We start from the raw sequence: 72,089 nt of genomic DNA on the forward strand, positions 1-72,089 counted from the left end.
AGTCCCAGTGTCATAATGAAAAATTGCTGTTAATTTTCAGCTTATGGATGTGAAGAGCTGGGAGCTCTGGCTGCACTGGGAATTAGCTTGTGCAAGCTACAGAAATCCATTATTTAGGGTGTGGTGATTCGAAGTAGCCTTCACATTCAAGAGAGAGAACTGACTGTCAAAAGAGTGTATTTCTTTGGTATGGTGACTGTCTATAGGAAATAATTTTGTACAAGAGGCATCTAAAGGAATTTGACATAGTTTCCATAATAGCTTCAAACTGGTTTGAACAAGATATCATTATATAACATTTTCATATAAAATGCTTTAGTTTGGATGTCTACCTTTATGGTGCTTATTAAAACATCACTAGAGGAGCAATAGCAAGTTTTATTAGGGACTGTACATCCTGAAGATAATTCATTGCTAGGTATTTGGTAATTCTTTGGTTCCAACAGTCCATGTTAAAATACACTGGATGTGTTCTATGTTGGATATTAATATGTCAGAATCAAGTCATATATTTTTGGTAAAATTGATTATAAAATGGTAGAGGATTCCCTTTTCATAATATAGAGGTGAGTTTCTTGTATACTGACATGACTGTCTTTCAGTGTGCCAAAGTGACACAATTAGATTGCAAAATAGTTGATCAGACGCATTCTGAACAGGGTTTTTAAGCAAGGCTTTATAATGTTCCTGACTTTATGCTTTTAAGATTGAAAAAAGATTCAAAAATTCATGTTGTTCTTTTCTTATGCTCCTGATATAGTCTCTAAATGAAAGACAACCTAGTCAGTTTAGTTAAAAAAAAAAGACATATTTCCCACATTTCCCAAAGAAATGCAGAACAAATGTCAAATTCTAAACCTTGGCAAATACTATAAAAACCTCAAATTTTATCATGAGTTAAAATAATTCCCTATGATCAATACAGTGAAATCACTTATAGGAAGAATCCACCTGTAAACAAGCTAAGTGCCAGAGAAACTCTTATCCTTAACCCGTACATGGGAGCTTCTCTCTTTCTACACTTACCTATTTCCACATTGAAGCTGTGAACACCTACTGATTTGGCTAGGAAATCTAAGCATTAATACAGGTGCTCAATTCATACAGGGGCATTTGGAGAGGCCAATAAAGACGATATTTTCATTGAGATGACAATTGTCTTAATCCAGAAGCATCAAGACTGCTTTAGGTTAAAAAAAAAAAAAAAGCAGGGGTAGAGGGAGTGGGGGGATATGACCTTAAAAACAAACCTCATTCCTTTAGGACTAGCACTAATCATAAATGGATTTTGAAATTTTTACCACTTAATCAATTATGCCAAAGCAGGATTCTTACATTTTGCTCCAAACTTCTGAAGAGCTTTCCTCACATCAGTGATTAATGATAAATTAAGTAGTCATAACCAATTGCCAAATTCGTGTCTTATTTTTAAGGCTGGGCATTATTGGGGTAAATCATTTGGGCTTTACGTAATCATCTTGGATTTGGGGAGGGGGCAAATGATTTCTTTTATCTGACCCAGTTTTTGTGTGTGTGTGTGTGCTAAATCTTAGAACTATTGTTTTCTTAGTTCACCAAATATGAATGAGAAGTAAGAAGCACTCTCTATCAAAGCCTTTTCATCTTGATGAATTCGGAACTTATTGAATATGTCAGAAGGTGCCAAGGGTCATAATTTTGCATGTGTTTGGATTTCTTTTGAGTTCCTTTGCTGCCTCCATTCATGCAGTACACTTTAGTGATTTAAAGTGGGATTAGCCTGGAGTGATTTTGCACTAAAAGAGTTACTGTCTTGTCGAAAGCCTGCTCATCCTTCCTCTATTTATTATTTTCCCAATAGAAAAACACCCAGTAAATGAGTAGCTTTTCTGTTTTACTTTTCACTGTGCTTTTAAGAACTGAACTTGCCATAAGGAAATCATTCAAAGTCCTTTGTTCATTAGTTTTTCATCTTTTTTCTGATAGTCTTACAACAGGTCATCTAGGGTCATCCACATTCAGAATCGTTGAGGACACTTCAATGCCATATTCCATCAGGGAACATTTGAGAGAGATTTAGAACCACTTTGTTTCTCAAACAGTATACAGTGAATTTTGGTACCCCAGAGCAGAATATGTGGCCTTTACTGAGCCATAAACAATCATTTACAAACTCCGAATCCATATGTAACTTCACTTTGGAACTCAGTCATTTTTTAAAGTTGCACATAACTTGACACCAACCTTACTTTGCTTAGTGTTATATTAAGGCAGTGATTCTTAAACTTACTGTGCATAGGAATCACCAAGAGGACTTATTAAACCCAGATTGCAGAACTTGCCCCCAGAGTTTCTGCTTCAGTAGGTCTGAAGTGGTGAGTTGGTAGTTCTAACAAGTTCCCAGGTGTTGCTGCTGAAGCTACCGGTCCAGGGATGCAGTCTGAGAGCAATTGTTCAGCATCACCCTAGTAAAAAGCACTAAAGTAGTTTGAATGGTTAATGTAATAATCAAAAGTATTTCCTCTGGAAAGAATCTTTGATGATTCCAAGAGAGGATCTGTTGGCCTTTCCCATTAATTTGAGAGCCAGCACTTAAACATGGCTTTGCAAGTTTCTCTTTGCTTATCTATTTCCTTTATTTCCTTGAGGACAAAAACTATGTTATTTTTTTCCACTGTAGTTTTCTCAAGATGTGTTGAATTTCAACAGAGCATGATCTATGATGGGCCCATATGAATATAAAATTAGCACAAATTTCTCTATTCCATTTGATAGGTAACATTTTGTCATTCGGTATTATCATTTGGATGTTGAAAGGATCTTAGAAAGCATAATGCAGAGCCAGAAAACTAACAGGAAAATGCTAAACCCACTCTGATGGCACTTTATATCTTCAAAGAGCCAAGAAAATTTAAGAAAAAAAATCCACTTGCAATGTGAAGGAAGTTAGCTAAAATTCCAAAGTGGGTTTCTAACTTCTTTAAGTGAAATGGAAAATTTGGTAAAGTATAGCTTTTCAGTGTGCTCAAAACCATGGAGGACTTCATTTTCAGCTCTCTTTGTTCTTCCTGATCTTATGGACAAGATTCCCAGATATCAGCAGCTCCATCTCTCATACTGATCTCAATATCTGATTGATAAATAAGCCCAGCTAAATGAGGAGACAATCACTCACGTTATACAACCCTTGCTAATAGTGATTATTTAAATATTATGTAAGCGGAATTTAAGAGATTAAGAAAAACTAGGTTTATGAGCTTGTACCTTAAAAATGAAATGCAAACTTGAAAGCAGAAGTAATTAGTAAATAATGACCTCAAGAGTAAAAGCCACTTGTTAATAACACCACACCTCCAGTTTCTGAAAGAACGGCCATTTTTGGTGGCACAGGTGTTCCTACAGAGAGTGGTCTTATTAGAGGAACTGGCTGAGTCCACTAAAGAAAGATCTTGGGTACAGCTAATGTGATTTGCCATTGTAGAACAGAGCGAATGAGAAGGCAGGGTCTAATTGAGTCTAACTGAAATAAACATAATATGACTTCTGAACACATGACATTAAAGTTACTCCGGTCCCTCTTGGACAGTAACTGATAATACTTTTGTTGAAAAAAACTTGGGTAATTTTTCTACATTCTTTCCATTTCTGTAACCCTTTGTTTAAAGATCTTTTAAAAACTGATGTGCTCCTGAAGGGTAGGTATTGGTGAGAAAAGGTGCTCATTCCTGAAAACACAGGTATGGTTACATCATGACACAACCAAACCTAGACAATGTGCCTTATCTTTACCATCCTTCCTAATCCATGGAAATGCAGATTTGTCCTCTTAATTCCCTCTCTCCTCTGTGGAATATCACCAAGAGACTCACGTGAAGTTTCTCATTTTTCCAAAGACACACTTACTTATTCCCTAATCTGCTTTTGTTTCTGTTGCTCTCCTAATGTATAATTCTTGGCCTTGGATTTGCCAACTGCAATTTCATGGAACTCCTGTGTCCTGTAGAAAATGTCCTAATCCCCCGGTTATCACTGAATTCCTCCTTCTCTGTGACATTCTGGAATATTTATTTCTATGTCACACATCTTAGCACTGGTGTACATTGTGTAAATATTGTACTGCCGCCACACAGGCTGCCATGATATAATATTTACCAAGGATGTTTATTAATCCCTGCCACGCTTTTGTTTACCCCATGTGCACTCACACACACACACACACACTCTCTTTTTCTCTCTCCCTCTCCCAAACTAAACCTTGGACTTCAGCACTATATGAGATGCAGCCAAATGCAAAGGAAAAGGACTGAAGTGAATTCTTGCCTTTTAAGGACACAAAGCCAAATTTATTGGATAAGCCATGGATTTGGGGGAAAATATTCTTTTATAACTACTTCTATTTTTTTCTGTGGCACAGAGAGAAGACAAAAATAAAGGTAAAAACCATTTTTTCCTTGGACATGTAGAGGAGGGAGAATCAGAGAGCAGAAAAAAATAATTACACTTAAGGGAGGATTTTGGTAGATGTTTACATACTGGCTCATTTAGCATAAATTTTTATCTTTGAATATATAATTTATATATAGGTATTTTATATGTACTGAAAATTATAGAGCATTTCTTCTTTAATTGAATTGGATATATTTGGATAAATCATTTTATGAATGGGGGTTGCAATAATTTCAGTCACATGACAAGACTGGCTATTGTCTTTGCTCTAACTACATATTACCCAGTTTTAATTATTGGCAGGTATTGATTACACAGTTAAAGCAGTGTCCTCCCTACACCTGCAGGAATGATTGTCATTTTTTTTTTTAGTTAGAAATTGGAACTTGTATTCGGCCAAACTAAAGTGTGTTTGCTACTATTATTATTTTTTTTCATAGACCTCCTCTAAACCAAAAATACTCATTCATCTAAAATTTCACAATGGTTACCAAATGATTTGAAAATTATTTATTTTGGAGTCCCAATTTGTCATAAGAAATGAACCATCAGATATCTAGAATATTGAATTAGGAAGCATTTACACAGGTGATTATTGGCAAAAATATATTATTCAAAATTGTTTTTAAAAAATAACTTACATTCCCACTTATGAAATATTTTGAAATTCATAAAATGAACATCTATTTTTTCATCTAACCTTACGATAAATACACTAAATAGACATTATTATCTTTAACTTAAATCAAGAAGGATAAAAATATAACTCATTACATGATCTGCCACAATCCTATTAATTCCTTAACAAAACTTAATACTCTTCATATTTTGAGGATTGAAAACAGGCATATAGCAAGTGGATAAATAATAAATATTTGCCAAAATGAATTAGCAGATGTCACACAGGATTGGAAGTCTAACCAAAACCTGTTAACTCTAGTACATCTATTACATCAAGCAGACTTCATTATTTTTGTGTCTTTTAACTTCAAGAGAGGCACATATCCAAATAATGTGACTTAAGATTATTCATCACTCTCCTCACTCACCACCATCTGAGCACAGAGCTGAACTGTCAACTTTGGGTAAATTTAATTCAGTTTAAATCAATAGCGTTGAATATCTACAATTGAAGGACAAGGTACTAAGGGCTGAAAGTATGAAGATGAGTAAAATATTTTTGTCCTTAAGAACACTCTATTCTAAAAAAGGGGAGAGAGAATGTAAACACAATTTAGGTGATCAAATACTATGATGGAAGTGTGCATAGGAAGCTAAATCAACAAGCAAAGTAGGTAGATCAAAGCTGAGAATGTGAAAGGTATAGTGATGTTGCAGCAATCAAGGTGGGTTAGATACGCTGCGATAAGAAAAAGCACTAAAATCTCAGTGGCTTCAAACAACAAACTATTTATTGCTTGCTTGACCAACATGGGTCAATTCTAGCTTCTTTATACAGTTGTACTCCAATATCTAAACTAATGGATTGGCCATCATTTTGAACCTGTTTGCTTATGCAGAAAGAGAAGAACAGATCTGGAAGTTCTCACACTTGTCATTAAGTGTTATTTTCACTCACTAATCATTGACTAGAAATAGTAATATGGGTGTACCTCAGCACATCAGGTCCAGAAAGTGCAATCCTATCATGTGCATGGAAGGCAGAATGTTTAGCCAAGGATAAGACAGACAGCAAGAACAAACTCAGAACCAACACATATTCTAAATGGTGTTTAACACAGGGAGCACTTGTTCCCTAATCTTGCACATGGCTCAAATATTTAAATTAGAGATACTTCTAAAATATACCTCTTGCTTTAGCCCTCTAAATTATATGTTCTGTTTATGGTGTATCAAAATGAGAACCAGGCAGTTTCCTTGCCATAACCACTGAGTTTACAAGACCCTCTTCTCTTTGTTGAAAGTCCTTTTTACCCACTGCACTGAAGGATTCTGGTTGGTTTTCTGTTCCACAGCAGTAATAAATAAACAGTGCAGCCCAGTTATTATTTAGAGCTGCGAGGTCTTCCAGCCTGGAAGTTGTAGTCAGTAATCAGGCAATCTCCACAGAAAGAAGCAAAAAAAGTTTGGAGAGCAACACCATAGTCTCTACAGCAGTAACAGGAATTATGCAGGAAGAAGGGTTGTAACAATGGCACAGAGTGGGTAGCACGTGTCCTCCTGTGATGGATGCTGTTGGAGGAAAACACTGGATGCATTTTTGCTGATAACAATCTAAGAGAAAGGAGCCTGTGGAGTTTGTATGTGACTTAGGCTTTCTGAACTGTGGAATCTGTATTCCAAGCAATAATAAATGTCAGATATTTTTATAGAATGGCACTGCTGTCCGACCCACTACAGATCTAAGTGTAGTTGATTTCTCTTTGTTTTCTTTTTCAAAAACAGATAAACTGCTTGACTGTTAAAAACATTATGGACTGCTAAGGAAATAAAAATTGAATACAAAACCAGCAACAGAAATTCTCAATGAATTTATTTATTATAAATATGATTTGTTGTATGGAAATCAGAAATGATTCTGTTGATTTTTTTTCCTTTCGCCTAAAAATCTATTATTCTAGACTGTCAAGGAAATAGCATCAGTCTGTTTCTGGCCTTGATGATTTTTCTAGACTTTTAAATCTCACCATTTGTTTCTAACAGAAAAATAAAGACAGGACCACCGGACACTGCAGGTTTCATGGGCTCTGGTTACTTATTTCGATTCACTATAATGCATATACATGCTCTAAGCTCTGACAGCTTTAAAACTGCATTCTCCAGCATGTTGATTTTGCTACTCTATATATTTAATTTTCTTTTAAAAACGTATCGTATTTCTCTGAACATTCATTTGCTTTTCAAATTATGGCTGCCTAGCTAAGGCTTGTGTACCAGGTGCCATGTAAAAGCATGTTAAAAGTAGATAAAAGCAATTTACCCTGCCCTCTAATTAGAGATGTCTCATCTTTACCACTGACAATAGCAGTATGCAGCTGTGGCAGTGGAGAGATAATAGGAGCTGGAGCTGGGAGAAATTAAAGATATGCTGGCTGATGCAGAGTGTCACCTCTCCATTGCTTAGCTTGGGTGGGCTTCAGAATGAATAGGGGTTTTTAGTATTTCCTCTCCCCTCACTCTGTTCATTTACTTTACGAGAATAATAGAACATTTTTATTTTGTTTTTTAAAGGGAGTATGTAGGGTAGGTGGGCAGGTTAAAGGTGGAAAGATTGTGTGACTTTCTTAATGACTCACCATATAGAATATATTGTTGCCTAGTTCTATAGTTCACCTACATGTAACACCTGTTAGATGCACATCATTGCACTGAATGTAATGAGGTTGAGAAAATATGGAGAAAATACACAACTTGAAGTTGGCCACTTAGAAGTGTTATTATAAAGATCCATCTGATATGTTGTAATCATTTGACATGTGCAGAGGAAAGATAACTGATCATACTGAAGTATACATGTTTGGAATGAGTAAATGTTAAGGAAAGCTTCAGTGAAATGGTCAGCCTGAGTGAGGGACACAGAGGGGAGGTAGAAAGCAGCACACATGCTTGAGAACTGTTGAGACAAGATTCCCCACTGAAGGGAAAGGACCATTGACAAAGGAACTTAATGTGTTTAAAGTAGACCCAAATTGCAATGGGTCACATGAAGTAATGCAATTCAAATTGCATTTGAGGAAAAATATCTGGATCCATACGCATACTGACTGTATTGCAATGAGAAGGTACTAGATGAACATGTATGAAAAGGCAAATTTAAACAGTGATTTTGAATGCCGATCAGTATGAGAAGCTATACTATAAATGAAGAAGATACAAAGACTGAAGTGTACAGTAATTAGGTCTTAGTAGAAATGGTTGAAGAAATGGAGAGGAGAAAAGATTCAATGTAAGAGAATGTGTTGAGTCGTCAAAGGTTCAGTGCCTAAGACTTGATCAGTTTGATAGAATAAAGTCATCAGCATAAGTTGATAAGACAAGAATAGTGACAATAAAGAAAGAACTACAAAATATCAATTTATGTGAGCAAATAATGAGTACAGCATTTCCTGCTTTAAGTAGCTCCTATAGGGAGCAGCTATGCAACATTAAAAAGATGCCAAACAATCATTGACATTATAGATTTGAGAATTGGTTGGTGCTAGTAGTTGAAGCAAAGCAAATGCACGAGTCCTTCAAGAGTAAGAAGAGAAGTGGAATGTTAGCGAATGAAATCCACAGGACATGATGGTGGGATGGTAAAAAATAAGAACTTGAAATCGAGTAGAGGGCAACCACCAGTACTAATTGCTAGGTAAATCTCAACAGATGACAGCTTCAAGAAGAAATGTGCTTCCATAAAGAGGAAAAGGAAGAAAGGTTTTTCCTAGAAGCGCAGTATTGATGAATCCTTTTGGCAGAGTGGCCATAATGCAGGGCAAGCAAAGAGGATTAAGGAAGAATGGAGGGTGAGGAGAAGGGGCAGCAGAATCCTCAGTTGTTAAATGCAGAAAGAAACCAGACTGATAGCAGTAACAGCCATCAGCATCACGGAATTAGAAAGTTCAATAAAGCTTAGTAAGTTTGGAACGTTTGCTTTTTTAGCAGGAGTTAACTATATGGGGATGAAATGCTAGAGGATGGAACAAAAATGGGATCAAAATAAAATACACAAGTATATATATTTCCTGCACATGCTTATATAACCTTGAGAAATGCACACTAGCTGGGGGGGAAAAAACTGTGAGTTCCAAGATGGCATTTGAATTACCTTAGGAAAGAGAAATTTTGTTTTTCAAGATAACATTTGAATCTATGTTGGTTTTGCTTGATATCCCTGATAACACTGCTAGGATGTGATAAAGAGTTATACATACGCACTTTCGTGCGCGCGCACACGCGCACACACACACACACACACACACACACAAAGTTATGCTGCTCTGTATAATAATTTTGCATTTCTGGATGTAGCCAAGGGTAAGAGGGGAGAAGGCCCAGAGATGAAAAGATGCTGAACTCCAGGAATGAGTTTGAGCCTATCCCATGAGGTACAGCTGTAAGGTGGGCAGAAGAATCAGTGAGTGGGACATTTCCATTGATGATAATGACAATAGAAATGTCTATAATTCATCAGGAAAATATTTGAAATGCAGGCAACACTTAATAAACCCTTTAAGTTTTCTTAAAACACAAGTTCACAACTCTGTCTCATATGTTAAAGTAATCACAAAAAGTGATTTTGTTTTATAACTGGGTTCACAGAGTAGAGAAACCAGAATAAGGGTAGGCTATGAGACAAGAAGATAAAATCCAAGATTTTGGAGAAATGCATAACATGGTTGGTTGTCTAGGCAAAATGTCAGTCTGACTAATCACCATACCCTGAATTCCCAGAGATATTGTGATGGGGCTTTTGAAACAGTTTTACTTAAATCCTGAAGAACAGGACAATAACCAGGGCTTTACATTTGGGATATATACTTGGCATGAAGACACAAAATACAATTTGTCAATGATAGTAATAATAATATATCTATTATTTGTTGAATATTAACTGCTGTGTAATATTGTAGCCCTAAGATATTGACATCCAGAGTTAACTCTGATCTTACGCATTTAAAATCACTTGCTAGATTACATCTTTCCTAGAAAAATACATACGTGAAACAAAATGTTGATTTTTTCCTGGATCTTGTGACCATATGTAAAGATAGCCAGAAGTAATTTATTGAAAATGTACTGCTAAACTCATTAGAGAGAAATTTTAATTAAATAAATTTTGCATTAACAGTCAATGAGAAGTTACAACTGTTACTTGTAATGAGACATAAAAAATGCATCATTCTTGAACAGGAAATAAGTCAAAATCCAAATGATTAAAGGTATATATACATAAAGTATATGCTGACATATGCAGATTTAAGTAATAGATATATCCACATTAGACATCATCCAAGACTGAGGAATTTTTACTTCATAGGATAAATGAGCAACTTCCACAGAGCAACTCTGTGGAAGTTCTTTCAATCAAAAGTCATTTGGGGTTCCTTCTCTTTAAGCATAGGATACCTCTGTTTGGGCTCTGATTTAGAATTCTACTCACTTTTTTTGAAAGTGGGGTTGCTTAAAAATGGCCAAATATAGCTCACTAAATTTTCTAGGGCCTGATTGCTCTTGCTTTAGCTAACAAGTAAGATATAATCACATATTTTATTATAAGTTCTCAAAATGAGAAAAAAAAATATTTAGTTTTCTTTCTCTCTTCTTCAAATTTTCCTTTGGACTAATCTGTGTGAAAAAAAAAAAAGCAGCCATTTCTTTTCCATCCTCTAACCTGGATCACATAAATGCTTTTAAGCCTCAATCATATCCTTCAGAAATCAAGCATTCATTGAATGATTTATGGCATCATAGGTAATATACAAGAGACCTGATGGCTCCGGTAGCTGAGATAGGAGGATCACAAGTTCAATGCCAGCCTCAGCAACTTAGTTAGGCTCTAAGTAACTTGGCAAGACCCTTTCTCAAAAAATAATAATAATAATAATAAGGCTGGGGACATGGCTCAGTGGTTAAGCATCCCTGAATCCAATCCTCGGTACCGAGAGAGAGAGAGAGAGAGAGAGAGAGAGAGAGAGAGAGAGAGAGAGAGAGACCTCTCAAGACAGATATTTTTTCCTGGAGCTTACTTAACAAGACAGACAGTTTTAATATATATTTTCTCAGCAAACCATATACAGAAGTCAAATTATTGACCAATTGAACAAAACCTGGCCAACTCACAACATGTTGATGTTCATATATTGAGATATATAATTTTTTTGTAAAATATATATACCCGATGTACTATTATCTAAACATTGAAAGTAAATTTTAGTCTTAACCACTGATGGGTGTATATAAGGGTGATTTAAACCTTTCACATTTATTTATTTGTGTCAGATATCCCTCCTTGTCTCTCACTGAAGTACAATCCAGAGATTATAACCTGTGGCTTGCCAGGATATTTCAGAGTTAGTAACAGGACTTAACTGAAACATTAAAAAAAGAACAAATGAGGACTGCTAATTTTACAGTTAGAGGAAAAAAATGCATTCATTGCTGCAGGTGACAGGAGAGCATCAGAGACAATATCAGAACCAAGAGCCTTGAAACCCAGGCTTCTGAGGGCAGCGTGACATCATGATTAAAGAGGGGGAAAAAAACCCCATGAAAATGTGGGGGGTGGGGGAAGTAAATACTAAGAGGGGAAGCCAGAAAGAGAATTCAAAACAAAGGGGCAAGTAGAGGTGAATCGAGGGATCTCCAAACACCAGATGTAATCAAGGCTCTAAGGCAATAATTTCAGAAGGTAAGAAGTGCTGGCCACTTCCAGAATATCTCACATACATGCAAGAATCATATAACAAAGTCAAGTAGAAACCAGAATAAAGTCAAATCTGGGGACACCAGGAGACAAATAATTGGGTGCTGCACTTAGAGGAAATGGTATGTACAACGTCAAGCTTTATACCCTGATTGGAGATTTATATTAGAATATATAGAAGAAATCTGTTTCCATCATTGAAACGATGATATAAATGAAACAAAGTGGTCTACATAGTAATACCCTGGTCAAACTGGAGTTAGCACTCCCTGATGAGATTTATACATGGAATAGTTTGCATCTCAACCAATTTTGCATGGCACCCAGAATTCCTACCAGAGTCGCTCTGCCTTAAGCACTGTTCAGCATGGAGGCCTTAGGAAAATAATATATGAATATATAATACCAATTTGCATGTCAACAGGAGTTGCTGAAATTCAAGTCAGGCAACTGTCACACTATGGTAGTAAATTAACCCAGATTTTGGAGCTGAACAGACTGACTTAAATCTTCCTTCTCTGCTACTAACTGTGTAATCTTGGTTCGGACATTCAACCTGGCTGTGAATGTGAAATACACATACATGGAAAATACCTGGCAAACATATGATTCATGTAGATGCCCAAGATATGGTCATTTTTGTTTGCTTACTTAGAAATTCCAAAGAAAGTTTCAATAGAAGTGAATCAGACAGGCAGATGGTACCAAGACTGTCTCAGTCATAGCCCAGTTGTGCCAGGGCATCAGGGTAACTTGCAGATAGTACAAAGAAGGTATCCAGAGTCAGGATGGGAGACACGCAGTTTATAGGGGAGAGCTTACAAGAAATTAGAGGCTGCTCCAAGAAGTGTTCAGTGGTGATAGGCTCATAGAGAGCACCTTCATCACTCATGATGCTTTGCCAACAGTGCCACTTCTCCCTTAGGGTGTTTTGTCCAGTGCCAGCACCTGGACAAGTGACATGTGTCCCTTCCACAGCACCTTCCATTTCAAACCAGTCCTCACTCAGAGAGGAGTTTTATATCTTGGGCTGCAGAAGCAGTGATATCATCAGCATTAGCTTAGTTAGCTTTTATAACCAGCATCCTAAGGAGCAACTACATGTGAGAAAGGAGCTTCTTGCAGATAACACTTACTTGTCCTGGTCCCCAGTATGCACAGAAAAAGACAGTGTCCTTCAGGAGAATAGATATATGAGCTTTCTAAACCAGGATTGCTCTTATTGTTCTCTTAATTTGGCTAGGTCTTTGGGAACAGAAAGGGGAAATTCAGAGACATGGTATTTTATTGTCCCCTTTGATTTAGGGATGATACAAAGGCCAAAACACTTCCTTCATTTTAATAAAATACCTGTATTAGGAAAAAGAAAAGGTTTCTGTCTTAAGGTTGGTTAGATAAATTATAGAACTTTTTTTTTTTTTTAGAGAGAGAGAGAGAGAGAGAGAGAGAGAGAGAGAGAGAGAGAATTTTTTAATATTTATTTTTCAGTTTTCGGTGGACCCAACATCTTTATTTTATTTTATGTGGTGCTGAGGATCGAACCCAGCGCCCTGCGCATGCCAGGCAAACGCGCTACTGCTTGAGCCACATCCCCAGTCCCTAAATTATAGAACTTTTGTTGCTATTTTTTCCTCCCTTGTTTTCTAACTACTTGCTTATAACTAGGTTATCTGGCACTTCAAGTTCAACATATAATATATTGTTTGTCAGCAAACCAGTTTTTCCTTATTCATTCTCCACAATCATTAATGGCTCCGAAAGTCTTTCAGTTCTCCACCCTATCAAAACGTTAGTTACTATAGACTCACAACAGTTATTACATGTGTGGTGATGCACGGCCCAATGGTCATAATTAAACTTTTAGGAAAAATTTAGAAATATACAAGACTTTTGGATTTTCAGGAAGGCAGGACTACCACTATTCAAATTGAGCGGATAAGGACCAGAGAGGATAAAATATCTGCAATTCTTGGAACAGTCCTTCATAATGAGGAATTTTGGGACCCTCAAATGTCATGGGAGGCTCCATGGAGAAATGTGAATAGTGCACCTCTTTAAAGGCTTTGTGCTCATCGTTTACTTTCATGCTTGTTTCATTGTGACAGGCCAGGCTCTGTATGACCTTGAGTCATGGAATGCTACAGTTAGAAAGAAAAAGAAGATAATCTAGATCAGGGAACAAAGGCCAAGAAGGTCCATTGATCCAAGTTACATGACTATTTGGTACAAAGTTTGACCTCAGATCTGTGGCCTCTTACCCTTCCCTGAAGTAATAATCTCATATAATTGTTCTCCACTTTCAAATTCAACCTCCCTCTACAGGGCAGAGTTGACCACTTAAAGAACCACTACAGAGCATGATCTGCCAACCAACGGCAGCCCTCTGGATTTCTCCATTGTCTGTTACATTCACAATCCTCAGCCTGGCACCCTGGACCACCTCTGATCTGGACCACAGGTCTTTTATTGGTGTTTCCCCCTTATTCTCCTTCTGCCTTTTTTTGAGTGACAAACTGTCCTCCTGGCTAACTCCCAAGCACATATTGGGCATTTATATCTTCCCTCAAGCTGCTTGCTCCATTTGCCAAAAATATTCTCCACATTCCCTCTCTGTCAAATCCCTACTGATATTCAAATGTCTCCTCTTCCAGAAAACTTTTTAAAACAATTTCTTCAACCTGTGTTCTTTCTGTGTCACCTTTAATACTTTATAACTGTAACTGGAAAAATTACTACGGTCTGCTAGGCACTATAGCTATTCAAGTCTTTGTTCTTTTTTTGAGGGCAGAGACTAGCTAAAATGCATAACCTTACCCATACCATGCTTTGCACATATAAGGTGCACAGTAAATTTGTTTGGAGATGGATACACAAAAGACAGAGTGGCTAATCTGGGAGAAAACAATCAGAAGAAAAGAAAGCTTTCCACCTTTAGCTCTTCACCTCAGAAAAGCTTCAAAGCACTTTTCACTCTCCCTTCAAGACTCCTTTTAACATTATAATTGAAATTCACTGGAAATGTGTTTCAATTTTAAAGAAAACAGAAGGGAATGACATCATTCTTGTTTGTTTTTTTTTCTGTTGCCCTCGATGAAAGTTTCATTTATCTTTGTCATCTAACCTATGCTGTCAGCAGTAAAGATGGAAGCCTCATTAATAAAAATCAGAGCAGGTTTTCTATCTGGTAAATGAAAACTCCTAAAGTATCCTCAAGACAATTGCAAAGCATCTAATACTCTGGATAACTGGCACTGCCAAATAGATGTCACTGGTTGATTTAGAATTTGGTTTAGAACCATAATTTTTGAGGACTCTTTGTAAAGTAAATCCTCATAAAGATATTTCTAACTAGTCACTACTGCACAATCTGAAGTTCAGCTAAAAGTAACCAGTAAGGTAGTAGAGCTGAGAAGAATCTAGTAAAACTCTTGATATATTTGAGCATGTAAGATTTTTTTGTGTATGTATGTATATTAAAAATAAATCTGTTCATATCTTCCAAGTTACACATGCATTTTTAATGCCTTCCTCCCTCTCTGTCTCTTTCTTTCTTTCATTGAATCCAGGGTTACTCTTACAGTGACCCACATCCTCAGCCCTTTTTTTGTTATTTTGAGACAAGGTTTTGCTAAGTTGCAAAGGAACTCACTAAGTTGTTGAGACTGGCCTTGAATTTGTGATCCTCCTACTTCAGAGTTCCTGGGATTATAGACATAAGTCACTATACCCAGTTTCTTAGCATTTCTACGTGAAAAATAAAATCACAATTAGGTCCAAAATAAGTGAGTTTAAATATATGGCTGGAGTTTTTGAGTATAAGAAGATCAAAAACCAAGATATTTAAAGACCCTATAATCAATTTAGAAGAATAAAATATCAATCATTAAATCATGGAGCTAAGTGGCCCATTGTTTTATGTCAATCTTTAAATTCTGGGTAATGGGCTAGAAATCTAGTTGCTGAGTCATGATTATAAGGTTTTCAAGTTACTAGAGTTTTTATACAATGCTGAAACTTGATAATGGTAGAATTGAAATTATCCTTTTATTCAGCTGATTAGATTTCCATTTTAAGACTAGAGAGTGATTTTTGTGGGACTGTTTTCTCTGAATTTAGTATAAAATAAAAAGTTGGTTTTGGGGGAACTAAAAGGGTATGATAAAAGGTAATCATTATACTATGCTGCCACTTTTTTTCCTTTTCCTGAAAAATTTATACATTAACTTTGAAGAAGGTATTGAACAATATCCAAGAGCTACATCCTTTTATTATGCAATTTACAGTAAGTTGCCTACAAGGTTTGTTATCTAAACTTTGCAAATTTAAGTGATTGTATCATACTCATATTATTTTATATATTATGTCATGTTAGATTGCATTATACTAAACTGTGTTTGGCTTAAGTAGAGTTCAACAGTAAATAGACAATTTGAAAAATTATTCTGCAGTTCATTAATAGCTTATATTAGTTTCTGAAAATTCTCTTTTGCAGAAAAAGGGCATGCCACTTCTCTGCTGGATGCTCCATCAAGTCATGTTTACTGTAACCAGGAGATGAAATTTCCAAACAAACCCTGGTGTTTACAGCACTTGGAGAGGCATGTGGCCTGCCATTCCAGTCTCTAACAAGCATGAGCCCCACCTGCTTTTTGGCTTTGGCTTAATAAGTTGGTTGGGCCACAGCACAAGTGTGAGAACATGAGAATGTGAGATGCCACAGGCCAGGTGACATGCCAGTGCTGAAAAGCTGGTACATGGCAGGGTATCATTGTGTACACAGAAAGGCCACATGCCACACCAAAATGTAGCAGCCACTTCTCCCAAATTAGATGAATAATTTTCTTTCCATTATGTTCTCAAAAACATGTTGTGAAACAATGAACACTGAGCTAGACTAAGTACAAAAGTTCAGGGTTTCAAATGAGTGACAAGTGAATATTCATACTTATTTTCCAGTGATTGACAGGTAGAACTTTTTTTTTTTAAACCATGCTTATGCATGATTTGAGAAATACTTTTTTGAGGCAACAGAAATATGTCTTCTGAGGTGGTCAAATGCTGCAAAAAAGTAAATGACATTTCTTTTTTGTCTAATATAGCAGGACAGAAGTTACTAGAAGAAATGTCCTAGGACTTCATAAAGTTCTTCTTAGCTTTCTCTGAATTTCATACTTCCATGTGCTATCACCAGGTCCATGCTGCTAACACCACTGCAGTTGAATTCATTTCAAGTGTTGGCAGGCAAGGATAAGGAAAAAAATAATTACACTTTTAAAATTCTGTTGGGTCTAGTGTGGGTTACAGAATTCATAAATGTGCAATGTCAGGTAACCCAAGGTATTTTCAGAGTTCTGACTCTACACTGAATAAGTATAGGAACATAGAGGTTTAATATAAGATCTATGCTTTATTTTCTTCATCTTAATGGAAGACTTAATCTAAGGTCAAAATACTTCTGAAATTTTTGAAGTTATTAATGAGTATTTCTTTCTTGAGAAGGAGGCTTCAGCAGAAACCCTGAGAGTATTTGAAGGGCTTTTGTCTAGGCTCTACGAAATTTAAGCAGGGAAAAATTGTGGAATTTATGATTATTAGCATTTTTTCTAGCATGAAATATTTCAAACTTACAGTTCTATTTATTTTTTTCATAAGTTTAGTCACACACTGAGCTCCCAAGAAGCAGAATCCTTATCTATTTATCTATATACACTTTTTATAGATTTCACATAATGATAGGAATCAAAGAAAGGATTTTTTAAAAATTATTTGAATATGTAGAAAATATATGATTATAGTTTGTAATTTAGATTTTTATACCATAGTTCTCGGCTTTTACACTGCTCCATGACTTTCCTAAAATAATTGTGCAGGCTTTGGTATGGGACTGAGCATGATCTACGGGGCCTTGATCTGTTTTTTGGTTTTTGTTTGTTTTTTTTGGTACTAGGGATTGAACTCAGGGGCACTTGACCACTGAGCCACATCCCCAACCCTATTTTGTATTTTATTTAGAGACAGGGTTTCACTGAGTTGCTTAGTACCTCACAGTTGCTGAGGCTGGCTTTGAACCCGTGATTCTCTTGCCTCAGCCTCCTGAGTCACTGGGATTATAGGTATGCACCACTGTGCGTGGCTTGGGTTTTGATTAATGGATTTGTGGTGCCAGGTATGTTTCACCTTCACCAGGAACATAGCATTTTCTTCATCTGTATAAAGGAGAGACCACCGACATCCTGCCATGCTTATAATACAGTGTTCCTAATAAAGGTGTTTGGGGAAGTTTATTTATTCCCTTTCTGTTTGCTGAGTAAATTATTGCTTGTAAAAGGTTATGCTTCTCCAGAGAGCATTAGAAATAAAGTCCCAGTTCTTTTGACCCAAAGTCTGGGTGATTTCTAGCATCTTTTAAGCCTGGAGTTTTAATAAGAATGTCATCCCTTTGAAGTAGTCTGTGAAATAGAGATTTAAAGCTCAGGAACTGCCTCTTGATGAACATGTGGACTGAGATAGCAAGGGGAATCCTGAGACCACGTGGAGACAGCTTCCCATTAGAGCTCAGGTATTAGTATTCAACAGAGTGTGGGTGAAACATTGCAGATAAAATGTGATTTTGGAAATTAGATCTCCAAACAGAACATTCGGATAGAACTTCTGTGCTCCATGTTTAAAAAGAATAGTTCAACCACGGCAAGGTTGTTACTCATTGTAGCATGTGTATTTTAGTAGAGAATCTACAGGAAAAAGGTACATAATTCTTGCTTCAAAAAAATATTGAGCCTTTGCATTGACACTGTATGTGAATTCTAAAATTTCTAAAATATTTTATTACAGGTAGTGTGAAAGTCAAAGTTGTAAACCAAATAAACAACATACAGCTAAAGAAAACATATTTGTGGGAGCCTACTTTTTCTTCTCTTCTTTTGGTCTTCATTTTTTTTTCATTCTCATCCATCTTTTTTCATACTCTTACATGTAATAATAATTCTCTCTTCTCACACACCATAAATATTCATTCTCATTTATGAGGTCAGTTATCAGGATGTTTTTGTCCATTTTCAACTTACTTCATTATTTTTTTTTTCTTCTTCTTTTTTTTTTTTTTTTGCTTTAAGTCCATTCTCTCTGATACCTAACAAATGAGATGGGGGAAACTCAAGGAAGGTATTCATGATTAAAGAAAAAGAAAAATTAAATAATTACATCCTATTGCACCTCTGCAGTGTTGATCCCATCAGGTTGAGTCTAAATTGGTAGTTAGAGCCAATTGTGCCATTTCAACCTTGGTACAGAGATTAAGTGAGACAGGCAGAGAAGCTTACCATCACTGTCTATGACACATTTATAAATATTTGATAGGTTGACCAGAGAAATATCTTCATGGAATGTGTCATATTAACTAGAAATTCTTGCATAATGACAATAAATAAAAAAGAGTCAATTCTGCTTCAAGGCTAGAAATTATGATTTAAATAATTTTATGAAAATTAACAGGCAAAAAGGGGCTAATATTTAAATTAGTGAGAGCATACTGTTCAACTCAAATGATAAAGTTACCCTAGTGGCAGCTAAAGGAAATCATGGGTGAAACCATTGGAAAAGCTAAGAAAAGATATGTTCATGTTATAATCTTGTACATAATCATTTGTTAGACCCTAATTCAACTTTTTAATATTAAAAAAGAAAAGTAATTTGTCATGTTAAATATCACCTCATTGTGATATTTTTGGACACATGTTTCATGATGAATTTAAAATTAAAAAATGGGACTTAAAAGAAAATAAAAAATATGTTTAGATTTTATTAAGCCTGTCAAAATCAGGGAAGTGTAGTCACCATCCAATGCCTTCCCTCACCCCGTTTTATGGGAAAATATTTTATACTTAAAATATTGAAAATATGTTAAACCTGATGGAAGTGTAGGTAAGAAGAACCAGAGGCAACAGTATCTGAGAAGTAAAATGTGACAACATTTTCTAAGGAAAAAAAAGGAAGTGATTTGTAGCAGCTGGGGTTGTGCCTCAGCGGTAGAGCGCTGGTCTAGCATGTGCGGGAGCACTTGGTTCGATTTTCAGCACCACATAAAAATAAATGAATGGAATAAAGATATTGTGCCCAACTACAACTGAAAAAAAATACATATATATATAAAGTGATCTGTAATGAAAAGAAGACAGATAGCAACATGATACTCAAAAGTTATCAGATTCTCTTTTTTCCATCAAAAATGCCATAATCTTGGGCTGGGATGTGGCTCAAGTGCTAATACACTCACCTGGCACTCCTGGGGCACTGAGTTCAATCCTCAGCACCACATTTAAAAAAAATTAAAAATTAAAGATGTTGTGTCCACCGAAAACTGAAAAATAAATATTAAAAAATTCTCTCTCTCTCTCTCTTAAAAATAATGCCATAATCCTGAGTTTATTGTTCCACTATTTTAATTTCTGATTTTCAAATTTTAAAATATTTTGGTGCATTATGTTCAAAACACATAACACTTGTGAGACATTTGTAAAACATCAAATACACTAGTAAATCTATATTTCATTTGAAGTGAGTTTTAACCCACTTAAGAAAACACCAAGATTGATAAAGAAAGATTTTCTCACATAAGTGTGTTCTTACTTCAACTGTGTGATTTGCCAAGCCACATATGGAAATTTTAAAAGAGAGAGATTTTCCTTTGACCTGAAATGAGGACCACACATATACTTTAGTGAATTGAAAACAGCTGTATACAGTCTTTGGCACAGGCAAACTTTTTTGAAAGATTACATCTGTATGGTCAATTTGGGTTTTGATAAAAAACACCTTTAATGTATTTACACATAAATACAGAGATATGTTGGACTGTTTGAAAACATTTTTAATAGTTGAGATATCTACCTCTTGAATTGTGTCCTCTTTTTTTCCCCTTGCATTTTACTGATTATACAATTATACAAAATCTCAAGTGTAAGTATTGACGATCAAATTGAAAGGATGATACTACATTTAGAAGAGTTGTAAACATAAAAACCTTAATTCTGTCCTTCACTGTACATGATACTTTGCAAACAGCTTAATCAGATAATGCTCAGTTTTCTTGGGGAGTGAGGTAAACAATACTGTTTACTTCTTTTTGTGGTACCAGGGACTGAACCCAGGACCTCACACATGATAGACAGGCACTGAGCTCAATCTCCAACCCTTAAGAATACTCTTTATTTACTGAGGATTTTTGAGAGATTATCAAAAAATATATGGCGTCTTGAAAAGGTTTTTATACTGTTTTATAATTAGAGTCAATGTTTTCTCTTGCCAATTTTCAGAATGTGTTGCCTTCTCTGTTTTTGAGAAATTAATGTAATCTATTTTATTTTGGCAGCATAAACTGGAATGATTAAGCACTAAATTTTTGTGAACAGGGGTAATGAAATAAACTTAATATATTGAAAATTTTTATTTATTATTATTTTTATAATCTACTAACAGTAGCAATTCAAGACAACACATGGTGAATCTGACTGCTCTGTAATAGTCCTAAGAAATGTATTCATAAGACCCCATAACAAACGTTTTTGGTGACTCTGCCCCTATAGTGTAAAGCAGTCACCTAGGCAAAGTTATGAATAGCTAAAGTTGTAGGAGTGACTTTCGGAAGGTTTTTCGCTTCCCCTTCCTGTTTCCCCTGGAAATAGCTAAAATGGACTAAGGATATCGATTCAACACAGGCATTTTTCCCCCCAGGCATCAATTTCCTTGGAAATAAATCTAGAAGTATAAGAAATAATTTAGTCAAGGCATGATATTTGCTGTAAGAACTTTCACCATGATGCAAAGTGAATAGAAAGGTTAAGTAGAAGATGTGCATCATGGCTGTAATTTGTAAACTGATGTGATAACCTCGTGTTTAATATTTTATGTAGTGGAAGGTGAATGCTACAGGGGAAATGTCACTTGGAGATAAGGGGAATCATATGCTAAAAATGAGTATGAATGTGACTGAGAATTAACTTGAGTGTTTCTTTATTAATTGATAGACCAGTGTAACATGACGATGAAATAATGAAGGTATCCTAGCAACCATATTTTCATAACAACTGTGGCCTGTAAGACTGTGATGACTGTCAGGCATTTTTCATTAATGCAGAAGGGTGAGCAAAGATAATTTCAATTAACAAAACCTCTCTGCAAATGGAATATAATGTGAATTTGATATCCTCATCTAAACAGAATTTTTATTTATAAAAAATAGTAGATCTAGATTAATAAATCGTGTTGAGTTGATGATATTCCAGTTCTGTATAGTACTAAAACATTCTTTTATTCATTGGCTGATATGCAACCTGGAAAAATTCTAGGGAAAGACATCCACAAATACCTGTCAATATTGTACTATCCTCTTTTAAAGTAAAATATCAACATAGCAAGATATATTTTATTTATAAATTGTATTTCTGTTTTCTATTTTTTAATTTTTTTTCAGTACTGGGGATTGAACCTAGGCACAGTCTACCACGAAGATTCATCCCCAACCCTTTTTAATTTTTTACTTTGATACTTGTAATCCTTCTGCCTCAGCCTCCTGAGAAGCTGGAATTATAGGTTTGTACCATCAAATTTGCAATATTTCTCTTTTTTAAGCTTTACTTATTCTAATAATAACAAAACAAAATGATATGCCTTGTTTTTGATAGTCTGAAAAGTGGGGTATTTCTCTGTTTTTTAAAATATTATTTTAACATGATTAACAAAGAAAACAATTTATATTCAATGTGTACCACATAATTTTCTCCCATTATGGTAGTCAAACAAATGCATCCATCACTACACAAAATTTACATTTGTGCATGTTGTGGAGGTCATTAAGGATACTCTTAACATCTCCTTTTTCTGTTAATTTGTAAGCTTCTTCAGGCAGAAGTCAGGTATTACCTATTTTGGTTATTGTTTGTCCCTCTAGTGTGAAACAAATTTTGAATGGATCGATGAGTGAGTAAATGGAGAATGAATCAATTAAGTTTAATTGGTCTTCTTGGGACAAATTCTAATACAAATTTTGTTTGTGTACTCTCTCAATATTATAGTCAAGTTGTAGCTCTGACAAATAGACAGCCAAGTGTTCCCCACCCCACTCAAGATCAGATCATTCCAATCATCCCAACCAGTTCCTTCATGTTCTTATCTAATTTTCCTCATCCTAATAATACTTATCAGATCTGTTTCCCCATCATTCAGTTTTTCCTGTTTAGAAATTCATGCAGGCATAATTATAGTTTATATCTTTTGTCACAGTCATTTTTTTTTAGTTTTATTGATTTTATTTTTTTAAAATATTCAACAGCAGAATGCATTACAGTTCTTATTACATATATAGAGTACAGTTTTTCATATCTTTGTATGTAGAGTATGTTCACACCAATTCATGCTTTTATACATGTACTTTGGGTTTTTTTTTACACTACAATTCTTATTACACATATATACCATAATTTTTCATATCTATTTATATAAAGTATGTTTACACCCAATTCAAGTCTTCATACATGTACTTTGGTTATGTCATACTTTCCCCGTAACATTATATCTCAGATATTCATCCATGTTGTTTGATCTACAGCAATTTGATGTATTTTGTTTTCTGTGTGTCATACCTTTGTGTGAATATCTGCTTATTTCTGTGCTCAAAACTGATGGGCATTTGGCTTGTCCCCAGCTTGGGCTGTCACAAGTGAAGCTGATATGAGCACATCAGTATTTTTGTGCACATGCACCTTAATTTGTCTTGGATAAATACTTAGTAGTGGGATTGCTGTAATATGGAGTCCGTATTTAGTTTTGTGAGATGCTGCCAAATTGCCTTCCAGAAAATTATGAGAGTATCTTCTCCAAAACGTTATGCTGTCAATCTTTTTGATTTTAGCCATTTTAAAGAGGTGGATAGTGATATCTCACTTTGATTTTTAATTTTCATTTTCCTAATGATTAAAACATAGCTTTTCCTGTTCTTATTAGTTTTTGTAAAGTATCTTCTTAGATCCTCAAAATCAATGAAATCATCTATGGATTTGTGACCTATGGATGAGGAAGAAGAGGTCCCAGGAGAGAGCTCTGGAAATGCCCAGTATTAACATCTGGATGAATCTACATTTTCATTTACAATTTTAGATGTTTTCACAGTCTGAAAAATATATAAAGTCTGGGTGCTGTGGCCCTTGCCTGTAATTCCACTGGTTCCAGTGGCTGAGTCAAGAAGATTGTGAGTTCAAAGTCGACCTCAGCAAAAGTGAGGCTCTAAGGGCTGGAGATGTGGCTCAGTGGTCGAGAGCCCCTGGGTTCAATCCATGGTACCCCTTACCCCCCCAAAAAAGGGTATGAAGGATTTTTATTATATTTCTTTTCTGTTTTGCATCAATTCTATATAAACCTAATACAAGTGACCTCCAATGCATATAATGTTTGCTTTGTAATCCTTGATGCTTAGTAGAACATTTATGGATTTCTATGATAATCTAGCTATCTTGACTCATCCATGATAAACTGTGGTTCTACCCTCAGAAATACTACACCTATATTGAATATGTAAATTAAGAATATAAGAATTTCTACAACTGTCAACCTATAATAATATTTAACTAAAGGTAAGAATTATAATTGATAAAAAATGTTTTCCTTTTTTCTCCCTTTAGCTCAAATTAGTAATATTAAAAAATCAGAAGCATTAATTTATAAAATACTATAATTATAGTGTTCAAAATAGTTTGGAAAATATTAGTGAAAATGATGACAGTTCAGCGATTAGCTTTCGAGAATTCCCAGGTTCCTGGAGTGATTTCCTATCTGTAAGTACTGAAACAAAACAAAACCCCCTTACTAATAAAGAAACATCCACGTTGTTCAATGAACAAACTTCACCAAAGAGGGAAAAACTGTCCTTTATCAGTTGAAGTGGTGGTGTCAAAAGAAGGTTACTATAATGTTTTGCAGAATATAGTGTTTCCTGATCTTTTTCACAGCAGAATTCAAGTAGGGAATAACATATAAGATATATTTGAAGATGCATTGAGGTACTTAGCACTTTACTAAGTACCAAGCACTATCTTAAAGGCTATATGGAAATTAGCTCTATCCTCTTGACAGCCAAGAGGTCTTTTTAGAGTTTCTCTATGGGGATAAGAAATGTTATGTCACTTTTTTAAGATCACTAAAGCAGTTGATGATGTAGCTGGGCTTTAACCCCACCTCTCTTTCACTCCAAAGATTTGCTTTCAACCACCAGGTTGTAACTATTTGTTGAGGAAATAGACTATTTTAAAAATTTATTAGCTATGTCATAGAAGAGAAAATCCCTCTGCTGGGTCAAAATATAAATCTACCTGAACTTCACAGTGGTAGTCTCATCACAGTGATGGAGGGTGAGTGAAGCAGGACGTAATAATAAAATACCACCAGCATTACGCTCATTCTGCCTAGGAGCCCTGAAGAGGTACTGTGTGTTAGAAACCACAGTGGCTCTGCTGGATAAAGTTAAATACTAAGTGGTCCCCAATTACAATGAACTTAGGATTTAGCCCTCAAAGATTTAAAATAACTATAATCTAACAACTTGGGAGATTCGTCTTTCCAGTGAAATTAGAAAATAAGACAAGCTAGGTACAGAGATCTATGCAATACCAAACATACCCATAGCAGTGGAGGGTGTACCAGAGTACATTACTAACCAGCTATTTTATACCTGCTATATGTCAATCATCCTGGTAGGTCACAGACATGGTTCTCTCAAATAACAAAGGAGAGAAACCTGGAAAATTGTCATAATCTTTATAGGAATAAATTGACACTGAAGCCTAGGAAGAATTCTGTAGTGCCCTAATGGATCAAAGTGACAGTGACTAACTTGCCCTGTGGAATATCAGTCATTGAGTATTTTTGTTCAATTTTTTTTTTCAGATGCTGAATTACAATAAAGCTGTGTATGACACCTTACAGTCTGGCTATCCAAATGAGACCACTTAATTCTTTTCTGTTCTAAGTAACTCTTCATCAAATGATCCAAAGTTGCCCTATTTCTAAACAGTGTTTGCCCAAAATATCAAGAACCTTCAGGAGTAGTGGTTGTAGTCAAAGAAATAGTAGAGGTATTTATTCTGTACCTGGAACTTTACTGAGTAGTTTGAATATCATGTGCACTTACAGGAGAAACTTTTGAAAACCTGACCAATCTGTAAACATGGTTTATGCCTAAAAATTTTTAGAAGGACAAATTCCAAATCTGTTTTGGAGATGTTCACTACATCGTGGCTGGAATTTTATGGGTTAACCAATCCCAAGCTGAACATTCAGCTGTTCAGAATAACTCATTTCCAGGGAGTTCTGTATAGTTGAGGACTTACTGTATGTGTTTTTTTTTTTACATAATGTGAATAGAAATGTGACTATTTGTAACATTTAAACTCACAATTTCCATAAATGAAAGAAAGTTCAGTCTGAGATTTATCATGACTCAGGTTTTTCTTCCTCCTCCAAATAGTGCGCACATCTTTTGGGGAGCTTGTGAATAGGCACCACTGCGAAATGCAGTAGGTGACAGTTAAACACACTCTTCAGCATTTGCAGAGGATGAATCACGCTCTTTCCCAGCCGTTTGGCTTTTCAAGATCTCTGCTAAAGAAGAGATGCAAAAACTCTCTCTTGTGACTCTTTCATCAGTCATCAAACTTGTGGCTTTTAGAACACATTGGATTTGAGAAGCTTTTCATGAAGCACCTTGAAACAGCTTGCCATGGAAATGGAGAAAAAGAAGGCAGATGCCTGAAAAAGAAAATTTTTCTTTTAGTTAACATATCACAGGATGGGCTCTGTGCCCAAACTTGAGAACTCAGAATTCTCATTGACATGAAAAGGAGTTTTCTTTTTTTTTTTTCTTCATAAAGCTGTTGGATTAGTTCTTAGATTTGAATAAAATTTTCACTCTTGTTCTTGCTCTTTCACATTTTTTTTTTGCACCTTTGTTCAGAGGTACTTTATAAAATGTAGATTTCTCTTTCCATATTAAATAACTATATCTCTGTGGATGTTTCTAGAAAGATTATGCCTAATGGGTTTCTAAGAAAACACATGCAAAGGCAACTTTCTTATCAGACACAAAGTGGTAGAAGACAGAGTTAGGACTGTCTTTCATCAAGGTAATATTTATAGCTACACAAATCAACATTTCAGCTCTGCAAATCCTAAATTTGTTGCCAGACAGTATCTGGAGATTGTTTTGTGTGTTTTGATTAAGTGCAGATTCCTTTAACTTTTTTCTAACAAAACCAGAATTCTGGGTTTGTATTTGTTCTTTGTTTTCTCTAGTTGGGTCTTTCTTGTGATAAAAGTCATGTCTAATAAATGACCTCCATCACTGAGTGGAAGGGGTCTCTTCATGATCTGAATCATCTGAATTAACTTTTCTGTAGCTTGTAGTTAAAAATACTGCAATGGTATTTGAAAAAAATGGAAGAAATATTTGAATTTATTCAAAGTGTGACTTTTCCTGAAAGAAACTCAAGTAGGAAAAATTAACAGCATTTTTTATCATTTGTAAGTTGTTTCCAAAAATCATGCTTCTCTATGTGTACATCAGAAAGGACATTCTTTGTATGTTTAACAAATGTTAATTGGGTGCTTCCTATGTTCCAGGCACTGTGGTAGATGCTGGGCATACAAAGAGAGTCCCTAATTGCAGGACTTCCTGGTGAAATCAAAGAAAGCAAGTGTAGAATAATGAAGACTGCGAAGTAAGACGCATACTAAGTTACAGGCTTTCATTAAACTGCACAAAGAGGTCTCCAAACAAGAGTGCAAGTTGTCTTTCTAGAGATTTTATAGAAGGGAAGAAAGAAAACCAGATAATTGTCTAATAAAACTAGTAGGCCAGGATTCCAACATAAGACTTTGTGGGAGGTCCCCAGATATGAAGACCAACCCCAGGTCAACACAGTTTTAGGCCTCCACTTGGTCTGTGTGCCAGACTGGGAAGAATTAGAAAATAGAATTCTTAACATGGACAAGAAATCTTTCCAATAGGAAAAGTAAGAACACTACAAGTGCTTTTGCATGATACACAGAGCCAAGAAGTTTATGAGCTTTTATGGAACAGTTCCAAGGATACACAAAAGAGTACCAAGTGAGGTTTTTAGGCAAGATAGAAGTCAGCAGGTGCAGACATAGGTTGATAAAACACAATTGATTACTAAGTGTGACTCCATCCTTTCTTACTCACTGTTATAGTCCGAAAGAAGACCTTAACAATCTAAGATCCACACCAAAAGTGAGAGCAAGAAGTAGTGAAGGTGGACAGTGTGTTGGGGACCAAATTATAGTCCACTGTTTATGCCATGCTAATAATTCTTAATGCTGTCTATCAGATTTAAGAATTATGTCTGAACAGTTTTTGAACTTTCTAAAGATCATCATGGTGGCAATGCAGAGAGTGAATGAGACAGAGAGGGAAGGTAAGTTTACGGATTCAACTCTGAAAAGACAAAGGAATAGAAGAAATATCCTGTAGGAGAGAGGACTAGGCTAAAATTAGAACAGTAGCTAAGGCAATAAAAAGAAAGGACGAAATAAGAACTGTTTGGGAGCATGAACTGAAAGGACTTGGCTGTGACTATGTGGGAGGGTTTGGGGAGGAGGAAATATGAAAAGATGTGTAGATGGTTTCTAGCTTTCTACCTTGGGTACCACGTGGGTGGCAATGCCAGTCACCAAAACAAAGATTACAGAAAAAAGAAAACATTTGGATAAAGAAGATGAGATCCATTAAGTCTTGTGTTTCAGATGTAGATGATTTAATAAATGATGGTTTGGGCTCCAGGCTGTAAGTTGGGGTTGAAAATATGAACTCACTATCTTTGTCCTCTTGTGTTTTGCATGGAGATATTTTGCATAAATGGCGATGCTATTAATTATACCATTTTTAGATTATTGGACAAGTAGCTGAGTTTGTAAGAGATGATGCTCATGGGAAAAATGAATCATGGAAGACTAACTATACTAGGATTCATTGTTTTTCTTGAACACCAAAAGTTTCATATGTAACAAATTTGAAAACATAGTATTTAAAAGGAAATTACTTCTAATATGATATAAATTATTTGAACCAAAAGTATTTATGTTCCATCTCACTTGACATAACATTACTATAGGTCTATAGACCAATATACACTTATTCTTAAGAATTCTAGTATTTACCTGCCTGGTTCAGTCTGTACAGATGCCTTTGCAGTTAAGTTTTAATAAGTTAACCATATGTATCTTTAAGATGGAACATAAATCAGAAATGTGTGGTGTTTAAGAGAAACTTTGCATCTGATTATTAGTTTCTACATAACTTTTGTTGATTTACTTGTATTCCTGCAACCCCATCATCTGCAAAATGAAGGTGATAATAGTATCTAACTTCCTGATGGTCAGTTAAAATGGAAACATATGAAAGGCAATTGAAATATTTTCAATATTAGAAGGTAAACCTCTTAGAGTCAGGGATTGTGACTTAAGTTTTTGTTTCTGCATTATCTGAGCAAATAAAAGTTCCTAAGAAAAGATAAAAATGTCAGTTATTATTTAAGAAAAATTTAAATAATATGAAAGTATAAAATATTATGTTTGCCATTAATTCTACTTAATAAAATGTCCCAAGATTTAAAAATAAAATATGATGAGTATAAAAATGTAAATGTAGCTAAGAAATCTTTTTTCTCTCTCTTTGTTTCTTTCTTTTTGTACCAGGGATTGAACCTAGAGGCATTTGACCACTGAGCAACATCCCTAGCACTTTTTATTTTTAATTTTTGGTCTTCTGAGTTGCTTAGGGCCTCCCTAAATTGCTGACACTGACCTTGAACTTGTGATCCTCCTGCCTCAGGAGCCTACCAAGTTATCTCTGGAATTACAAACATGTGCTACCATGCCTGGCCAAAAAGTAGCTAAGAAATCTGAAGAGTGAAAATTAATGGAATGAAATTTAAGTAAAAGCTTTTAAAAAATTGTGATATTAAATCTAACAGATTAAGAAAATAAAATTAAAGTTTGAATTTAAAATATATGAAAATAATGTTAATGTACAAGTTTAAGGAATAAAATTTTAATGAATATAAATGATAAAACACTAGTTCTCCAGGTTTTACCACCTTCCAGTTTGTAGTTTTCAAAAAAAAAAAAAAAAAAAGAAAGAAAGAAAGAAAAAACTTCTAGCAGAGAGCTGGGGAATAGAATGTGACATAGAGTCTCTCCTTGGTGTTAGACCTCTGGGGACCTCTGAGGAAGTTCCAGGGATGTTGATTTTTCTACTGACTGTGACAGAAGCCAGAACTTTATGGTAAAGATCTTGGCAGCAAAGCCTCAAATAGACCTGGGCTCAAATACAAAGATCTGACTTCTGGAAAGTTACCTTATCTATTTAACAATATTTTTCCTTAGAAAAAAGAATAATAATCTTGATTGAGAAGAAATAAAAAAATTCTTAGAAATTACCAAAAAATGACTCAAAATAAGCAAATAATCCTAATATATCCACAACAAAACAAGAAGAATTAAATTAAAAGCTGTCCAAAAGGAAAGTCCACACACGATGTCTTCACTGGTAAATTCTACCAAACATTTAAAGGGGAATTAATATGAACTCTTCAAAAGACTTTTGGTAAAAAAAATACATGAAGGAACTCTTCCCAGCTCATTTTATGAGACCAATCTGGTATCAAAACCAAAGACATCATAAGAAAAGAAAGCTTCAGGCTAATTAATACCTCCTATACACTTAGATGCAAAAATTCTCAACACAATACTAGCACACTGAATCCAGTGACATATATAAGGGATTACACACCATCACTGAATGAGATTTATTTCAGAAATTCAAGGTTTGGGAAATTAAGCAAACGAAAGAAATTAAAGGTAACCATATTATAAAGAAAGAAGATTTATTTGCCGATCTTGTGTTAGAGAATCCCAAGTAATTTACACACACACACACACACACACACACTCACACAAACACATCAAAAACTATTAGAACTAATAAAGCGGTTTTATTAGAAAAAGTACAAGATGAGATACAAATATCAGTTCAATTTGTATACCAGCAAAAAACAAACTGAAAATGATATTTAGAATCAAAAAGAATAAAGTACTTGGGTATAAGTTTAACAAAATAGTTCAAGACTTGTACATTTTCAATAAACTGAAAAAGAAACCCAGATGTGGAAAATAATATTTCCAGATAGTGTATCTGATAAGAAACTAGAATCCAGAATATATAAAGAATTCTTACAAATCAATAATAAAAGGACAGTTAGCCCAATTAAAAAGTGCCCAAAATATTTGAAGATATATTGCTCCAAAGAAGATACACAATTACAGTTAAATGTATCAATTTAACTTCCTCTTAGCCACATCTCCAAAATTCACACAGCTACTTCAATGCCATCCACCACAAGGATCTGAAAGGGAATTTTCAGTATCAAAGGACAATAGTCTTACCTGTGTAACTCCACAAGATGTTCAACATCATTAATCATTAGAGAAATGCAAATTAAAACCATAGTGAAATGCCACATCTTATCCTTAGGAACTGAATTATAATCAAAATGACACAAAATAAAAAGGGTGATGAGAAGTTGGAACTTTCATGCACTGCTGGTAGGAATGTGAAATGGCACAGCTGCTTAGGAAAACAGGTTGGCAGTTCCTTCGAGAACTAAAGATAGAGCTGCTACATGACCCAGAAATTCCTTTTCTATGTATATACTCAAAAGAACTGAAAATGTATGTCCATGTGAAAACCTGGACAAATGTTCACAACAGCATTATATGAATAATAGCCAGAACACATTCAGCCTCAAAAAGGAATAAAATACTGATACATGTAGACACAAGAATAAATCTAGAAAACAGTCTAAGTGAAAAATACCAGACACAAAAAAGGACACATGTGATTCAATCCACATGAAATGTTCAGAATAAGCAAATCCATACGAATAGCAAGTAGATAAATAATGATAGTGACCCTGATGGGGGACGTGGAGGAGATAAGGTGGGGGACAGGGTAAGGAATAATTGGTACAGGGATTATTTTAGGGATGACTTAAGTGTTGGGAATTCGATTATGGTAATGATAGTACAATCTTATAAATACACTAAAATCTACTGAATCTTGTATTTAAAAGGATGAATTTTATAACATTTGAGTTTTATCTCAATAAATAGAAAAATATTGCGTGCAAATATCTTAATGTGTATTTGGTGACCTATATGGATTTAAAGTAAATAAAAATAAATCTTAAACTTCAGGATGCTTCTTTTACATGGGCCTGTTTAAGCCCTTAAGAGGAAATTCTGTTCCCGTTGCTAAGTGTCTTACAACATTTGCAAAATTAAGATATTTTAAGTGCAATACTTAAGATTTCTGTCCCTTTCCACTCCAATTTCCCCCTCAGTTCCTTTTCCTTGTGTTGGGTAGCATTGGCCATTGGCGCAGCTACATGAATTTTGAAGAGATAACTAAGAGGAGTTCACATTAATACATATAATTGCTTTATCTAGAGGCCACAATTGGCTGGAGATCTGGTGAAGAATCTAAATTCATGCTAAATTCTAGGTAAGATGCTTCCAGTTGTCCCAGTGTATGAAAGGTTTCCAGGAACACACGTTATGAACAGACTGTTCACCCTGTTCACCCTGTGCCATGACCTAATGGTGCAGTGCCAGAGATTGATTGCAAACTGGACCTGCCCCATGTGTTTTGTCATCAAGGAGGAAGTGGGTAATAGAAAAGGAATAAGAGGAGTAGAGCTAGAAGATCATCTGTGGAAAATTCTTACAAATCTTAAGTAACTCATGTGAAAAAGCATTGGTAAAAATTTTCCCCATAGAAATTTATATTATGTTACTATCATGGTTTTGGACCTAAAAGGAAAATATTTAAACCATCAGTAACATAAAAACAATAATAACTTTTAATCAATCATACTAGAAGAAAATAGAAAACAGAATCAACTTTTTATTAGTCTACAGAATATATCACATTGCTCTGTAAAGGGGCCTTCAAAGAATGCAGTCAAGTTTACAGTGAATTATTAAAAGTATGCCAGGTAGTTATTTCATAAAAATGTTATACCATGTTTCTTAATCTTGTGGTGTTCATGATATTTGTTAGCTTTTTAAAATTTTTAAATTTGTTAAAATTTGTTTCTCATGGAAAATAAGAATTAGCATTAGTTATTAATCTTGTAATTTTTTTCTTAAAAACAGATTACCCGGGTTGATGATGTGGCTCAAGCGGTAACATGCTCACTTGGCATGTGCGGGGCACTGGGTTCAATCCTCAGCATCACATAAAGTAAAATAAAAGATTTTGTGTCCTCCACCGAAAACTGAAAAATAAATATTAAAAAAATTCTCTCTCTCTTCTCTCTCTTTAAAAAAAGAGAAAACAAACAAACAAACCAACAACAACAACAACAACAACAAAAAAAAAAACCAGATTACCCCAAATGGCAGAGCTTTAGACCTCACAAAACCTAAATCTGCTCTGTGTGGCAATTAGCAGAAAAGGAGAAAAACACACTCTTTCTGGAAATGATTGGGAAGGTTTTAGCCTTTCCTCTCTGCTCTCTCAGGTGAGAATAATCTTTACCAGGATGGTGTCACAAGATAAGCTCATGCTGAATGGGTCAGGTCACTGCTGCCGAATGATGGCTAAGGTATGTAAGTATATAGGGGGAATATTTATGTCTCAGAACCTAATTTAAATAACAGAAGAGTACCATAAAATCAGCAAATGACAAGATGTCTGTTCTCTGAGATTTAAAGATCTGATATTTCTGCCATTCTCACTCAAAAATGGAGAAAAAAAAACCCATATTGAATTATTCTTATTTTGCACATACCCTGGACATTTCAAGAAGAATTTTGAATTTAGAACCTCTTCTCTAGTATATGCTTGGTGTCTAAAATAATATTGTCATCACAAATATTTTCAGCACAATCTAAAATAACTCTCCCAATACATCCGTGTCTTTGTAGTTGTCAAAATCTTTATAGTTGTCATGTATTTAATAACCTGAATTAAGAAAGTACAGATGAACGTAGGAGGCAAACACCTCCCAGGTTTACTTTGGATATGGATGCCAAAGATATCAAAGGAAAGGAAAGGGGGATCAACATATGATCCCATATGAACATTTCCATATTATTCCAGATGGTTCCTCAAAAAAAGTTTTGCTAGGGAAGTTATAATTACATGCAAGAGACCTATTAAAGTGATATTTGTAAAGGTAGGAAAAGCAACATTTTTTAATACTGTTCATTACTTTGGGCCTCTGTGTTGGTGAGACATCCTTTAAAATATATGGTTTTCGGAGCATGAATTCAATGCTGATAACCATGTGTGAGAATCAAGTCCAATGTTGAGAATATAAAGCAATGAGGCTTTCAAAGGTATACCCAGTGGTGTTTCATCCAGGAGGTGAGAATTGAACGACAGATCTTCTAAGGCTGACAGCAGTCAGGGATTCCTAATATCAGCTCAAGCTGAGAAGCTACAAAGTCAAAGAGGAATCCTCTGAACTTGTTCTCCCTGAGTATTCAAGCCTCACTTAAAAGCCTCAACTTTCCTAACTAAAAAGTTAGGACCTGGTGGAGTGGGGGAGGCAGAAAATCAAGCTCAGTGTTGTAATACTGCTCCTAAAGAGAAGATTCTGTTTCTCTTATTTGCTTGCATTTGTACTACAGAAGTTCAAAAGGATGAATGCCAGGAGTTTAGAGATGTAGATGCCTGAGCGGCATGGTACACTATTCACTGTCTTATGGTGCAACATTAAGACTCTGTGCATCCACTTCTGAGCTCCTGACTTTGGACCCTGAATCTCCAATGTCTCTCCTGGATGGCTATGTATACAATCTTCACTGAAAACCAAAGGAAATAATTATACAGAAAGAAACATGCACAGAAACAACCATTGCTATTAAAGAATATAGGGGAATATACTTTGCTTATGTGCAACATAAAAAAAAGTGATGCACGGAAAGAAAACATTTAATATTTACACTTTAAGTCTCATCACTTTCTTGGATTATGAATATAGCACAGTTTTGGGCACATAGATGTCACTCGGCACTTCATGTGAAATTTTGCAGCAAAATTTAAGAATTTGAAATACTAAAGCAGACAGGAAAGAAATCAGATAGTTTTTATCCTGCAAAACAAAGACTCTAAAAGTCAGTTATGGCCTTTGACTTCACCTTGCATACAACATAAATGCACGATCCTTCGTATTCCAAATGTATGCAAAGTTTCCGCCCCTTTTGCTGCAGTAGATATGATGACCTCATCTCAATTCTGAAACTGCTTCATATGCCATGAGACTATTAGGCAAGGCAGAGGTTGAGATGGAAAAAAAGTAAGTTTAGTACTTTTATCTTCCACTAGCTCTCTTCTTTGAGTAATCACTGTGATCTCATTTGCCCAATTTAGGGAAGGATTGAGCTGTACTTTGACTTGCTACTATTTTTAAATCTACACATTGCATCATTTAAAACACATGTTTTAATCAAATCAGGCAAAAATGTCTGGAGTGATTGGCTTGAGATTTTCATTCCTTGAATTCTCTTAGCCATAGATATTCAACTCCTCCTTTTTTTACATTCCCCAGATACTGTTGATTTTTCCAGTTATAAGCTGTATATCATTCATGTTTATTTTAGCTTGTTTATGTGAAAGTTGACACCGTATAGTGACAAGAATCACATTCCGAGCTTAAATGTTTAACATGTAACAGGGATTTTAACTACGAGACCCAATGATGCCAACTGTAAAATAATCTGTCACTTTTAGATCAACTGCTTTGTTTTACCAGAGTAAAGGTCAGATTGGCCAAAATCATGTGTAAAGATAAGTCATTTCATGAAGCAATTGGTAGAGATTATAAAACAAAAAATTGGAAAAATTTGCTATTATAAGAAAAATATACATCTCATATTTATGGCCATCTCTTAAATTTCTGTCTTTTTCTTATCTAGAAGGCAGTTTATACAAAGTCATAGAAGAATTTTTTTATGTAAAAATGTTAACAATAAAATTTTAAGTCAAGAAAGGTAAGTGGCTTTAGATTTTTGGTCATTTTCTCAAATAAAATTTTCTTCTACCTTGAGTGATTGATTTAAATCTGTATGCAGGGGTTAAACTTAAAACACAAAGTGATATGTACTGAAATGTCACATGGTTCTACATAAATATGGACAATGACTATGTGTCAATTAAAAATAAAATATATTAAAAACAAAAGTCATGAAGTCAAGAAGCAGTGAGTCAACTCCATAGGGGCACATGGAGGGCGAATGTGTGGTATTTATGTAAGAAATGATTGCCTCTATATAATGATATTGAGGCAGCACAGTTCTTGAGCCAGATTGTGCTGGTGGGACTACTGGAGTCAAGAAATTTTTTTATTAGATTTCTCACTAAAATCTGCGGAAGGCAATAATCTCTTCTCCATGCATATTTGGCCTGAGTGTCTCATATTCCATGTATACATTTCACTATAACCTCATAATACAACCAAGCCTCCTGATGGTCTTCATGTACACGTTAATTCACATAGAAACAAACACTACAGCCTACTACTGCTTGGTTTCTTTGCAATGAACAGCATATTTTGCTCACTGGGGGGAAAAGGCAGGAGGCAGCCTATTGTATTCTAACAGTTATCTCTGAGTGAATAGAAGGAATTGCTTCCAAATGCAATAACAGAATTACTGTAGATTAGCATAGCGTTTGAGCATTAGTGCTGAGGTAAAATTGTTTCCTCTATTGCATGACCATGATCTTGAAACTTTTCATTTTATTCCAATAATGGAGATGCTTGATCACATACTGAGTCAGGTAAATCACAAAGCTGGCTCTTCAGCAGTCCTGAGCAGGCCATAACTAATGCCATAGCTGAGGACTGCATTAACCACAATTCTGATGAATAAAATCTGACACAAGCTCATTTGATTTGGCTATAGTGGGAATAGGGACTTTTATTCAGAAATAAAATAATACACTAACAACAAATGCTCTTGTTCTACATTGTAAAAAAAAAAAAAAGAAAGAAAAGAAAAAAAAAAAGAAACCCAGGTACTATGCATTGCAGTGGGTAGTTTTCATTACTAAAGACGGCACTCCTAGTTCCTGAGCACTGGGTGTCAATGAAAGAAATAGAAACTGTGAGCTAAGGGAATATTTATGCTGTAGATATTTGAGGATGAAAGAGCTGAGGGATAACAGCATTGTAGTATCAATTACAATGACAAACATGTGGCTGCTTAAAAATTTTGACTTGAAACATGAAAAGAGACTGTGATTTGCACAACACAGCACATTAATAGCTATAGCTTCAGCTTTGAAGTAAATGACCCACTTTTCCTTCATGTGTACCCACTAAAATTAGGGAACACCTTGCTCAAAATGTTGATGACCTTGAAGGTCAATTTAAGCATAGCATGCAAAGTTGAACAGAGATTGTAGCCTTACCCTTTTTTATAATGCATATGGAAAAGAATATTAGTCCTTGTTAGAGCTGACTTAAGAACCAGCCTCTCTCCCTCATGAACTTAATGAGAGTTTACAGATGATAGATTCGAAATCCTGCTCCAAAATCACCTCTAGAATCCAAATTTTTCAAAATTAAGCATGCAATTCCTGTGAAATTACCAAATTTCCAGGAAAACAAATAAGAAAATTTATTAAAGAACATGTTATTATTATGGACCCCATCCCAATTGGTATCAGAGCCAATAATTCCTTTCTGAACAATTGCACTTGTCAAGTTAAAGGAGAGAAGACAGAAATTTTTTAATGTGCTGTTCTCAATACACAAAATATGATTGCCTTATTCTGCTGTTAGGAATCAGGGTTAATTTGGATAATATTAGAAGACATTAGAATCAGAGGTCCTAGAATACCCTACTTCTTCTTCTGGTCCCCAACTCTTTTTCCACGCAAGGGTATGAATACTTACCTAAAGGGTGAGGCAAAAGCTAAATTTAAAAATGCCTAAATTCCTGTTGGCTGGCCCTCAGTGTTCTGACAGAGTTTTCTGGACAGCTGAGTTGCGTACATGGCTCAGGCTCCTGGCTCAAGAGGAGTCCCTGGAGTCACATGTCTCCCCCTTATCTGCAGCTGCCCATCAGAAGGAGCAGGCACTCAGAGTAAAGAAGGGTTGGGTCGAGGACAGGACTGCTGCAGCACCTCCCTCAACTTGGGAGCTGGTTAGTTTGATTCCAGCAGTGATTCTTTCTGGTCAATCAAATTAGCTGCACCTTGTCCCTGAACAGAGGATATGAGTTGAGGGAGGTGAGAAAAAGAGTGGGGAAGAAAAGAAGGTCCAGGGGGCTGGGGTTGTGGCTCAGAGCTGGAGCCTTTCCTTAGCATGTGTGAGGCACTGGGTTCGATCCTCAGCACCACATAAAAATAAAAAATAAAGATATGTGTCCACCTATAACTAAAAAAGTAAATATTAAAATAAAGAGGCTCCAGTGGAAAGGGATGGTGCTTTGAGCTCTCCTCGTGTCCTGAAGCTGACAACTCTGTGTGGAAAATGTGCCTAAATAAATTCCGTGGGCAGTTGTAATCTGAGAACTGTAAAGGGGATGGTAGGGAGCAAGACGAGGTTCTTGTCCTCAAAAGGATACAGGTGTAGAAAAAAAAAATAGACAGTACCCTTAATACAACATAATATGTGCTTTATGTGTACAGAAGCCAACTTTCATCAAAAATACTAAAAGCAAATTACTTCTGCTATGAACGTGAGAGTGGTTAGAAATGGTTAAAATAGAGACATTGGAGTAAGGGCTTGAAAGAAAGAAAATAATTTTAGAAAATTACTGAAATAACAAAACAATATCAGTAAAAGTAAAAGGGGAGGGCAGAAAAGGCAGCCCAAGTGAAGGTCAGGAGGAAGGTATACCCTGGCATCCACAGAGGGCTGTGGCTAGAGATCCAGGAGAACAGGCTACCCTACCGGGAGGAGGGAAGGACCCAGAAATGATCCAAGAAGTCTGTGTTATTACCAATTTAGGAAGTACCTCCTGCTAATCAATTAAGAGTTTTATGAAGAGACCTGATATGAACAAGTCTGTGTTGGCCAGACACTATTCTGTCCACACTGTGAAGGATGGATTTAGGTGAGAAAGATAAAGATAGAGAAACCAGTAAGGAGGGAGGGTCAGGCAGCTACTGTGAAAGGTGGCTGAAGAGAATATGAATGAAGAGAGAGAGGAGAGTTGGCTCAGCAATGAGGATTACTCCCTAGACTTTTGAAATAATTTCACATTTTAGAGTTCAAAGAAGATGCCGAAGTTGTCTTTATAGGAAAAATGAGAATTTCATTGAAGTTTTTAAGAAATATTTTATAGTATGTATTTTTTGTGGGAGTCCCAGGGGATGCACCCGTATCTTCCTGTGCTTAAAGATTCTCAAATGAGTGATGAAATTGCCTAAATAGCAACTCGAATGTATTGGTGCCAATAACTGAGATAAGGAACACAAGCATATGACAAATTTCAGGGGGAAACAAGTTTAGTTTTGGGATTTTAGAGGTCAAGGTGAGAGAGGACCTTTTAAGTGACTGTGGCCAAAGAATTCCTGGAGCTTATTTACAAAGCTCACATGCATTATGAACAGAGGTGAGGGTGAAATGTAATGGAGGACACAGAAGAAAAGAGAGACCTTTTGTTTGATTATTTAATAGCATTAAAGTTTTTTTTCTTTTTTTAAAATACTCTGTTTTAAATTTTAGTTTGGGAGAATCTTAGGAATCTGTAAACTATTTTACATCAGCTAGTTCCAAATAGCCATGCACGTTACGAGAAGCCAACATTTGTGAATTAATTTTCTGGTTATGATTCATTTTACAGTTTCTGATTTCAAAAGAGAGCCTGGCCAAATAACCTACCATAGACTCAAATCTTACTAGACCAGGCACATAGTAGTTATTGGATGAAAACTTGACGAATCAGAATTTGTGGGACAATGAGATGATGCCTATCTCACATGCCCAATTGAATTCAAGCTGGGAGGTAACCATGGGTTCTTCACATATGTAAACTTCAGCTTTCTCTTCTAAATGAGAATCTAATGGGGACGTTATAAAAATAAGTGGTGAAGCAAGTGCATTTTGCCTTCACAACACACACTGTAATATACATAATGTAACTTCTTATTTCTCTTGTAGAACATCAAGACTCATTAGAATGGTCAAAGATACCTTCTGTTTGTTTTATTTTTAGACTGTATTCAAATACCATCAAAGTTTGTTCAATTCCAAGCAACCAAATCAAAAGTTCTGTCTATGCTTTAAAAAATAAGACACACTAATGTCATGCAAAATAATAATAATTATCATTAGAATGCCTAACAAAACTTAGCTGCATTTAATTGATGCATTATAGTTGTACATATAGTTGGGGTCTGTTGTTACATGTTCATAGAGGCACACATATAACAATAGAATTTTGCCAACAGCATTCCCCACTATTTCCCCTTTCTCTTCCCTCCTCCTTCTGAGACATAGAGGTTAGTAGCTTGCCGAGATCAGACAGCCAATAATAGATGAAGCGGAGATTTGACTTAGCCAAGGGCACACTCAAATTTTCCTCTACTTTTGAGATGTCGGAAATTAGAGTCATGCTTAAATATAAAGAGTAGTCAGATTCTGGGATTCAAATCATAGCTCTATCACTTCCTAGCTGCATAATTTATTATAAAATGGATTAAGTTACTTAACCTCACTGGACTTTAGCTCTCTTCTCTGAAAATGTAGGTAAAGTAGGACCTATTCCACAGGGTTCTAACATCTATTGAGTGCTTCTTTATGCTTGGTACCACTTAATGTATTTTAATTATTAATACAGGTTAGAACTGTGCCTGGCATATAATAACAGCTCAATAATTGTTAGCTGTGATTTAAGAAATAGAGAATAGCATGGTAGTTAAGCAGGTAGGCTATAAATTTAGATTGCTATGTTGATGTCTTGGAGCTGTCAAGTCTAACTCTGCAACCTTGGGAAAATTACATACCTCTCTGGGTTCTAAATTCACATATCCATAAAAGGGAGATAGTAATAGCATCTACTTCCTAAAGTTGTTGTGGTGATTATTAGATTCATTAATGTATGTAACACCCTCATTATAAGGCTATTCAATTTCTTATTATTTAACACACACTCATGTCCATACATATTCATGTATCTGCACACAGATACATACACATACACACATTATTCTCAGAGTCTCTTCTTGGCAACTTAACAGAATGTAGAATTTTATTTTACTCTGGACTATATATTCTATCAATATATAATCTTTCTGAGTAGCTTAGTTTTTCATCAGGTTATTATTTTTGCTTTCTACTCTGCAGTCTTCTGGATATATTATTAGTATATTAGCCCTTGTCCAGAACTGGGCCCATCTCACATCCAGCATAGAACTATCCATCAAGGACTGGCAGATCACTTTGTGACCACAGAGTTCCATCAGGTGATAAGATTTTCTGGACCCGAGAGCTGCTTGCCTATCCTATTCTCATGAAGCTGAGTAACTGGATAGGTGTCTGTTTAGTTACAGGCTCTATCATTCACAATCTCTGCCATACTGCTTAGGTCTAATCTTTTCTCTGCATGGATGCCAACCTTAAGCAAATCTTTGACTCTGTGCCTCAGGGTTTTTACTGCTAATGGTGAAAACTGCATCCCACTGTTATGAAGATTAATAGGTTGATCTATATTACGTTCTAGAACCTAGTATGAAGGTTGACCCCTACTTCTACTGCTCTTCATCTGTTCATGTAATAAATGCACCTAGTATGTTCTTGACACTAGACTAGATGACAAGAATACATTAGTAAGATGCATCCATAACCTCACAGGGCCCAATTATAATAGTATACAACAGAGTGGCAGAGACACAACTTTGGAATAAATGGATTTCTTCTGGAACTCACAGCCAGAGGGAGTGGTTACCTCACTAGTTATTTCTGGGGAGGGAAGAAATGTATTAGAGATCAAATATTTATGACCCATAAAATTCATATGTTGAAACCTATCCCCCAAGGTAATGATATTTGGAGACAGGGACCTTGGGAGGTGATTAAGTCATCAGGGTTCTGACATCATGTATGGGATTTGTGTTCTTATGTAAGAAGCCCCAGAGAGCTCCTCTCCCCTGCTGCCTCGTGAGAACATAGCAAGAAGACAGCATTTGTGAATCTGGAATTGGACTTTCCCCAGACACTGAATCTGCTATTCCCTTGATCTTGAACTTCTAAACCACCAGAATTTTGAAAACTACATTTCTGTTGTTGATAAGACATCCAGTCTATGGTGTTCTGTCATTGTGGCCTAAACAGACTGAGGCAAAGATGAAGGCCACCAAAGACTTCACAGAGAGGATGACATTTGAACTAGACTTTAAAAGAGAGACCTTGCAGAAGAGAATTGCTAAGCATAGACTAGTGAAAAGAGAATGAAGCAGGGCCATGGAACTGGAAGGAAAAGAAAAAGCATTTGTGAAGATAAGAAAGTGTGCGATGACAGTATTTGGTTTGTTCAGAGAAATTCCTTGAGGCCAATATGGTTCAAGAATAAGCAAAATGACAGCAATGTGATAATTTGTAAAATACAACAAAAAGAATACACTGGTTGGTAAATAATTGCCTTCCTTCATTTCCAATGGGCTGCCTGAGTTCTGTACCATGGACTACCCTAGAATCTTCCAGATACCTCAGACTTTTCCGTGATTAAGCAACTAAATGGTTGAATCTCCATGACCAATAGTGATATCTCTTCTGACTGGTCAATATTCTATTGGTTGATGAATATTTTTAATACTTCCCTTGTCCATAGAGAATGTGAGCATGTGGTTTTACTTTCCTACTTCTAATTAATTGACGTTTTAATTGACAGTAAGTGATGTGAAGCTAGTTTTATTTCTAAACAAACTCTATTTGAGAGCTACTTTTAAACCTAGGGGAAAGGTGATTCTTTCAGGTTTTCTTGAATATTAACTTCTAGGAGAAAAAAAATGAAAGAAGACACAATCAAATTTGGAAAACACAGATGTAACATATCAGTTTGTTTTCTATCAATCAATATACAATCATTATAAAAATATTTTAAATTCTTAAAATAATCCCAGAATTAAATAGCATTAACATATTTTTAGGAATTCTTCCAGGTAATTTAATAGCACTAGTGATAAATTGTGTGTATGTGTGTGTGTCTGTTTATATACAATCACATGATGTTTTGTTGTTCACATGATTATTTCCTACTAAATATTCTGTTCGGTAATTCTGCAATTTTTCTACTTAAAATGTATCTTACACATTTTTCTGCCTCAGTACATATAGATTTACTTCCTTTTAAAAAATCATTGTTTAGAATTCTGCTTAGAATGTGTACCATAATTTATGATAGATACTTAAGTAATTTCTAGACTTTTACTATTTTTAACAATGTTGCAGTTAATATCCCTGAACATTTATCTTAGCACATTATAAAGGTTTTCTGTGAAATTGACTCTTTGAACATACAAGTAACTCATGCTAATTGTTTTCAAATATAAATTGTCGTTAATGTGCAAAAAAATACAAGTTTAATTATCTGAATCCTTAATAACCTTCTCTGAAAGCTTTATATATCTCTCAAGCAGAAAAAAAAAAATAAGTGGATGGTATAATTGTGCCCTGTCTAGACTGAGACAACTATAGTGACATTTGTTCTCAATTATTAATTAAACATACATGAAACCCTTTAGATGAGCAGGTGATATAGTTATTATTAGATGTGTTGCTTGTTTACAACAAGGGCATTTTTAGAGGCTGAGATCAAAGTTCTAAAGTTGATTTCAGAACAGTAGCATTAATTGTGCTGAGGCCTGAGACTCTGGGGAAGCAGCTGGGAGAGAATGAAAGTGACCCCAACTACATCAAAGTCACATCATTCCATCATTATTCTAATCTATTACGCAGACCACTACATTGGTGCTAGCAGAGGTGAAACAAAATGAACCCGAACCAAAAAAAAAAAAAAAAAAAAAAAACCAACAAAGAATATCCCATACCACTCTCACAAGGAGGATAGGCACTACATTAAAGGGTTCTATCGACATTCATCTATTAATTCTTTCACTTGAAAGGCATTCATTCACCAACTCCAATGCCAAATTCTGGGTTAAGCAGTGATCATGCAGCTTTGAGTGAAATGGGTATTATCTTTGAGCTCACAGTGTTCTCCTTAGAACATTTAACTAGTATCACAGAATTTTGTGATTTTTCCCTCTCTTTCTTCTTTTTTTCTTTCTTTTGTTTTTTCTTTTGAATATGATGCTACATACTTCTTCTACACTATTTCCACTGCCATTGTTCTAGCTCAGATCATTACCATTTCATTCCTGAATTAGTATTTTTATCATTTTTCAAACTGTTCCCAGCCCTACTCTATCAACCCATTATTTCTAAAAAAAAAATGTTTTCTTACAATTATTTCCCCACAATATGATACTCAATGTTTCTGTGTTGTCTACAATATCCAAGATATATACATTCTAGTACTGAGGATCTTCCATATTTACCTCCAATCTATCTGTCCAACCTGCTGATCATGTACTTGTATGGAGATTCATGCACACAAACTTCCCACTCCTATTGTATGATGGACACTTAAGTGCTGAGGTTAAAATGTATGCAAAGAGTAGTCTTTCTACCCAACGAAAGACATAAATGGATGATGATAATATAAAATGACAAATCTGGAGTCATACAAAGGCTACTGTGGAAGTAAAGAGAAGGTTGCTGTGTGTAATCTGAGGTATTCCCAGGGACCAAAGAAATCTCCCTTGAAGAGTTTACTTTTAAGAAGTCTTCAAGGATTAGGACAAATTGGCATGCCAAAGAGGATAGGAAAATTCTAAGCAGAGGGGTCAGACTGAGCAAAGATGTAGGTGGGATGAATAGCATAACATACAAGGAGAATTACAGAAGAATTCCATGTAGCAAAGGAACAAAGCATGAAGTAGGCAATCAAGATGATAATGGCAAATACATAGAACTAATAATATGGAACTCGTGACAAATTTTGTTAGGAAAGAAATGAATTTGAATGCATTCTTGTTTCCACTGTGAGAGGATGAGTTTGGGCACACAGTCCTAGAGTCTAGAAGAGTATTTTAACAGGGCTTATAATAAACTAGTATATATAATAAATAATAAATATAATACAATAATTATAATAAATTATTGTATGTCGTTTGGGGATGAAAAAACTGACTGAAGATTATTTAGAAGGTAAAGTTCACAATTATTCATAATCATGTATTTGGTTTTAAAGCCAAGGGGGAGAAGAATTATTCAAGAATGGCCTTCAAGTCCCAATTTCTCTCTTGACTGGATAAATGGTATACTCTCAAATGAATCAGTGATCATAGAGACAAGGAGCAAGTAGGTAAGAAAGTAATAAATTCCATGTTGAACCTGTCTCTTTTAGTATTTTGTTAATACCCTGGCATGTTCTAAATGATTTGGGACAGACTATGGGAGTAAAAGTCCTTATTTAAAACAACTGGGTGGAGATGACCACAGGTTCTGGGGAAATTTCAGAGCTGGAGAAAGAGATTGGAACATTATTGACATGGTACCACAAGGACTACAGAATTGTACTGCCTCTGGTGGCAGTCAAGATTCCGAAAGTGGATTAGCACAACGAAGCTCAGGAAATGGCAGAAATGACGCAGACCATCGAGGAATACCAACATTAAAGCAAAATTCATTGGGAAGGCCAAGAAGAAATGCCTAGGGATGTGTAAGCTGATTAAAGACAGTGGCAGAATGATGGCATACAAACCCAGAAGTGAAAGTTTCAAGATGAAGGTTGCAAGGAGCATTGTCAAATGCAACAGAAATATCTGTTGAATAATATCCACTGGAAGCCAGGCACAGTGGTGCATGCCTGCAATCCCAGCTACTTGGGAGACTAAGGCAGGAGGATACAGAGTTTAAAGCCAGCCACAGCAACTAAGTGAGCCCCTAAGCAACACAGTGAGATGCTATCTCTAAATAAAATATTAAAAAGGTCTAGGGATGTGGCTCAGTGATTAAGCATCCCTGATACACAACCCCCCCCAAAAAAAATGTCCACTGGATGTTATAGCTAGGATTTTTCTTCAAGAGCCATTTCCATGGAGTGTTGATGATAAAAGCCAGACTTTAGTCTATGGAAATGTGAGTAGAGCCAAATAGAGAAAACTTGATCCTACATCCAAAATATAGGATGACTAGAAATGAGAGAGATGCTGGTGGATGAAAGGTATGGCACCATTGTCACTCAGTATGTGGGATAGTTATTTATTTATATTTCTTAACTAGTATGTTTCTCCAATAGGAAGTTCTAGAGAACATAAAATTAATGGGGAAAAACAAAAATGTAGGTAAAAGGAATTGTATCGAATGCACCAATGGAGAAACACTTTATTCTCTAAAAAGAAAGATGAAAGATAAATTCTCCATGCAAGTAAGCTTGTAGATAAAGAAGGCAGAGTTGAAAAAGGAATATATATAATGAGCTCACTTCTATCTTCAAAGTAGGATAATTTCCCTATCAGTAGTTCCAAGGAATTCTCTTTATCATTTTATATTGCTGTTTTCTCAATGATTTTTTAGAAATGATATTTTTGCATACTTACCTACAGAGCTTTAACCAACTTATTTACCATCTTACAGAGGTTATTGGTGAATATTGGCCATTGTATATGCACAAAATGGGTTTGCTGTCTGGCTAAAGATTGTAGGTAGATTCAGGAACAAATTCCAGCACTCCAGAATATCACAGAACAATATACAAAATTTTAAAATTAAAAGTAAAAGTAGGGGTTGTGGTTGTAGCTCAGTGGCAGAGCACCTGCCTAGCATGTGTGAGGCCCTGGGTTCAATCCTTAGCACCACGTATAAATGAAACAAATAAAGGCATGCCACCCATCTACAACTACAAAATAAATTAATTAATTAATTTTAAAAAGTTAAAGTAAATTTTTAAAAATTAATAATAGAAATAAAATCTTAAGAATCACTATTTGTTTCAGGCTTGGCTCAAAAGAGAACTGAGTGATTCTAGAGGCTTTCAATTTTTTTTTTTTTTTTAAGATTTTTCCCCTATAAACAAAAGAGAAGGAAGTGAGAAAGGAAACTTTCAAACTTAGGAAAACAAGTATGATTTTTGTGCCCTCTGAATTCTCCACAATACCCAACATGATGTTTGGCTCATGGGAAGGATCAATTAATGTACATTCCTGAGTTGATGTCAATGCTGATAAAAGAGCTTTATATATGATACACATAGACACATGTAGCTCTTTAGTAGCATTATCACTACCAGTGAAGAACTGAGAATTAGAAATAATTATAACAAGAACCGAGGCAGTACTCTAGGGACATGATGTACCCACATGAAAAGCCACAAAGCATCTCCTTCCTGACCCCAGGGCTTCTGGGTGTTTGGGCAGCTCTATGACAGCACCACTGAGTGCTTGGCTTTCAGCTTATGCCTGTTCCCAGATCCCAGTCAGTGATGCAGGGGCCCACGGGAAACAGGACCAGATTTGTTTGGCTTCAGCTCAATTTCCACTTCTATAGATAGCCATAAAACTCAAATAGAATCTGAGGAAGTGAGATAGTTCATAAACAGGAAAAGAGGATTATCACTTGTCCTGGTTTTACCCCAAAGGTTGAGAGCAAATATGGTAAACCTTTTTTATCCCAAAGAAAATTTCCCCCTAAAACTACACCCCACAACTTCAGGCATCAACCTGGAAACCAGCAGAAAATGTGTACTGGCCAGAGAATTCTTTGCTTTCACCTCTCTCCTTTGCCATCCTGATTAAGGGCCTAACAGACATTAATTTATACTTAAGCACATCTTGTTCGTGAGGCGATCATTGCTCACTAAGGCTGAAATAAGGCTGGATTTCCACCCCCTAAGGGCTGGAATGAGATTTTTCTAGTGTTGTGGTTAGGTTAAGTCAATTCCATAAGCTTCAGATGCCTCTCTTCCCACGAAACTCTGGTAGTTTTTCCCCTTGAGGTCCTTTTCTATGGAGGCCAAGTCTGCAGGGATGCCTTTGGCCCAGGTGACTGATTCACCCTCTGTTTCTCTGCTGAGACTGGCCCTTATGCTCTGACACTAGCTCAGTATTAGTTTCCTTGGCCCTGGAAAACCCCTCCTCTTTCTCCCTGCAAGGACTTACACAAATATTGTTGTTTCAGGGGGAAGAACTATAATGTTAAAGGTATATCCAGTTAGACTCCATCTCAGGTTGTGGGAAATGCTTACAAATTGACTTCACCAATTTAACCCTTTATTAACACATATAACAGGCATGAGTCAAATTTTCAAGAAAACGATTTCTGAAGGAACAAATTCTCCCCCAACAAATTCTGTTTATAAAAGAATGTTTCTCCCTTAACTTATGAAACACAATTATTTTAATGTGTAGAGGATACAAGATGGCGAGGAATTTTCTCACAGTGATCTTCATTAGAAAAACTCAAAATACTTTATTTTTTTTTTATTGTTGGTCGTTCAAAACATTACACAGTTCTTAATACTTTATAATTCTGTAATCACCTCATGTAGAAATTGATTCTGTTGAAATAAAACACCACAGTATAAGGATATCTATCACAGAAGAATTTGTAGCTGGAGAAGAATGGAAATGATTTTAATTTGCTTATAGTTTGTTCCTAAAAGGTTAATGTAATAGAAACTTGGTCCCCAATGTTTTGAGAGGCTGTGGAGCTTTAGGAGTGGAAATCTAATGGGAGGTAGTTAGGTCATGGAGGATCCACTCTCATTAATCAACTAATGCTACCTACCAAGAGTGTGTCAGGTCTTATAGAAGTGGGTTAGTTCCAGAGAGAAGAATGGATCATTATAAAGCAATGCATTCTCTATCTCTGTCTCTTCCCTTAACTCTTGGAACCAGGACATGTTACTGCGTCCACTAACAAAGAAATTCACTTTACTGCTCTACCTCTCTTACCACATTATGGAATGCTAGCAGTGTTGCTCCATCCTGAAAATCCACACAAATTTTAAATTAAAAAGTAGCATGTCTATTTATTTTCATTCTGACCACTGTCATTTATTAGCACGTAAAACAAATGTTCTTTTTAGAAGGAAAGGCAGTTCCATGATTTTTTTTTTTGGCGGGGGTGGGGTGGAGTGGTAGGTTGTGAATACAGCTGCTTGATAGAAATAGCCCTGTCTATTGCTGGCAGCTTGATATGTGTTAGAGTCAATCAAGCTTCCCTTGAGATGTAGAAAAATAAGGCCATCCTCTTATCCATGTTTGACTTACGAAACCCAAGTATTTTCCATGTATCAAATATTTCATTTCAAAATTATTAATTGGGACCAAAAAAGAAGACAAAAATACTTGAGAGATATAGAGAACGATGAACTGCTTTGGGGCATTGAAACAATTCCTCATGATTCTTCTCTGTCATTTTCACGGTCTACTTGTCATTTTTATGAAATGCCAGGACAGCTCACAGATTGACTGACATGGCTGGCATCTCACTAGAAGGTATGATTTAAAATAATTTGATGTAAACTGAGAGAATATTCCTAAGAGACTAGAATCTGGAGCTGGAGAGCTTGAAAATTTAAACAAAATCCTAATTTAAATTTTTCTATATATAAAATTGCCTCCAGAGCAGGTTTCTCTTACAAAAGACATGAAGTTTATTACAATTAAGAACTGTGAACTGGAAACTTAATATCATCTTAATTTGCATATTCAAAAATTTTATTCTGTTAAAACACTTAAGCTCTAGAATAAGCCCTATGCTCCAGTGTAATCATTTTTCTTCATCACAGTGTTGTGTACCTAGAAGATGCTCAATGAACATTTGTTGAATGGATAACAGAAATTAGTCACACCATTCAACAAAACTTTCTATGACTTGGAGTGATATTTTATATTGAACTCATTTAACAGAGCTACAATGTTAATAATAGAAAGAAAAAAATTTCAAAAGGAAATTATTTGAATGCCAAGAATTTCATAAACTTTATAAATTAAGCCAGACACGGTGGCATACACCTATAATCCCAGCAGCTCAGGAGGCTGAGACATGAGCATCTTGAGTTCAAAGTCAACCTCAGCAAAAGCAAGGAGCGAAGCAATTCAGTGAGACCCCATCTCTAAATAAAATACAAAATAGGTCTGGGGATGTGGCTCATGGTTGAGTTCCCCTAAATTCAATCTCCAGCACCTCCCCCCTCCAAAAAAAAAAAAAAAACTTGACAAATTAAGACCTATGAAAACATCAAGCATTGAAATGGTTTTTTTAAAAAACTATTATTTCTTGCTTCTGAAGTAGAATAAGTAATGTAAAAGATTTGGAGAGAAGAAAAAGTCATTTTTGAAGAAGTGTTATAATGAGAGCTTTAAAAATGTTTCTGTAAAACCATATATTGATAAATGGATGGAAATACAATAAAATTGATTGCATCATTTAAAAAAATTACTTAGATTATTACAAATGCTTATAGTGTTGGTTGTCAATTCCAAATTTATCCAGGTCAGAGGGCTCCCTCAGGGATTAGCTATTTTGAGTTATGTGTCCTCCAGGAGCAAAAAGGAGACCATACACTCCTTAACTTTTCCAAAAATATTCATCCTTTTCTTCTCCTTCTGTTTTTCTCTTCTACTCTTTCATTTTTTTTTAAATTTTCTTCCTGTGTATATAATAAAAAATAATCCTTTCCTAAGCTGCTAGAAACTTCTCCATTCTGGCTCCTGTTCTACCCCTGACATACAGAGGTGCCTTTTTTTTCCTCTAGGCTTGTTGAAGACCAGTGCACAGAATGTGAGCTGTTCTCTGAGCACCTATTCATGCCTACAATTCCAAATCCAAACCTCTTTCATGTTTAACCCTAAAATTGGGAGAAAAGAAAGAAAAAAATTCTCTTTTATAACTGAGCTACATTATTGATATGAATCCAGAGCTCTTTCATTCTCCTTGATTTAGCATTTAGTTCCTTTGGCAAAACAAAGCCCCCCTGTCTGTCTATCTTTCTCCCTCTCCCTCTTGTCTCTCTCCCTCTCTCTCTATGTATCTGTATCTCTATCTCCTCTTGTCTCTTTTTTCCTTCCTTTTTTAATCTTTCCAAAAAATTGGTCAAGTTCCAGAAAATTTCCCTAAAACATCTCCCCAACCAGAAAAAGAACAACAAAAAAACAACCTGATCAGTTAATGGTAAAGAAATCAGAAACAGACGGATTAAATTCCCCTTGAAGCACACGACGGTTTAAAAATTAAGCAGAAAATTACTTGAGTAAAATATTTTTTTGCCAAATCCCAAATGCTTGAAAAATAGTTCAAGATGTTTGTTGAACCTGAAATGGGCCTGAGTTATCCATCCATATTTAATTCAAGCAAAAATAATTCTTACCAGCTGAATGCTGGTAAGTCAGTAAACTTGGTAAGGAAAAAAAATCAATAACTTAATATAGAAGAAGCTCTTTTAGCATATAATTTTTCAAATGAAAAACAAGTTAACTCTGTGGAAGACTTTAGAGGAGAATGTGATGAATCCATTCCTAAGTTTCCAGCCACCCAGGTTCCACCCAAATTATGTTTTGATAACCTAGAAGTCAGCCTTTTGCCCCTGGCCTTCATCTTCGTGTGATTTTCAACCAAGGTCTTTTCTTTTAATAATATAACCAACAAGGTGGGTGGGAATAGCCATGTCAAGCACTTGTTTCCTAAAGAAAACTGCCTTCCCAGGATAATGTTGGCTTTTCAGATTTTTATTTAATCTCTGATTACCTGGTCTTATAAGTAATGGTCTCATTAATCTTGATTGAGGGTTTATCCCCTATCAGATGGACCCATGACTAGGTAGCCAAGAAAGAAGTGTATTTGCTGAAGAGTTAAAGTTGATAATAAAAATATTAATGTGAAATGTGTGCATGTGTGTGTGTGTGTGTGTGTGTGTGTGTGTGTGAGAGAGAGAGAGAGAGAGAGAGAGAGAGAGAGAGTTCTCTTTTTTTCTTCAAACAATACCTTTTCCAGGTATGTAAGTTTGAGGAAGTTGAATGCATGGAGAAAGTGAGACAGGAAAATTGTCTGAAAGGAAAATAAAGAGAAGAAGCTCTTAAGCACCTTCTGTCGGAGCCTTGATGTAGGCACCCAGCTCATTGTAACTTCATGCATTTTAATAGGTGCAAACTGCAATTTCAAAATGGAAAGTGGCTTCAGAAATTATCTGGTCTAGACAGCTTTCTCAATTTCCAATTTTTAGTTATTTCACTCAGTATCTTTAGTTTAGAAACTTACATGGAAATAATCACTATATGCTACTCTGTATTGCTGCCACGCCAAATTACCACAAATTTAGCATCTTAAAAATCACACAAATATATTCTCTGATACTTACGTAGGCAAGCAGTCCAACATAGGTATCTCCACATCAAGCTCAAGATGTCAGCAAATCTGCATTCCTTTTGGAGGCTCTGGAAGATAATTCATTCCCTCTCCTCTCCCATTATGAAGATTGCTCACATTCCTTGGCTCATGGCCCTCTTTCTCCATCTTCGAATTTGTCAACACTGCATCTCTCAGACCATGCTTCTGCCACCATCTCTCTCTCTCTGACTGTCTCCTGTTTCCCTCTTCCACTTATAAGGATTCTTGTGATTAATTGGTCCCACTCAGAGAATCCAGGATAATCTCCCTATTATAAGGTCAGCTGATTAGCAACCTGAATTCCATCTGCAACTTTAATACCTTAATCCCCTTTGCCATGTAATATAATGTATTCACAGCTTCTAGGGATTAGGACAGGCCATCACAGTGTTGGGAGGGAGCTGTGGGCATTATTTTCACATTATAATCTCATTTCTAGATGGAGGTGGTACATTCCATAGGTGGAGGGATTGGATTGTTGACTTTATAGCAAACTTTTTATTTTCCCTTCATGTTTCTATGGGAGTAAAACGATGACACACTGATAAACCTGCCATCTCTAATAGTTTTCCTCAATGCTTTCTTTTTTTTAAAAAAAATGTATTTGTTCTTTTTATTTATCCAGGACAAGCAGAATATATTTTGACATATAATACATACATGAAGTTTAAATTTCTATTTTGGGAGTTGTACATGATATGACATTAACACTGGATCATATATGAACATAGGAATGCTCTGCCTCAATGCTTTCTGAAACTCAAAATGTGTTTTATCTCCTGCTCAGAGTGCTAACATCAATTTACTTTTAGGTCTGGTCAGTCCTGTGTGGCTACTGTCTGCCTGAGTGAGACCATTCATTCGTGCAGCATTTGAGGCATTTGAAAACCAAACCCATGAAATGTATATGAAGATAAGACTACATTATAATGAAGTGAGGGTTGATATCTCATAGTGGTCCTCTGTATTTCCTGTACATAAATGTGAATCTTTTTTGTCCATGATAATGAAATAATGAAATTAAGCATAACACAGACTTCCAGATAAAAGATGGGGGGAAAAATTGGTCTTTATGAGAATTTCACAAAAACAGCCCTCTTTCCCACGGAGTTTCTCGTTTGTTCTTGAGGAATTGCACAATACAGACAGGGCTTCCTGCTCCTTCCATGTCACTCACACTCCCTGAGTGGGTGATTAACTATCTAAGTTCATGTCTGGTGACCTCCGTGTGTAGCTATGCTGCCTGCTGAGAGCTTCATAATGACTCTCCTCAGCCCAGAACTTCCCCTGGCTTTCTGACTCATGTTCAGTCATGTGCTACCATCTACCCGGACATGCAAAGGTCCCTGGGACTCGCCATCAGCATGCTTGTCACCTTCTCCACCACACCAATTCTGCTTCCCTCATTTCCCTGGCACCAACCTCAGTCCATCTTAATTTTCATACCCTTGATCCCTCTTTTGCATATTTTCACAGATATTACTCCCAAATATTTCTTGGATTTTCTCCATCTTCTTTGTCTCGACCCATTGCCACAAGATTCCTAAGAGCAATTCATCCTTCCTAGAGTTACCCAAGTGAATTATTTTGTATCTAAATATAACCCAGAGGGTTCTTTGTTGTCTTTAGGATAAAATCCATTCTAAGCCCCAGCACTTTCTTCTGTATTCAAGTTAGGCAACCTTGATCTGTGTTGTCTTGTATCTTCTCTTGCCACATTTTGCATTCTGATGATACAAACTGCTTGAGTGTCTTAAAAGGGGCACTGCTTCCTAATGTCTTCCCCCCCCCTTGAATTACTTCTTCAAACCTTAATTCATATGCTAACTTTTTCTGACAGCTTTCCCTCAACCCCTTCTTATATCCATATCCTCCTGAGGTGAGTTCCTCTCTTCTAAGTGTCATAAACTTATAGGTTTTCATTGCAGATGAGCAATAGCTCACACTCCTGATGATATTTCAAGTATGTGTCTGTCCTCACCTCCTTTCTCTGTGGAGCTTGAGAATTTTCGAAAAGAATACCTGGAAAAATCTGGAGTTTCTATTTCAGTGTCTTGCCTTCATTAGGCCCTATGTACATGTTTGTGTAAAACATGTACATAGGGCCCAAGTGAAATGACTGTGTAAAAGAGACCAGAACATAGGTATTTAATTTTTTTTGGGGGGGGGGGAGGTTATACCATGCTGTCTCTAATGCTGATCCTATCTACTTCAAAACCCAAATAAGTACTGCAATTTTGGTAGGACAGAAATCACTAGTTTGAAATGTTACATTTTCATAGTTTGATACCATACACAATAAGTAGAATTTTAAATGAAAATTGATTGATCTGGTAAAGTGTTCATATTCTGCCCGCTATTTTCACAGTTCTGAGTCCAAAATCATTATAATAAAATTTCGACTTCAGCATTCATCAAAACTATAAAAGAAATGTTGGCATTCATGGATGTATTAGTGCAACAGGGCCCAATGCTGCTTTCAAAGACTATTTTCTTATACAGAGACATTTTATAGTCAGGCAATCATCTTGTTAAACATTTCCTATAAAATTTTAAAAATCATTACCTGGGAGTCTATCACTGTGGCACTAATCACACCTCTACAATTAAGCTTATTTCAACCCTTTCACTGTAATCCTTTTTCTTTAATCAAGGGTTTATTATTGGGCTGTTAATGTGAAAGTTGAAATAAAAAAAAAAATCTCAGCCCAGGAATGAATTCTAATAGTAGCGGTTATAGAAAACCCTGAGAAATTCTCATATTTTTATATGAGATTTATCTTAGGATGTGGGTTTAATTTATTCCCTCCCCCTCTTTTTTTTTTTTTTTTTTGTAGAATGATTGCCTGACTTAAGGTAGACTGAACTTGTTCCCCATGTCTTTAAGGATGCCCTTTATCAGCTGCATTTGGGTTTTCCTTGTTATGAGCACAGAAGCAGTTATTTTGTTCAGTGGGAGGAGGCAAACGTAGTTGGCCTAAGATTTTTTTTTTCTTTTTTTTTACATCACTAAATAAAAGTGCAGGTTTGGATTCTGTAAGGAAAAAGGATCAGAACATAATTTTTCTAGTCAAATGAAGCCACTGTATTTTCTCTCAGGAGTTTACTACTAGAAGATTAAGTTCAAGGATAATGTGCATGTTAATAACAAGTTAGTCAAATTCTGGCCTTAAAACACACTAACTTGGTATAAAACTGTGTAGTTTCCATGACAATTCAAACACATGATTGCATTGGCTACACACAGCCACCCTAGCAGTAATTGGAGCCATCCCCAGCTTCTGGACCATCTCCTAAACTGCTCTGCCCTCCCTCCCATCCCCCTAGTGCAAGTTTCAGCCACTTCTTACCTGGTCAATATCTTTCAGAGGATCACCTCATTTTGTCTCTTGTCCTGCCATCAGTTTTTTTTTTTAATATGGCAGCCTGATGGAAATGTGTTTTTTAAATGATAATGTTACTTCTCAAGTTGGAGTACTTCATGGTTTCATTCATTTTTTCATTTTTTAAGACAAAGAACAAAACCCCTTCTATGCCTAGCTCTACAGCAGCTCCCCCCTTGTTTTTTTTTTTCCTCACCTACCTCCTCCAGAGAGGCTGGAAATGTAAATATTCACCTCCCTAGCTGTCCCTCCACTTGCAGTAGAAGGGAGAATACAGTAGACTTCTGGTCAATGAAGTATAATCCAAAATCCACTAGGGATTAAAAAATCTTTTGTGCTTTTGTAGGAAATAGTCAGACGTAACTGGTGCTGCCACTTTTTCTTCACTTATTTTTAACTTTAGTATGGCTATGACATCTGGGGCTTCAAGAGCCTCCTTAGGACCATAAGATGGCAAGTATGAGGATGAAAGACAATGTAATTATTACTGAAGAAAGAAAAAAAAACACAGAATAAACCTCATCTCTAGTGCTATCAATGGGTAGTTGAACCAGTGCAAGTACTTATCTATCTTTAAAGGTCCTTTTACATAAGAAAGACTAAGCCCACATTTTAAAATCACTCTTTCTGTTCTTCTATAATTTGGAATCAGAAGCATTCTTAACACAAATACATGTTTTGCAATGGCTTCTGGAATTTTCCAATATTTCAGCATCACTGGTGTTCTACGAGTTTCTAGAATGTTCTTCCTTAGATTGTTTACTCTCCTACACAGCACTCCAATCCCCTCGCCCCAAGGACATCATATACTTGACTCATATTCAGACTTAAAGTCTAAGTAAAGATACTGTCTCTCATCTCTAGATTATCTCCCCAGTTATATACTCTTATAGTATCCAGTAGTTGTTCTTGACACATATCCTATTGAGAGCATGTACTCATTCATATAAATGTTTAATAAGGTATTTTTTAAGAGTTTATCTGCTAGCCTAGAAACTGTGTTGCTTTATGATGTCTTTCCAATTGTTCGATGGTATTCAATAACTTTGAAGAAGAAAGGAAGGAAGAAAAAAAAAACAAACAAGGGAGGAAGGAAGAATCCATTCATGAAAACTAAAATCTCAAGTCTAAATGTGAACCTTGGTTCTTCTTTCCGTCTTAGCTTCTGTCTCCTGTGTAGAAAAGAAATAGCCTACAGTGCGTGGTTCATTTTTTGAAATAATGTGAAGACATCAGAGTGTGCTTGTTGCAAAAGGTGTTCAAAGAAATATATTCCTTCATTGTTTTGGTTTTATTTTACTTCATTAAATTTTTCCTTAAAATAAAAAAGATGAATTCATGCATTCTGCTGTAGATTGGGGTGTGGTAATCAATGGGCATTATCAAAGAAAGTGGACCAGCACAGTCTAAAGAGAGTGACCAGAATATTGACAATGGAATTCATGACACTGAATCTCATAGCCTGATAAAATTCTAACTGATCTCCAGAAATTAATGTGTGGGTTAGAAGGGGCAATTATAATCTAAATTATATACCAAATTTTATAAGTATACATATTTTTTCTGGTGAGAGTGTTGAGAGTTTCAATCAGATTTTGTATTTGAGAGTTTCAGTTTTGAAATAGGCTAAGAATCACAAAATATGATAGTAGCACTAGAAAACAAAAATTATAACTTCTTTCAAAAGATTAATTTATAAATGTTTACTATATGTGTGTTTTTTGTGACATGTACTTGCGGTATAAATAAATCCATGTCATAACTAGTTGTACATTTTGTGATTCCTAAAAATCATTTCATCAATTAATGAGTTTCTTAACCTGCATCTTTGCAATGGACAAATATAATAACACTTTATAAACTTAGCAAATGTATTATCTCATTTAATTCTTCCAGCAAATCTACAAATATACAGTTACTGTGCCCATCTTCCTGATGAGATAATGCAGTCTCTTTAAGATTTCCTATAACATGTTCACTGTCAAAGGTTCAAGCTGAGGGCAGGAAAAATGTAAGTATTTTTTTAAACTTCAGGAATGGTAGGGCTCCTGTAAATGATCTCTCTAAATAATGTGTGATAATGGGCTAAGATACAGTCAGTAATAAGTATTTGGGGATTTAAGAAATGTCCTTTAGGATTCCATTTGGACCATAATCACTGGTTAAAAGTTGAGTGGAAGAGGAGAAAATTTTTAATCAGGAGGCATTATATGAGCAAAATGGAAGGAAACTTGAGTTCCATGGGCTGAGGAATCCCATTTGGAAACTATGGGGAGATAAGGCAGGAAAATTGTCTGGGTGCAATGCCGTGGTCTTGTGTGCTTAACTAAAATGTTTGACCTTTACCCTTAGATAATGAGAACCACTTGAATAGTTTTGAGCTGGAAGGTAACATCATGCACACTGCTTTTAGTAAGATTAATTTGGCACCAGTGCACAAGCTCAGATCAAGGTGGTCCAGGCAGAAAAGCACCTGGAAAAAAGGTAATGTGGACAGAGACAGCTATGTTGAGAAGAGAAAGGTTTAAAAAGAACTTCCCAAGGAATAATTGATTATATGCAGGGTGCTTTTGTCCCTGTAAAAACAAGCTCTTCCCATAATGAGGACAAGCCCCCAAGGAGCCTCACAGGTTATAGACTCGAAATCTACAGGAAAGCATCGACTTAGCATGCCTCATCTCTATGCATTTCGTCTTCATTTCCCCTGATTTAGTGTGTTCTGATTTAATTGCTCTTTTTTTCTTTCCATTTCTCATTTCTTCATATATGCAGCATATAAGCCATATGTGGCTTTTTTTCATCCCGTTAAAAGACAAGCACAGATCCAACACTGAAAATACAGCAGTTGACAGGGGAGACCTCTGTACTGAACTTTACCTTCCAAAGTTGTTAGACAGCAACCAAAGTAATGGATATATCCATGAGGAAAAGAGCAATAAATGAAAATAAGGTAATGTGACAGAGTGACTGATGGAAATCTAGGTAGTGTCAGAGAGACCCCTCTGACATTTCAGCAGAAATTTGAATGACAAGAAGCAGATAACCAGAGAAACTATTGGGGGAAGAAGACTTCAGATGTAGGACATAGCTATCACAGCGGTCTTAAGACAGAAATGAACACAAAAGGCTGGCAGAGCTGGAATATGGTAAGCCATAGTAGGAATGGAAGGAGGAAAATGCCTATAGAAAGATAGGCAGAGGCCCTGAGGAAAGGTCGGACTGGTCACTGTAACAAGTCAGGGTGTTCTTCCATATAAAGTGAAAACATCTAAAGTTTTAAAGAGGAATGTAAGATAATCTAATTTCCATTTTATAAAACTTCCATCAGTCTGTTCTATTGAGAATTGATTATTGGGGCCAATCTTACTGTGGTCAGGTAAGAGATCTTTCATACAGGGGATTTGACTAGAATTTTATTAGTGGATAGTAGAGAAGTGTTGGGAGTTGGGATATATTTTAAAGGAAGATCTGGTAACATCTGCCAATGGATTAGATGTGGGTAACTAAAAAAAGGAATCTAGAATAATGTCTAGATTCTTTAGTTTGAACATGAAGGATGGAAGTAGATGATAGCAAATAACAAGAGTAAGGTGGGGGGACTTTACAATCCTCTTTGGTTTGTATTAAATTCATCCATTCTGCTCCATAGTATCCTGGATTTTAGACTGAATTTCCCTGCTTTGCTCAGAAGGCTGATAACTTATAATATACCATCCTCTTGCATAATCCCCCCCAACAAGCAGTTCATCTATTTTGGACTCTTCTAAAACCTGGACTGTGTTATCTGACCTTGACAGATAGCATTTGGTGGCCGGGGGACTAGAGAGGGAAAGTGGTATAGGTATTTGAGACTTTCAAGGAACACTAAGATATTTAACTTTGGGAATTTAAAGACTTAGGGCTGTAGAATGAAGTTTCAATGGACAAAAATTCAGACATTAAGATATGTGGCTGGTTTTGACCTAAAATATATATATATAAAATTGAATTTGGAGTTGATATGTTTGAGATCAAGGCAGAAGATGTTCATAATATTATTCTGCATGAGTTAGAAACATGTTGGTATGTAAAGTTCTTTATTCCTGGATTTACAAAGAAGAATATTGTAGAGAGCCAATCTCACTATTAGAGCCATTGGTCATGAGATCTATATATAAACCCGAACTTTCAAAAACAGACAGCTTTTAGGCACTTGCGCCATTTATGTCAATTTAATTCAGCAGTATTTGATGTTAGTCCCCATATATCAACAGGAGACTTTATTTACAAAAGATTCACCAGGAGGCATTAAATAGGAAGAAAATTAAATGATGAGCTCACTGATGAATACACAATGTTAATGAGACTCTTGAGGATCACAATCTATTGCATTAAAATAAGGTCTAACTCTGTCTCGAGTGTTGTATTGTTTTCTGAGGAATTTTGGACAAACATTTCCTGCTTTGTTCAGAGGAACAACAGTGGATGTCCTTTTTCATTCTCATGAGTTGACTTATCTTTTTCAGGAAAATAATAAAGAAAAAAAAAGTCCTTTTTAAACTAAAAATTGCCTTCTTCTGATGAAAGAAGCCCCAGAAGGGTTAAGAAAATTTACCACTGTTGAAAATTTACTTCATTTTCTTTACAGATTATTTTTGAATCTGCTCTAAGAAATGTGTCTGTCCTCTCTAAATGCATGGTGGAAACGGTTCATTGAGTGTTATGAAAAGAAAGTTTAGTCTCATTTCCTAAGCAGACTTTTTAACCTGACATTGCTAAATGGGGAAGAATTCTTTGGGATTATGGTGTGTGTTTTGATAGAGATTCTGAAACAGCTGGTTATTTTCAGTCATTTTCTCACTGTGGGAAGATACTGCTGCTGCATGAGGCAAGGGAGATAGAACCTGGCTCTCCATATAAAACTAGAAGAAAAAAGTGCCAGAAAATTCAAGAAGAAAATTCCATATTTATATTTCAAACACATATATTTTACTATTCTGTTCATAAATGTGCATTTGAACATGTCTATTTAGATGACAAAAATAACGACTATACCAGGAATATATCAGGTTCTGAAAATCTGAGGGATTTTAAAGTCTCCACATGGGTAGAGTTTGGGGGCCCCTTTAGTCATTTTCATGATCGAGGATCTGGAATATTTAACAGGTCTTGAACCCACTTTCTCTTAAGGTATAGGGTGCTGCACTACTTGACACTCCCGCTCAAAACCTTAATCATTTCATGGTGCGATTTCTGTGAATTCACTGTGTGGTTTGCTCTGGGCCATGAGAAACACATCCATCAGGTACAGTTCTGATTGCGCACAGGTAGATGGTTTATAGACTGTTAGCCCGTCCTGCTGCTTTAGATTTGAAGAATTATTCTACAAGAACAAGGCAGGTTCTATTTTTGACATTTCAGCAATGAGACCACTTGTGCATTATGGCCTGATTTGATTTACTGTAAGAAAATAAGAGTGCTGTAATTTGTAAAAGACATTTATTACATGAGTCCAAAATTTAAAAAAAAAAAAATGCTTAGTGTCTCTGTCCATCCCATCTGGTTTTATTTTAATCTCACTCTAGTCACATATGAAATTTTGCTTAGCTGTCTTCATTTTCTTAGTCAATCTTGATTAATGGCCTTCAAAGTAAAAATAATTGGCCTGCATCAGGGTTGTTTTATAACTCTTGTTCACAAAGAATGTGAGAGGCTGGAAAATGAGCCTAAACAGAAGGAATGCATTACGTTCGTCTTTGAGAAAGAGCAGTCCTTTAGTCGTGTTGCTCTGTGTATTTTTATAACAGGCGCCTCCTTGACCGTCCACGATATTGCAGATACGCTGTGCCAGAGCTTTATGTATACTTCGTCAAGCTGACCATGGCAGCTCCATGGCTCCACGCAGCCACACATGTGAGGGCAGAACGAACCCAGGCCAGCCTAGCAAGATGGAGAATTTCAAAAGTAAATTATCAAGAAAGCTGAGGCTATGAATCCCAGAAGTTAAAACCGGGCAGGGGGCTAATTGTCTCTGAAGTTTAAATGGCTTGTTTATAAAAGGCTTCTCCAGCATGTATATTTTTTCCCCCTTTCCTGAAAAGTGTGTTCAAACTTTAAAGGAGTTAGGGGGAAATACAGGCGCCCTGTGACCATTGTGGGTTTGGAAGTGAGCTCTGTTTCCTTTCAAGATCTCCATTTCTGGGAGAGCTCGTCAGTTAAAGAAATAAATTTTAGTTCAAAAAAAGAAAACAACCACACACACACTCTGAGAAGATAATTTCTTTCTTACTTCAAGTTTTGTAAATGGATATATTATAAATGGGTACATTATGGCTCTTTAAAAAAAAAAAGCTAGTCATTTTATGATTGTACTGATGAGAAAATTAACATCAAAAACTTTCCAGTTTTTCGATCATCCCAAGACTAGGTTCAGTTACCCAGTGATTTTTTTTTTTCAGGAATTTCACATGTTCTGATGTTGGTATTTTAAAAACAATTAAAATTCCCTCTAGGATCCAATTGGTGTTGAATATATATGGAATTACACCAGCCTGCACACACACACACACACACACACACACACACACACACACACCATGTCATTCAGCCAGTACTCTGCTAGGAACCATCATTTCCTTTCCCACACAGCCTAAAGGCTGCTCCTTCAGGGGGCAGGCTAAAAGGTAGAAGGGTGGAGGGCAGTTGGAAAACTGAGGGAAAAACATTTCAACAGTTTCACTTAAGTAACAACTATAGTAGAACTTTGATTAAAAACCCACATGAGCCAAGCACAGTGGTACATGCCTGTAATCCTAGTGAGTGGCTCAGGAGTCTGAGACAGGAGGATCACGAGTTCAAAGCCAACTTCAGCAACAGCGAGGTGCAAAGCAACTCAGTGAGACTCTGTTTCTAAATGGAATACAAAATAGGTTACAAAATAGGTTGGGGATGTGGCTCAGTGCTTCAGTGCCCCCTGAGTTCAATCCCCAGTACCAAAAACAAACAAACAAACAAACAAACAACAAGCTCTGTGTTTTTACAAAAGGAAAGCAAGTTCTCTTTTAGTTGGAGAAGGATCCTTATGACAGCAAAATTGTAACCATGAGAAAAAATTGGTCTGAGAATTCCAGCCCAGTCTCCTCCAGTCCCTGACCCGTACATTTCATTTCTTCCAGCCAGGCTTCTTGGGCCTCTCACTTTTGCTTGGGTTTCTCAGGTGCTGCTCCTTCCTACATAGTTCCTTACGTTTCCTCAGCCTCTACTTATCCTCTACTTATCCTGAGCCCTTGGATTCTCTCCACGTGTCTCGCTTGTCCTCAGAGTCTGCTGATCTTTGAAGAGAAGAGACTAGGAATTTCCTGGCTGGTGATTTGCATTCCCTTCTTCCATGAATCATGGGAGAGTTTCATTTTTCATAACAATAGGGCAATCACATAATTTCCCAGTCTAACACACACCCTCAATGCACATCCCATCCCCATGAATCCATAATGTAGTCTGAACGCTTCAAGTTCATGAGTTTTATTGTTTTCTGAAATGCATTGAAATAGTTGCTCAGATTGAGTATATATCAGTGCATAAAGCACTTCATACAATTTCATATAATATCAGATTTATGCTAAACAAAGAATAAATATTTTGTTTATCTCAATAATCCTTAGGGCTAAGAAATGTATATTTTTGTCTTCACTTTATAGATGAGTGATAGGCTTGGGAAATTATGTAGGCATCTGTTTTAATCCAAAACCCATTTTCTTACCTTCTATTCCATGATTTCTATACTTGGTCCTATTGGCATTTGAGACTGAATAATCCTTTGTAATGGAAGTTGTTGTACGTATTGTAAGGTGTTTAAAAATATCCCTAATTTCCACTTGTCAGATCCTACTGTCACCCTCCCCCAGGTATTGTCAACCCCCAAATTCTCTAGATATTGCTTAACGTTCTCTAAAACAGAGTAGTACTATACAGAGATTTTTCTCTGTTACCTGTGTAACTTAACTGATACACATAAAGCCCTAAGGTTAAGAAGGCTTGTTTGACAGTGTTACCATCAAATAGAAGTAAATCCCAAGAAGTGGGGTGAAGAAGCAATGGATCCTCAGAGGAGAGAAGTCCCAATGTGTGAGTGACCATCCTTCTCTCCAAGGACTTGTCAAAAGCCACGTAGGATTTTTGAAAGTGAAACCAATGGCTGTGACTACATCATTTCAGATTCAAGTTTATGAACCCATTAGAAGATCCAGGCTCCCACTTATTTTTCCAAGGAAGTGTTAAAATAACACGTGGCTCAGAAGGAGAAGAGGACATAGGTCTGCATCAGACCACATAGATCTTGAGAAGAGTATGGATGAGTGACTGGAAACTTCTAGTGGTGCTCTCAATCTTCTCCCAGGTCTGAGGCACATTAACCCAGAAGACTTCTAAATCTCTTTTCCCTCAACCCAACCAGTAATATACCCAGATGCCAAGCTAACTTTTTTCGGTCAACTTTCTTAACTCCACTTTCTGTGGATTCCAACTCCCCAGGTACAAGTCTTTCTGTCCTCATTTGGTATTTTCACAAGTGCAAAAAGGAGCTTCACTTTCCAAGAGGGGCTTTCACATTAGTTTTTCATGCTCTGGGTTGGGGCCTTGTGTGACACACATCTAATTCCTCTAGCATTTTCTCCAAAACAATATTACATTTCATAACTATACCACATTTTCAGAACAGAAAGAATATCAGGCCTACTACTACGAGGAGCTTGCAAAATTGTACCGGACCTCTGACATAACTTGAAACTGTCACCTAACCAGACACAAAAGTTAGGGAGAGCTCCCCAGAGGAGAGAAGATCTTAGCTGTGGTCTGATTAATGATTACTATTAATGGAATTAATTTCATTCTATTTAGATTCACAGGTTGAATCCCCAACCCCTTGTGTGACTGCATTTAAAGGTAGGGTCTTTAAGGAGTTCATTAAGGGTAAATGAGGTCCTAAGGTATAGTTCTGATCTGATGGGATTAATTTTTTATAAGAGGAAGAAACACTGGAAATGACCCCTTCCATCTCCCCCACAGAAGAGTCATGTAAGGACATAGGAAGGCATGATCTATAAGCTAGGAAGAGAGGCCTCACCAGAAACCATCCAATTGGAACTTTGATCTTGGATTTTCATCCTCCAAAACTGTGAGACCATGCATTTCTGTTATTAAAGTCACTCAGTCTGTGGCATTTTGTCATGGCAGCTAGACAACTAATACAACTAGAAATAAGCCAGATAAAGTGGCAGAGATTGGGCTGGGAGAAAGTGGATAACAATGAACACATAGGTCTGGAGTGAAGGAGTGTGGGTCTCTTCCAGGACAAAACCCAGTGTAGGCACACTGTGGGAGTGACCATGCATTATCTGTCCATCAGCTGCAACTCTGAAATCATATCTGCCACGAATCTGATGGCAGAAGAGAAATTGTTTTTCGGCAGGGGTGGTCAAAGAAGTTCTGATGTATATGTTAAATATTTGAAATTTCTCAAAGCCATAGTAGGATTGTTTCTAGTCATTGGTAAACTATGTACAATAAGTAAAATTGTATAGTATATTTAAAAAGAAAGAAGATTTTTCACAGAACAGGTACTTGGTAAAATGTCAAGTGAGAAAATTTTAAAAATCATCTAATTTATTTATTTTGGAACCCTGGAAATCATATTTTAAAGCTAATGAGTTTTAAATGTACAGAAATCAAATCTTTATGCTGTTTGTGCTCTTACCAGTTTAATGATTTATCAAATAGCATTCTTCTTTAGGAGACTTTGAAAAAAACTGACGGCATTATTTAAACAAATAAACAAAGAATAAATATTATAATTGTCTGTTGTTTCAGAGTTAATAGCTTATTGCTCCATTAAAGAAAAAGCAAGTGAAGTAATGGAACACCATCATCCTTCCTTTGATTATTGGCATCACTCTTTCTTTATAGGTAAAATAAAATAAATGGTGATATGTCCAATAATTCTGACAACTTACGGAATGCGAAGACAAATAATGAGACCAAATATTTGCTTGTTCCAGGAAGTTTTTCCTGGATTTAGGGGCCTAAGTAAATTAAATGATGTACTAGGCTCTTCATTTCCTTATATCCATTCCTTCTGTGCTCTATTCCAGTCACTGTGAATGAAATCTGCGTTGATCTTTTCATACAAGATCCAGCTAGCTATATGCTCTTTCTGACATATATATTTGCAATTCACCAAGGAGAATGCAAGATGCATCTTGCATGCTTATCAAGCACTGCAGGAACTTTACAGATTACTGCCTGCCTCAGGATTCCAGTTCCCTGGTGCTTATGCATAAGCAATGGATTTATGCAAACATTGTAACATTTCCAAACAGACTGTGACATGAGTTGTCCCTAGTTCCTATAAGGTTCAGATATGCAGCCTATTTTCTGCTAGTCCTAGATCATTCATCTCATCAAGTTTAAAATGTATCATCTCAGCTTATAATGCTGTCAATATAAAATGTCATAATGTGGTACTCAATTTGAACAGCAAGATGAATATTAATCTCAAAGGTTTCTCTGCACTGTTATGGTGCAATTGAACAATGGGAAGCAGCATTAATTTGTTTGTGTGGTAGTCTCAGTATCAAGTACCATGTGCATAGGTGGTAAACATTTTGTTATATATAGTCTACTAATTTTCCATGATCTAGAGTGTTTATGCAGCCCCAGTGGTATAATATGCATTATAACTTAAATTGGATAATATATTTAGAAAGGAAAAAAAAGGCTTTACAAAGAACAACATCATCGAATTATAATGATAACATGCCTATTTACATAATGATAATGCACATATTAACTGCCAAGCATGTTTGTTTTGCATTAGTGTTTGTAGCAGGGCACCGGGAATTAAAGAATTACAAAAGGGAGTTTTTCTATGCTACATTACTATAGTAGGGTGGTTATTGGCAGTGAAGAAAGAAAATGGGAAAGTAAATATTTCAATGAGTGAGAAAAATGAACAATGCTAGTTGTCAGTTTCACATTGTTTATAAGGCTTGTCCCCAAACTTGTTATTTTTTTCCCCTTTAATTCTGAGACATGGTGTCTCTCACAGCGAGCAAAAACTCTTGCACAGACATTTTGGCCTCCTGCATCAAAAATTAAACACATAAAAAAACATCTCTGTTGGTTGTATGCATTCTTAACAAACACGTGTCTAAGGGAAGCCACCGTTGGAATCATTTACTCCAAGATGTGGAAAATCTACATTTTTGCATTTGCATCCCAAACTGTGAATTTTATTTGTATGTCTATGAGATCCTGGAATCTTGCACTTAGTGGGGGAAAAAAAAAAGTTGGGAGATGTTATTTTGTGAGCTGTCATATGTTTTCTGAACTTTTTATAATAGAAAAGAGTCTCTGAAGAGCCCTTTTCCTCACTCCCTTAACAAAGGCATGTCCCAGTTTATTAAAAAATCATACACAACAATACTGCTTGCCAGGTTTTATAGTCCTAATGAAAATTTGGTCCAGAGCACAAAAATTTTCTGGAAAAATGCCTGAAATTTCCCTGTCGCAGATGTTTCAACAGAAGGTGCTTGCATGCCATCCGTTAATACGGCGCCATACGGGACTCAGTGTGGCCACTGCAATATAACCAGTAAGTAACACACGCAGCGTGCGCCGAGCTCCGCCAAAGTCTCCGTCTGTTGTGTGGGACTCATATCCCATGGATTGAGACGTACCTTGATGAAACTGCATTGTCATGGAATGATAATATTTGTGGATCACCATGCACAGAAAACATCCTATCGAGAATGTGGGAGGTCCGTTTAAAGATTCAGTGCATTTCTTGGCATTGGTGTTGGTTAGAATGGATGTGAATATTAGTGTTTGGGGGTCCCTTTCTCCCCACCTCTGCCAACTTATGGGAATAACTCTATGAACAAAAAATTCCTTTTCCAAAGGATCTTAGTTTGGTGGCAACATAATTAAAATGGCCATGTGAGGTGGTTTCTTGAGTGTGTGGAAGGCAAATATACAGGCGGCCTTATTTTTGCTTTAATATATATGCAAGGGAAGTGATTCAGTGTTCGCTGTCTTTGAAATAAAAGGAATCGCTTTGTCCTTGCAGAGGCTGATAAAAACAGAGGCACATCTAGGATGCTGCTCACATACACTGAATTCTTCTGGTGAGCCTAGATAATTCTTGCTGGATAAGACTATCTGGAGTAACATTGTTATTCATTTTGAGGAAAAGATTTACTGCTGTCCAATATATATTCCATACTGAAATCTGGCTGCTATATCATAAAAATAATGTGCTTAATGCTGGGCTAGTGCAGATGGAGAGAGGTTTGGAAGGGGGCAGCACCTCATGGTCATCCAGGGGTGCTGAAGGGATGCATACACATATACACATAGTATAATTTTATGGATTTCTTAAAATATTGATTTGCTAAATATAGAAAGCCAGATATATATATATATATATATATATATATAGTATATAAATATTAGTATATATATAATTTGTAAGCTCATTTTGGCACTTTTACATTCTCCTAATATAACAGGAAGCTTCAAAAAATAAACTTGACCTGAGTTGCTCTAAAATTCTGAAAAACCATGTGTTTAAGTTGCACCGTGTTTTTCAAAATAATTATGTATTTAATTATGCTACCTCATTCACAGCTTATGATTCTTTAAAGGAAAAGATGTTTATATGTTTTCATGAAATATATTTTTGGGGAAGAAAGCAATTTTTTGTTCATAGAGTTATTCCCAAAATGGTAAATACTTTACCATTTTAACCAATTTAAGTTAATATCTCCATAAAGAGGAAGGGTTTTATTAGTGAGCAACAATTCTTGAAATTATCTTTAGATCTCTTCTTCTCTTTAATAAAGATTTCTGACATAAACTCTAAGTATTTTGTAATAGTGTGAGAGGAAGAAAGATTCTTTTGGCTACTTTTCTTGAATAAATCATTGCTTACTATTAGTAATCATGGTAGTTATTTTCTTAGTTGCTAGTGTCATATAAATGCTTTTAAGATTTATTATCTCTTTTATTCTTTTATGTAAAGTATCCCAATTATTTGTCAGAAATGAAGACTCAGTATACTATTAAGAGACTTGTCCAAAATCATATGCTAAGTTATTGATATTTCTAGGTCTTGAATATTGGACTTCTAACTCCAAGTAGGTGTATAAAACCTTTCAATGTAATTAATTCATATTTTAAGCCATGAAGTCAATTAATATCAAAGCATGGTTAATCAAACAACTCTTTGTTACCAAAACAAGAATTTTTTTCAGGTCTATTCAAAATAGTATTATTATAATAATATTATTCTCTGTAGGCAATAGTTGTCTAAACTTACCTGTGACACATTAAGATTTATGAAACATTGAGCAGCACCATATTCTTCAAAATCATTTTACTATTTTAAGTGTTTATAAATATACATATGTGCATATATATAAGCCTATAAGTGCAATTATATATATTTAGAGCTTTTTTATTTTTGGAAGAAAATAATAATTGTGGCCTACAAATTCCACATGGCTACATAAAAGTAAATGTAAAAACAATTGAGACTTTAATTTGTCATCATGAATTTCTTGGACTCATACTCAGATTTGCCCCATGCGGACTCATGTTACAAGTTTGTCTTTTTAAAGATATGACAATGTTTTTAAAAATCCTTTAAGCTTATTTGAAAATATATGTCCTCTAAGTTACTCTGAAAATTCCAGAACTAGCATTTCTATTCTCTGCTACAGAAAAGAACTACAATTTTTCTTCAGTTTCTACAATCTTTCCACAGTATATAGGCGAACTATATACTGTGGGCTGAAACAATCCTCTTTTGTATCATTGCTAGAAGCCACTGATTGGGTGTGGCAAATTGTTTGCCAATGATCCTTAGTAAGACCATCTTGAAAATTCTTTTCTCCACAACCACACTTCACAGAGGGGAAGGAGGAAATTTCTCTGCCTGCCAATGAAATTCAAGCCAACAGTAATATGCTGGTAAATAATATGCCCTTCCAGACACTGATCAAGTTAATTTTTTTCTCAATTCAAAATGGCATGTTCTTTGAAGCTATGCTGCTATCGCTTAATATTATTTTAATGTATATTTACTAATCTCCAAAATTCAGCTCATTCTCTGTTGGTTTTCTTTACCTTCGGGTAGATTAAAATATTCCTAAATACTGATTCCTTGGAAGATTCCTGAAGTATTCTAAGCCTTCCCAGAAGCTATTGGTCAATGTTAAACAATACTGAGAATTCTAAAGTAATTCCACACAGTAATGCCCACCGGCTGAGTCCCGAAATTAGAGATGCTACCAGCTGTGTCACTGATGAAGGAGAGCTGTTTCATGTTTTTATTCCTAAGTGGTTTCCTTTGATATTTCACATTTTTATGATAATATATTTTATTTTGTTTTCTCTCCTTCTTCAATTTACTTCTTCCCCTTTCCCTCAGCCCTCCCTCCTGTCCTCCTTTCTCTCTGTTTGAGTCACACCCTTAGCCTCCTGCATTCCTTCTGAGTTGCTGAAGAGGGCAAATGGCTTTGTCTGTTCAATCAACCCTGGACTCCAGGGTGCTGTGAGAGGTGTTGGGTTAGCTACTCCACTGATACCAGCCTTTTGTAGAATCCTCTGAAGATGGATATCTCCCATCACTTCTCTGCCATTTGCTTCTCTGCATAAAATATAAAGAAGTATCTAGACCAAGCATTTCTCTATGTTAGCATTAATGTGACTCCCACATAGAAGGACTCACCCTAAGATCCAGGCTATAGCTGGCCTGAATACAGATATTTTCCAGAGCTGAAAGATTACCTGTTTCATTTGGAATCTTCTATTTTTCGTTTCAGCCTTGAGCATTGCATGCTGTGTATTCCCATTAGGCTATAAAACAAACAATTATAATTCTGAAAAGATAGTAAGTGAAATATTGAGGAATTTCAAAATATAAGCTATTTAGATAATTTCATGTCAACAAGTAGGAAAAAGAATACTCTTGTTTGAAACCTTCCAAAATTGGTGAAGAAGCAGGCTTTTTAGCTTTTATTATTAATTGAAAATCACAATCTGAAGATTAGAGACATTGTTGGTCCTTTGATGACTCAGTTCCCCCTTACTAAAGTTTGCATCTAAATGCACTGTGGATGTGGAAGAGTGGCTATCTATTGATAAATTGCTCTGGTATTTTGGGGGGAGAAATAGTAGAAGATTCAAATGTATTCCAAAAGGACTCAGATTGGCGTTTTTTTAATACTGATTTTTAATTTGACTTTGAGAACTCTGATTCTTTGTTTCCTTCATGGTCTTTATAAGTACATTTGCTGTAAAATGGCTCATTAGAATTACCACATGTGGTCTTTGCAGAGATTATTTTTAGCAAGGGTGGCTTAGTTCATTAACCCTTTGATTTTGATCACATCAGCAATAAGAGGGACTAGTTACATAAATGTTAATGAATGCATACTCATGGAAAAGAACTAGGGAATTGATACAATGATGTAAGAATTAGCTTTCAGTTTTCATGCTGGATGCAAGATCAGATCATTTTGGTGACCACAGAAATGACAAAAGGTTTAGCCTTTCTATTATTCTCACGTGTCAGGATGGCAAATCATCTGTTTAGGGGCTCTCGGGCATTTTCTCCTGACTGTAGCAGCTAAGAAAGTATGCTCCATAACCATACAAACCCCAGCTCTGCCATTCACTAACTTAGATCCATTGTTAACACTATGTGCCTCCATTTCCTCATTTTTAATAGAGGCAATATGAGACTTGTCTCACATGGATGTTGTATGCATTAAAGTAAGATAAAATAAGGCAAATAGTACCAAGCACAAGAAACATTACTCTATATGATCACTTATTCACTTGGTAATTTCATGTATCCTATTTCCGTTGTGGAACTGCAAATTGGACTGAAAAGATGTGAGAAGGAACCGAGGAGGAAACATGAACCTGTGTTAAAATGTCTTAATCTTTACCATCTAGAAAACTATCACCCAACACTAACTTAAAGTTTGCTGAATAAAAGTTGATAAGCAAACAAATCTTATGTTCCTTATTCATAGAGCTTATCAATAATAATAATAATAATAATAACAATAATATATTTGTTTATAATGCACCTATTATATAAAAGGACTTTTTTTTAACTTACATTGGTTCCTTTAATGTATTTCATTAAATGTGATGTATTTCATTCTTGTTTTGCAGATGAAGAAACTGAGGCTTAGGAACACTTTCCCAATAGGAAGTGGCATTTGTGCTTGTTTCCAGGAACAAGCTCATAAACATGAGGCTACTCAGGCATCTGTCTCATGATTCAATAGTGATTTTACGTCAGTTCTCTGGTCTCATAACCCTCCCCCACCCTTG

General features: G+C 35.8%; 1 long non-coding RNA gene across 1 annotated transcript; it reads right to left on the bottom strand.

Moving 5' to 3' along the window:
* Positions 1–22,778: 22,778 nt before the first annotated feature.
* Positions 22,779–52,553, bottom strand: LOC144365458 (uncharacterized). Its single transcript, XR_013423924.1, has 2 exons — positions 52,295–52,553; positions 22,779–26,584 (listed from the first exon to the last, which is right to left on the bottom strand). It is a non-coding gene; the product is annotated as an uncharacterized LOC144365458 (long non-coding RNA).
* Positions 52,554–72,089: the final 19,536 nt, after the last annotated feature.

This window comes from Ictidomys tridecemlineatus, chromosome 7 (genome assembly GCF_052094955.1).
Source record: "Ictidomys tridecemlineatus isolate mIctTri1 chromosome 7, mIctTri1.hap1, whole genome shotgun sequence".
In the NCBI taxonomy this organism is placed as follows: Eukaryota; Metazoa; Chordata; class Mammalia; order Rodentia; family Sciuridae; genus Ictidomys; species Ictidomys tridecemlineatus.